We start from the raw sequence: 72089 nt of genomic DNA on the forward strand, positions 1-72089 counted from the left end.
ACTCCAACTCGCAGACACACTTTGAATAGGTACTGAAACAGTTGTCTAAAAAGTTAGCAATGATAATAATAATAATTATTATATTCTACGTATTAAAATATTGCAACAAATATACAGATTTCAGAGTAACATTATAGAAACTATAAAATAAGTAAATAACTGAAACAATTATTTTATATGACTCGTCGACCTTGTAATATGTATAAAATATAATTTTGACAAACGGACATTTTCATTAGGCATGTGACCCTGATTTTTAAATTATGACCAATAAGTAAACAAAGGGGTTGTTATAAATGAAAACATTATTAAGGCAGTGGCTTTTTTATTTAAGATGAACTGAAATCGAGATTTTTTTAAATAAATTGAATCTAAGCAGTCAAATAATAATATTTAGTTACATATAGAAATACAAAAACGATTTTATTTCAATCAACAAAAATAATTTACACTAATATTTTAAATCTATCACTTGTTTTCTTTGAACACATTTCATTAGTAGCAATAATAATTATATTAGTAACTTTATCTATAGGTATGACTTTCCTACAAGTGACGGTGACATAATTTGTTTACGTATTTATTTGGACTTAAATTAAATATCAGAGTCAAGCTACGTTTTGTTCAAGGTTTTTACTGTGAAGGATATCTTTACTATTACACATAATATTGCATCTAAGAGAAGTAATATTCCATTTGTTTTAAAACTATTGAATCGAACCGCGTGGAAAGGAGTAAAATCTTTGGATTGTGCACAACAAGTGGTTAAATCACTTTGTATGTTTATTCAATGTTATTATATACCAATATCAGAATTAAGAGTATTAAAGAAATGAGACGGTATTCTTATGAACTACTAGCCGCAAACAACGCATCGATAGGTATTCTTTCAATCGGAGTTGACTTTATATTATATTATAAAAAAGAACATTACGATTTTTTATACAAAATTTGTACCTACAATCACCGCTTGTCAAAATAACCACGCAATCATCATTCACAAAGTTTAAATTTAGTCACAAGACATGCACAACGTTAATAACCAAACAATTTTTTTCGACAGCAGTAACAAATGTTTGCAAAGAGCTTAAATCCAATTCGAACACAGCGTCTTCATGAAATGAACAACTTTCCTATGCAATCACACAGTTCTAATAATTAACCTCATTCATTATTATGTTATCACAGAAAATCATCTATTTACAATTTTGACGTACTTAAGTTTTGCACGTAACCTATAGCATGCCTCGTAACGATCTTAAGATGGTTTGATGATTTCACCTCGAACATTAACTATTATAATAATCATAGAAAAATTATGTCTAAGTAACTAGGATTCGTATTTAACTAAAAAAAGTCGGTAACCAATAGAACTCGCCTAACTTAAGAATTAGAATTTCACTAAGCTTTTTTTGACCAAATATATCAAAATCTAGTGCAATATAAGAACCTACAACAAGTTTTTAAAAATAGAATCGAAGTAAATCCCAATAATGCCGATGATAATGTTCGAGGTATTTGCTCACGCTTTTAGTGAAAATGACAATGGACCATGTACCAGGTTTAATTATTACACGATGAATCTTAGTGATCGTACCAGAATTGGCTTACTACTTATCACAAATAAAATTATATTGATAGTCAAGGAATTTTAATATAGGAATTGAAACACAATGTTTATTTTTGTATAAGGGTCACTCATAGTTAACTTACATCATAAAAGGAGAAAACAATGGTAGAAGTTAGATGCTTTTAAAGCTAAGAAATTGTTGCGGTCATATTCCAATAGATAGTTTTTATTTAAAAAAATATTTATTAAAATTAATTAATAATAATTAATATAAAATATTTATTATAATAAAAACCAAAGATCAGTTAAACACTGGATGCATTAACGAATCCCTTTATTAGCAGTAAGCAGTAAAAAAGATTATAGAAGGCAGATATTCCGACGATGTATTTATAAGTGACCCCATCCTAGTTCTTTCGGCCGTGAACTTAAAAGTTGTAAACCAATTCAGTCTGTGGCTTCGATTTTGTGCCTGGTCACCGTAATGACATTTAGAACAATTTTAATATCGTACAGGTTTTAACAATTCGAATTACTGATTGCTTACAATTTAGTGTAAAGCTTTTGGAGCTAATTAAAATTAGTATGCAATAATTTTAATAATGAGATCTTGAATTACAAATTTTAATCACAGTGAACACTATGGGAGTAGGATTAATGCATCTCATTTAATCGTAATTATTTATCTATATACGTTTAAGTTTCAGAAGATAATCTTGATGCGTTTATATTTCAATGCTGATATTCTATTAAAATTTTCAAAATTTAAACAGTTTTAAATATACTTGGTCTATGGATGATTAAATGTTACCTAAATAATATAAAATACTCTTCCTAACCAGGCGACAAAATCTATTTAAACAATATTATATCATTATTAATCCAGTCAAGCGATTGCGTAGAAGATCTTGTCACATTTGGTCTGGCTGACTTGTTTTGCGACAGACGTTGCAAAAGAAAGTATTAAAACCGATAAATTATTGTAACACAACACTATGATTGGTACGAGTACGTTACTGAGATTGCGTTTTCTTTTCCAAACCCGTATCTACATCGTCCTCCATTGCCAAATGTAACAAAACACTAGGATACCTATTGACTGGCCTACACACGATTTAACAATTTAAGTAATAATATTCTGAAGTATTCATCAAAGTTTACATACAATAATTCATATTTATTTATTTAATTGTATTTAAATTTAAATAACATAGATATAAAGCACTTGGGGGAAGGACAGCAAATTCAATAAAAAATGTTCAACTTTTATTTAGTATATAATATTAACTAAGTAAAAATTATTCGCTATGTAAATATTTTATACATTTCTAGTACTTATTAATTTGTTCCGACGATGAAATGCTAGGTTGCCCCAACGTCTAATTTGAACATGAAACGAGCTCGGTGCGGCGCTCAAGAACTTGGCGTAGTGGGACCGTACGGCGACGGGCGCGGACTGTACGTCTCCGCACAAGCTCGTTGCGGTGTTCGAGAACTCGGCACGGTTACGGGACCGTGTGCGAGGCGGCCGGACCGTACGTCTCCGCACGAACTCGGTACGGCGCTCGAGAACTCGGCGTAGTTACGGCACCGTGTGGTGACGGGTGCGAGCCGGACCTCTCCGCACGAGCTCGTGCGGTGCTCGAGAACTCGGCACAGTTACGGGACCGTGCAGTGACGGGCGCGGACCGTACGTCTCCGCACCGAGCGGGGCCGTCGTCGTCGGCGAGGACCTCGGCGTCTGTTGTTTCAGCAGGCGATATATTATGTAGACTTTATGAAGTGCAAATTTAATATAGAAAGTTTTACTTTTACAATACAGACTAATAACTTCATTTTATGTAAAAATCCTAGCGCAAACGAGTTGCCTGGCACTGTTTCATAACTCGAATACCTTAACCGTAATATAAATTAAAGAGTAAAATTTTTAGCGAATTAAAAATTAAATTTTCCAAAACTTTGTAAATACTAGAATTCGGACACTCGGGGGCCGCGGAGGGCCGGTCGCGCCGGCGCGTCCGGGGCGGCGAGCGGCGAAAGTCGTCCGTGACTAGACACACGCGAGCGCGAGCGGGCACGCGAACCGTCCCGAGCAGTCAGAAGGTGTGCGCGTGCACGGCGGGCGCCAGGGGCGCGGGGGACGCGCGCACGTCCCGCTGGGAGCGCGCGCGGCGGCGCCGCTAGCACCAGTCGTCCTCGTCGGAGTCGGAGTGCCGCGCGCGCGGCTTGTACCCGTTGGGCAGGCGCGGCGCGGTGGCGGGCGACGGCAGCGCGCGCGCGCCGCCGCCGCGCCCCAGCGCCAGCGCCGCCTCGTAGCTCAGCGGCGCCTCGTACGCGCGCGTGCCGCGGTCCGACTCGTAGCCCCATCCGCGCCTGCCGAACTCACGCCCGGTTTCATTGAGACTTTTCGGAACACAAATATTACATGTGGTTAGTTTATTGCGATAGAATTTAGGTCGTCCGAGGACGGGTTGGTTGGGTCATGGAACTCACCTTTCTCTAGATCTATAGTCTCGGTGTATCAGTCTTTCAACTTCTCTGCCGTACTCGTACTCGTCGTGTAAAGGCTCTAACGGTTCTCTCGTTGTGTGCCTCAATGATAACTGTGAAGTAAAAAGACGTAATGCAGACGAATTCAAATAAATGACTGTTGATTTGATCATCAGACATGTTTTTTTTAAATCGCTCGTGTAAAAATCAGCAATGATTTGTTAGATGGTTAGATATAAGTTATACACAGTATTGTGTTCCTAGATTCCTATAGAAGCGTATATTCTATTACCTGATACCCTATGCATATGTCTATACTCTGATTTGCTTCTCTTGCCTAATTTCCATATTCGCTTTGAAAACAAAGAACGAAGAAGGAAGTTTAGATTTAGCATTACGAAGAGGTAATTGTTTGCCCTACTTACGTGCGAAGGACTGTGGCTTATTCTTGAAAACGGTGCTTGTTGCTTTACATGTAAGGTGGACGGCTTCGTCGGCGTCGGCGGCAGCTGCCGGCCGCGGCCGCGCCTGCCTCCCTCGCGCTCCCACGACCGCTCGCGCCACTCCCGCCACTCGCGCTCCCTCTCGCGCTCGCGGTCTCCACCTATCGATGCCCAAACTGCTCTTTGAATAATTTGAGCGTTCTATTCTCTGGCCGATTGCTGTTACTAACGATTGTATAATGATTTCATAAGGCGTAATAATTAGATGAAAGAAGTAAAGAAAGGAAAATAATTAAGACCGTAAAAAAAATTATGTAGCCGGGATAACGAACAGATGTGCAAACAATTTTCTTATGAATAAATCGTTACGATTTCCTTCGACGACAGCGTCCCCACATGTTCATCACGCGAACGGCGTTCGACGACATCTATCATAATTTAGAAACAAATTCTTTTCCAAGGAGCAAAAGGTCTCTGATCAGTATAAAATAAAACATTTCACTTCAGACCTTTTGCTTTACAATTATGTGGTTATCGAGTTTGTAACACGGGATTCGAATTTTTGAATTGATCTTATAATTTATTATGTAACAATCGAATGAAGTTATATAATTTTTCATTGTAAGATAAGGGGTATAGAACGTGTGCCGCCTTGCAAGTTTCCATGATTGAATTGTGAGAGGCTATGATAAACGTTAGTCTATTAGACTCCAAGGAAAGAGCCACAACTGAAACGGGGTGTGCTCGGACGATTTGAAATAAGTGTGTTAGCCTTACTTTCAGTAGTGTCTCTTAGTGGGTAGGTATTAATCGATTGCATAAAGCAGACTGCGCATTGTGTGGTGTGTCGAGGGCCGGTGTGTGAGGCGAGTGGATCTCACCGTAGGTGTGGTGTGGCGGGCTGGGCGATCGCGAGGGCTGGCTCAGGCTGGTCGTGGGATACGGCGCCCTCCACTCCTTCCCTGCTGTCAGGAATACCTTCATGTACCTTCCACCACGCTTTATCCTATGCCCGTCGGATTACCGACCTAATTTCTTTACTCACAAAGGTGACTCTAAAAGTTTTGGACGTCTGTCAAAGGTTTTAAATCGTCTTCTAGGGATGGAAATCGGAAAGGTTCGGAATGTCTATCAGAATGGAATAATTTGTGTGTCCTAATGTTTATATAGTTTGAAGGACACAGAGGATATCTTCGTATAGTGTGTACAGGAATTTTTATCTATGTTATAATACCTACAAAATATTGGAAACGAAATCAAAAGTTTCATCAAGCTTTGCATGCTGCATGATGTAATTTATGTTATTTCTGTGCATGCGCTCCAGGCATCGTACCAAATCTTAATGAAAGCAATGTGCAATCAAAGTGGCTCCCGAATGTTGTAGCATGCAGCAGGCAATACAATTTTGACAATGCGAATTTATTTTACAAATTTTCGTATCATGGCAATGGTATAACAATCGACAATTTAGAAAATACCTTTAATATAAAACAAAAACTTATTACTAAACTATAAGATCAACATAACAAGATGAAAAAATATTGTTCATGAATTATAAACCAGTAAATGGGAATACCAACGAGCAATAATTTAAATAGCTATATATTAACTACTAAACGTATTTTACAAAACTAGCATTTGTGTAATAATAGGGCTAAGATAAACAATCTTCATCTAGTATCATGAAATAATAATTTGTTCATAGCATCGGCTTTGCCCACTGAAAATCTTATCACTACTTCTACCGAACATGAAATTCTACAACTACTTTAAAGCTAAGGTTCCCATATTCTCACAAAACTTTCAGAGTACCTTCATGAGAAGAAAAATGTTTGCAAAACTGTTTTAGTTTCTTTAACTAAATCTAAATGAAATATAATAAATATGCTTATGGTTACAATATGCGTGAAAACTATATGAATATAATGGTTTTAATAATAGTTGAAGGCGAAAAATATAGCTGGTTGAAGGCTTGATATTTTTGTGATGAATGATCAGTTCTATCTTATATTATCTTTGCGTTAGCATTAAGCCAGTACAATGAATCTGCTGATATAAATGTAAAGGAGACAAATTAATATAAGTACCAGAAAAAAAGAAATAATGACCGAAGAAAGAAATAGATTCCTAGTCCATTTATTAATCCTGGAGACCAAAATGACGTTTCGTGTGTTGCCTGTTTTTTATGGCTCTTTAATAGTGATGTGGTGCAATCGATACTTACCGATAAATATTAACCGATAACGAAATGTGTTGAAAATAATTCCGATTCAACTGAAATAAGTATGGGCTGATTCTCAATTTATATGTGTTTTACATACTATTGAAAAATTCCTTAGGTGAATTATTTTTTGTATTTTTTTTTTTGTTACTAAGTCTTACAAATAATTTATATGTGATTAGTGCTACTTTTTTATCTCGTAATTACACATTTCGTAGGTTTATTTTACTTCCAATGCACGAATTATTATTTTATCAACAATTTTTATCTGAACCGGAACCCTGAGGACGACACTATTTTTTGTTAACTGGTAACATCATTTTTGAGTTTGACATTTCTAACTGTCATTTTAGTCTCTGGGATTAAAAAATTGACTATAATCGAATACCAGCAGATTCACATTGACAATCTGTGGTTGAAATCTATAGGGCGCACTTTGACTTTGCTTAGACTTAAGTTTCAGTTAAAACGAGACAGATTTACGCCAGCGGTATAACGCTGTCTCGTTTTATCAGTGTCTTAAGTCTGAGCAAAATCAAAGTGCGTTCTATAGATCTCAGCCTTATGTCAAAGACTTAAATAGTTACGCTATTATATCTTCAGCATGTTAGCTTTAACTTTAATATGAATGTACCTACCATGTGGGTGGTAGTGGTGCGGTGCTCTGTGTGTTCGACCATGTCTGTGATGTTCGTGTTTGACTATCTCGACGACGTTGTTGACTGTGTCGGAGAAGCCAATATCGTGATGGTAACCTCCGTAGTGCCCTCTTCGTCTCGGACTTGGACTTCGTCTGAAAAACAATATTGCTTGTTCGAATTATCATTTATTTGGACCCCTTTATTGCATATACTCGTATTACAGAATAATAGTACAGAGAATATAATGATTAAGTGAAACAAAGGGCGACCTTATCACAAAAGTGATCTCTTCCAGCTAATCGTTTTTAGGGTTCCGTACCTCAAAAGGAAAAATGAAACCCTTATAGGATCACTTTTTGTCTGTCTGTCGTGTCTGTCTAGAAAACCTATAGGGTACTTCCCGTTGATCTAGAATCATGAAACTTGGCAGGTAGGTAGGTCTTATAGAAAACCATAAATTTGTGGTTATATCACACAAAAAAATTAAAATCATAAACATATAATTAGTATTTTCAATTCTAATTATATGTTTATGATTTTAATTTTTTAATTTTCAAAGTGAGATAATGATATCAAGTGGGGTATCATATGGAAGAGCTTCACCTGTTCATTCTAAAACAGATTTTTATTTATTTTTACGGATTTATAATAGTTTTTTTTTATTTATCGTGCAAAATGTCGTAAAAAAACCCGAGTACGGAATCCTCGGTGCGTGAGTCTGACTCGCACTTGGCCGGTAATCTCGTAGATAATTTCATTAGGTACTCGTACATGCATAATGATATTAAATTAGTCACAAGTAAAATTGTTTTTTGTACCAATGTCACCGTGATGGTAAAAAAATTCGGGAAAAGCGTTAAACATCTTTTTTTTAATAATTCATGCATGTATTAGAAAAGGTCATTAGATAGTCATTAGGTCATTAGGTCAATTAGATAATTGTTGAAGGTAGACTGGTTAGTTTTGTTAATTGTTAGAAATGTTAGTGGAGTCCAATTTTCTGAACATACCGTTCGACACTACGATATCTTCTAGATCAATTTCTTCTTCGATGACGCTATAAAACAAAATAAAATAAAACAAAATATGCATAAATATGTCCTACATAATATCTCATGCGGTACGTGCAATCAGCAGTCTATGTTTTTTTTTTAATGCTGTGAGAAATCATTCAAGTATTTTAAACTCCGAAACTTTTCCATATATTTAACAATTTCCAAAACAAAACGCATTTTTTTTTTTTTTTTTTTTTTTTTTTTTTTTTTTTTTTTTTTAAACCCAATACAACCTAATACATTGAAAATAAAATATAAATTGCTAACATTTATCTTGTGTAAGGTTATTTTTAAAAATTGATTTGAGTTGTCAAAAATAATATAAAATTATTAATTTACCTAATGCAGGTAGTTTGATAAAATCGATATTTGGCTCATTCGATGTCATACCTACAATCTGTTGCTAGGAGGCCAACAAGATTGAACTTGCATAAATACGGGTGTTTCGAAGGTTTTAGTTTAGTCTCCTTCTGAGATTCGGAGCGATATCGCATATTTTCGGTATTTGGATTGTGAACTGAATAATTAGATGTTGTGATAGCAATCACGCTCTAATTAAATAATTTATTTTGGCATTAGTTTTTTTAGATTAAAACTCTCGGATAACCTCTACACATTGAACCTGGTGTTTTTTGTGTTGGTAATGAGAGGACATTCCAATAATTCGATAAAAATATTTAAATAATACCTGCTTTTCTGAGTGACGCCAATACTTGGAACATTCTACTTGTCTAAGTCCGTTTGTCAGCAAATCTGTATTTCTATCAGTTACCTTAATAAATAATTACCTTAAACTGGATGATCTTCCATGGTGTCCATTTTGGTATGTGTGAGGAGCCTGTAATCTTGCTTCGTCTAATGATTCCATGGACGCGTGGTGTGATCCCACATCTTGCAACTCCAATATCTATATAATTTAATACACGGTTAATTAACCAAGTTAACACGTCCTTACGTTAATCAAAGATACTAAAATTTCAATACACTCGGCTGTCCCATATTTACAAAACGTTTTAAGTTACCAAAACATCGATGCACAACTAGTGTGCCTAAGTTGCAGTGCATGCATTTGTGCTCGTGCATTTTCAATCTATTTAAACACATCAGATACTTACCCGGAATTATCAAGTTAGATCTACTAGTGAAAACTAATATTATTAATTATATCATGCGATATTTTATGAATTAACTGTCATGCATTTATGTTGGGTAGGTACGTTGATTTAAGAGTAGTTTGATTAGTTTTAAGTATGGGCATGATAGTATTTGTTAGTGTTCGTGTAACGGATATGACAGTGCTGCGTCTAAAACAATTTAAATATTATCCCTAGTTGAAACATTACACATATCATTCACTATATTTAAGTACCTAATCTTAAGTCATTCGTTATATAAACATCAATATTCTACAATTAATACTGCATTATTACATTGAAAACAATTACCTAAACATCAACAACCTGTAAATTTCAAATAAAAAGATGTTATCAGTACAACATATCTATAGATACAGACATATAACGGGCCTAAGCCCCTAATTGCTGCGATACGATACTTAGGCTAACTGCAGAGAAATTGTTTAGTAAGCTAAGACAAAACGTGTACATTAATTACAATAATATCTTCATTAGGACAACACAGCGACACTAACAATGTTATAACACCAACTATCTAGAGCAAAAATTATAAATATTCAATAAGGTTAGTAGTAGTACACCACTGGTTAACAATATAAGCAGTCCAACATTTCAACCCCGAACATTATATAGGTGATTTTAATTCAATAATATCAAATCTATTGCCAATCGATATTGATGTAAGGTAATTTTACGGGAATCCTGCTCCTGTATGTTGAAACTTAGGGCAGCGTTCGTATTATTGAACTGGGGTTTTTCGACAACAAGAAAGATTGGATCTATAGGGTCACCAACGGTATTCACCTTTTTGTTGTTCCTGCAACAAAGGAAAACAAATTAAAATATACTTACACAGAAGACACAATGCTCCTAGAAATTTTTATAAAGTTAATTTAGAATAATTTAACGATTAAAAGCCAGGTTTTTAAAAATGTGAACGAGATATTTAATAATGTACGCGAATAATTCTGTCCTTTAAAATTAAACGATTCATCTCTTCACCCTTGTCGTTGTATATGTGTAATACAGACCGAATATTATTGTGATTATTCAGTGATTGTGATATCATTATTAGCATAATCAAATTTATTTTGCCAAATTATGCCGAAACAGACTTTAAATTAATTTACATTTTGTAAAATAAATAATTCACCAAGGACAGTTGAGTCAGATTTAGATAAATTCTTATTTTAGATTGACAAAATGTCCATGATGGAGTGCATTTTAACAAGTGTAAATTAAAAATTTATTACATCTCCGACAATTGAAGGTTACAGTAACTAGAAACGAGCTGATAACTTTCAAACGGCTGAACCGATTGTCTTGGATTATAGAACACTCTCGATCAAGCCACCTTTCAAACAAAAAAACTAAATTAAAATCGGTTCATTAGTTTAGAGGAGCTTCGATGCCACAGACAGATACATAGATACACACGTCAAACTTATAGCACCCCTCTTTTTGGGTCGGGAGTTAAAACGTGGTTTAATTTTATTCAACCATAACTTACTTGAGAGATCTTCTTGAAGAGCGTTGTTTGGCGAGGTTTGCTAAAGAATGTGGGTCTTCAGGGTGACCATTGGTAAGTGCTGGGATCTCATGAGTTAGAGAGCCCGTCCGCGAACCAGGGCCCAGTCCGGCAGCAACATCCATCAGGCAGTTAAACAAGGACGCCTTCTGCACCACGCACCCCCTCATCATCTACTCTCCCCGTACATTTGCGCAATCTCATGTACTAATACCTTTGACGTTGACCACATGAGTATGCGCAAATGCCCCGTTCAATACATATCCATGCTGGAGTTCGTTAAGATGTGTTTGTATTTCTGTTCGTGTTTTGTCCAGTGTAAGAGTTTTATGAGCCATGGCTATGAAATCGAACATGGAATGTATTCATAGTGTTTGTGAAGATGAGATCAGCGTTCTAAGACCTGAGAAAACACCTAACTCAATGTTATTTTGTATAATTTCACATAGATCTTGACAGTGATGATTACCTATGCTTTTGGGAAGCGAACATGTCTTGTACGAAGGTATTTTGTGTAATTTCAAGGAGCTGCAAATGACACAAAGCATATTTGTTTATATCCAGTGCATTAAAGTACATGTGCAAATATGTGGCCAGAGGCAGTAGGTATGCCGATTAGCAATGCCAATTTTGTCATTTGTTTTTTGACTTTTGAATGAGAGTATTTCTTTAAATATTCTTCAATTTTTTTATATATTTTATTATTGACATGCGCAGTATTTGGTTACAGGTGTTGTAATTCCTTGAAATATCTTTGCTGGCAAATAATAGCATAGCGTAAGCATAAATTTTAAGTAGAAGAAATTCATACAACAGGCTTCTAAAATTCATAACAACTGAGCCAAAATGTAGCTGCGATAAAACAAAATCGTTATTATGTAAAAACAAATCAGATTTGCAATTTTCGAAGACAACCTTAAGAAAATCATGCTCAAATTCAGAAAATCGCTTAAAATTATCAAACAGTATTTGTTAAATGATAGATATTTAACAAACAGTAAAAAATAGCCGATTGAAAACAGATTCTAATGGGGAAGACAAAAATCTACTATAAGACACTTCTAGATCTACGACAATCCTTAAAACTCATTACCACACACATCATATCCAACATAACTAGGTAGGTATTTACGAATTTTGCAACTATAGGACAGATTACTATTTTTTGTGGTTTACTAAACCCTAACGATTGGTTTGGACAAACATGTGAACTTGTCACAACTTTGTCCATTCTACCAGTGAAGTGCATCATAATCTAACGCTATGTTCGTTAAAATTGCTATGTTACTAATACTTATATGAAATCATCTAAAAAAATATTTGTCCTCGACCATTTTGTCGATTTGATTTTATTTCTAGCTTTTATATTCATAGAAATCTTTATTCAAACACGATGCGAAAGAAATTTATGAAAAATGAATGGATAAATAAATAATCTAGAATAGTGCAAGAAAAAGGTAGTTAAAGTTTCGTTCCGTAAAATATTTAATACTACCGGCTGATTGGCCGTTGGGCTATTCTCGCTGAATGCCTGAAAAGTAAACCACCAATGTAGTCGACTCATTTTATGAGTCGATTTCAACTAAAGTGACGTATTGTTGCTATTCACATGTATGCCAACAGTTATATTTTTGGAACCAATTTATCTTTCGGTGGTTATTTTTTGGATTGGACAAGAAGAATTTTCGCAATATTTACACAACAATACATCGACGGGACGACAACACAACCAACTAGGTATAATAATAATTATCTAACTATTGAGTGAATTTCATAAATCTAAACATAGGGTATTTAAGGGTCCATCAACAAACACTACTATTTAATTGTGTAGTTACATAAAAACCTAACGACGAAGTTATACTTGGTTCAAAGGTACTATAGATATTGTGCAGAAAATACATCTGACTGTAGCCACATTCGATTACTCTGGCTCCAGCTGAACTACACCTAAGGTAATTAAATTCTTTATTCAAATAAGTAACCACGTGGAAGAAAAAGTAAAACAGTTACGGTGCATCGTAGTAAGATTTGCTACGTGACTCACCTGGCCCCTATTTTCATCCGGTTTAAACCTTGTCGTTCGCCAGTTCTCTATGATGATGAGCCCAGCGTAAATCTTTCCGACAGTCAGTTTTCCAGCATTGAGAACGTCTCTTCGAGGCACCAGCAAGTCTAACATCTTCTTCGCTTGAAGTGGCCAAATGTGGGTTATTGTTTCTCTGAGATCTTCATCGGCTTGGTCCATTTCTTGAGCTGTAAATTTATCATTTTTAATAACAACAGGTTCTCCTAACTGTTCTCATACAAGTAAAGCTGAATAAATAAAATATTATTACCGGATCTCATTTTGATGCTGAGGTTTTCTCGAATTAAGGCAAAAAGCGTTGTCGTAAAATTAACTTTCCCCTCTTCGTCCAGCGGCATGTTCATTCTTATTAATTTTTTGAAAGCTAGTCTGTTTGGACACTTATTACCGAATCCTAGTGGTGGATCCATGTTTTTTAACATATCGTACATTTCAGTGTAATGGATTTTTCCTCTGCAACAAAAGATTAGGCATATTCATCCGTGCTGTTGCTAAAAAAAAGGTGACTTCGTGTTTTTTTTGCTTACGTTGCGTTTGGATCATATTCAGCCCATATTCTAACAAATTCGTCTAAATGATGTGCTCCCAAAATAGAAGAGTCTCTTGTCAAATAATCAAAATTATCCATAATGACGGCAACGAACAAATTTAACATCTGTAGACAAAAGATAAATCATGTATTGCTGAAGTCTTTTACGGATAATAACACTTGATGTTAATAAAATAAATACTCACAAGAAAAGAACAGAAGAATATAAAAGAAACGAAATAAGCATAAGCGAGAGTGCTTCCACAGGATTCATTTGGAGGCTTATCAGCTGCCTTATCACATTTGGCTGGCTTTAAACAAGCTAGCATAATATTCGGCCATGATTCACCCGTAGCACACCTGAAATAGTACACAAAAATGTAGATTTCAAATAGGTACTTAAAGCGTAATATTAATTCATTTACATTTTATTAGGTAAGTATGTAATTATTATGTGTTAGATGAAAAGAATCCCGATTATTATCTTCTTACCTAAATAATAACATAAGCGCTTGGATAAAGCTCCGAAAATTGTTATGTCTGTTCATATCTGATTCGGCTGCTAATTCTATATTGCCAAATACCTGGAAAACATAAGGTGTCACAAAAAGTTAACACATTTCATAAGATAAAGGCTCGGTTATTTTCACTGATAACTTATTTTTTACGCTGATATTGTCGCAACTATTTACTATGTTTAACTCAATTTTTTTTGGTCGGTTTCGTACCGACTTCTTACCTGCATCCCAATGATGGCATAGATGAAGAATAGCATCGCAATGAGAAGGCACACATAGGGTAAGGCTTTGAAACTCTGCACGAACGTCCAGAGAAGTATTCGAATAGTATAACCCTGTCGAAGCAGCTTGATCAGTCGCGCGGCTCGAAACAGGCGGAGAAAACCGACGTTGAAAGTGTTTTCCTGAAAATTAGTTTGTGTCTATGTTAAACTAAGCTTCTATGACAGCCTCGTTAAGAACGTTTAATAGGTATATAATAATTAATTAACCGACTTTCAAAAAGGTGGTTCTCAATTCGGTCCGTATTTTTTTAATACATTTTTTCCGCGAAATGTTATCAGTAGAAATAGGTATTGCCAGCATCGATCAAAATCATTCATGGGTATAGTTATAATAATGGGGCGTAAATAGGTCATTTTTTCTCACTCATTTTTCTTCTTTACAAAAAATCTAAACCCTTACGTACATACTAGATTAAATAAATTATTTTGACAGACGCTGGGTCATTTTCTGGATTTTACTTCTGCTAAAAATAAATGACTTTTGCAAGGAGTTGCAAATTTAATACAAAAAAATTAATTACCATTATGATTGAGCCAGAACGAATACAAATTGATCAATAGGTACGTACTTTTAGTAAGTTACATTTTAGGCTTTTCATTTAGTACCTACATCTTATTCAATCAGAGTTTAAAGTTACTTAAAAAAAGTAATAGCAATAAATAGATATAACGAATCTAAAATCAAGAAGTACTTAATTAATAACACACTACAAAATGTATTTAAAATTCTACTGTCAGTAAACATTGTTTTAAAAGTTCAACTATGACTGAAAAAAATCGATCACCAGAATTGATCGCCAGAAATACACAAAGAAATAAAACACATACGCTAACATGACGTAGGATCCGATTTAGTAATGATGGTAATGGAGATACTAGGATATGATCGCTATCGAATTTGGTAATATTATGGACAAAATATGAGAAGAAATCAAAATATTTCTTCACCATAACTATCTAATACATTAAAACAAATAGTTATTAATCAACAAATAGGAGTACAATAGCTATCTATTTAAACACTAGCTTTACTATGACTAGCCAAAATAGTCTAGGACTTTCTTCGACCACAGAACACCAATTTTACAACATTTTAAATCTAAAATTGCAAAACACACCCAGCACACTTTGCCTATTTTATAATAAACTATCTATAGACCAAAATTTCAATAAAGTTCTATTTCTACGAAATTTTAATAATAATTTTGATCTATACATATAAGTTCTAAACCATCAAGAATAGTTACAAAAATTCTAAAATTCCTAGCAATTAGTTTGATAATTTACCTGCTGACAGGATATGTCAGCAGCACAGTTTTCGGCAAGGTCACTCTGTAATCAGGATATATACCTTCATTTCGTGGACAACAAATAATTAGACAGCGGAAAAAACTCAGTATAAAGTATTTAAATTATTTCATGAGATAAATAGGTAGGTACAGCTCTTAAATTTTTTAACCAAAATATAAAAAAAAGATACTTACGCCAAACTCCATAATGAGGGCATCAATAATACTTCCAATGACCGTTATAAAATCAAATGTATTCCAAGGGTCTTTGAAAAAATTCTGCAATTATAAGAAAAAATATTAGTGTCGAGCTCATTTTTTTCGTAACTATACTTTAACGAAACAAAAGAAATTGATTACTCAGTAAATGAAATTTCGAAAGAAAATAATATTATTTTATCTGATTGATTACGTTAACTCCATATAAATTAAAAGAAAGTAAAAGAAAATTAAAGGGTATACAAATGTACACTTTCTATATAGTATGGATTATATAAAAGGACATTAAATTGAAGGACAGGAATAAGGACATCTCTCTTAGTAATTTAGTTGATCTATAAAAATCTATAATAATATCTTGCCTATAATCTATAAAAATTCATAAAGTGAATAAAAAACTATTAAAAAATTATTGTCAGTAAATAAGCGGGCATATCAGAAAATTTTCTATTAAATTATTACTTACTAGCTTTAAATATATTCAGGTCAATATTGAATATTAAATATAGCTAAAATTAAATAAACTTGATTTTATGATGTGTATTATGATAAATTTAGACCATATTGAAGATTCTCAAGAAATACTCAATCCATGCAAACATTTATACAATGTTTTTTCTTAAATGTATCTTGAATTAAGTATTACTATGAGAATCTTCAATTTTACATTTATCTTAGAAGATAATCAAAAACCAATTTTAAGAGGTCGCAGATATTGGCCTATAAGCCATTATCGATGTTATAAATAAACAAAAAGTGGATCATTCTTACCGTACATCCGAAGGCAATTAACTTCAAAACGGTCTCGAGAAGAAAGAAGAACGTAAAGACTATGTTCATGACTGTTAACACGTCCATGAGTAGTGGTGGAGCCTCGTGAAACTAATACAAAACCAAGACCAATTTTTTAGAGGTAAATCAAGTTATCAAAACTAAGCTAAATGCTACCAATTGCTTAACTATTTAGTTCTCTAAAGTAACATCAGCCTAAACTGATCTAGCATTTAACTTCAAATTTTAAACAACGTAATATTTAACTAACCGCTATTCTTAAATAAAACAGATACATAATGTTTATTATGTAACAGTACGTGTATTTTGTGTGTTTGTCATGTAGTTCGATTTCGAGCCAACACTTTGGTGTGTAGTTATTGTTCAAGTCGTTTTGTGAATAGTGCACGTGCTTCATGCATATTGGCAACCTGTACATGCACACAAGGTATCACATGTAACAATATTACTGTACTTAGGTATTTAATTCTAGTTACTTACGAAGCAACACGTGAATGTATTTTATATAGTGGAATATAATACACGAAAATAAATATATTCGTACTGACCTCATAGATCCGGCTGCAGAGCGTGTCACCACAAAGCGCCAAAGATGGTCAATTAATTAATAATCTTACCTTAACCAACGTGCGCTGCTGATTATGTAAACTGAACAAGCAATTATTAAAACCACACATAATTTAGGAGCAATAGAAACAGTATTTTATGCCAATACGCCACATGCAAGAAAAATAGGCCATGCTTAACACTGAACAACTGCAAATAAATAGTTAACTTTGCAGCATATTACTTTAGAGAGAAACCAGTAGGGAATACATGGAAAGGGTTAATATTTACTTGGCTAAAAATTATCCCATACAGTCATGAAAATATACAAAAAGGTATGTTATTAGCAGAAAGAGTACATTTGTAATTTCCATTTCGTCTTTCTTTGATCGATAGACCTCATTAAGTGTCAGTTTCAACTGTGTAACTTGTGTACTTACTTTGACACCATAAGCGATGATTTTCAACACTGTTTCCACGGAAAACATTCCAGTAAACCCCATATTCGAATACTTGAGGATATCCGCGTAGACGTCATTTTGATTATAGTACTGCCATTATGTGATGACGTGTCGGATAAACCCATGGCAATGAAAATATTTATTTGTTATTTGATACAGTATTTTGAACTAAGAAAATATACAGTAGAAAGTAAATGTAAGGAATGCGTTAGTTATGATGTAGTTAAAAGTATAGATTCAGTTACTTACAAAAAAAAAAAAACTAAAAGGTATTTGATATATTAGAAGAATAAAATAAATATATCGTTACCAATATTGTGGAATGAAATGCTCAATCTCTAGCTACTATAGGAGGAGATGATGAATTAAAAACAAAAGATAAACGTATAGTGAAAAAATAGAAGTATGAAGGATTTGGTTCTAATTTTGAATTTCAATATGTTCGTTATATTTTTATTTAATTTAGAACACCGGAAGTGTGCTTACTTTAATTTAGATTAATAATTTAGTATACACAGACGTACATGAAGCAGCCTGAAGCCACTGGCTTGGTAGAAGGCCCTTCTACCAATCATGCAGATTTTTTCACACAAAAACAATTAAGAATCGGGCTTTATATAAGAATCATGCAACACGAACAACATGAATGGCTTCATGCCTGACCTGATTCCAGAGATTTTGTGCATTCACAAGCACGGATAATCAAAGAAACTGTGTTAGTTTTTTTTTTGTGCCGAAATGGTGCAGGAAAGGATAGGCTTAACGTGCATAAACACTTATACATAAATATTAATGAATAGCAAGCAGGGACAAAGGATTTCACAACAAAAACACTGGAATAAACAACGAAAAATGTTGACGATACACTTGATGATAATATAGGCTCTGGATCCATTACGGCGCATTCCATTGCTGTGTACACTGACGCCGAGTTGTATAAATGTGTTGTGTATGTGTGAGTATGCATGGACAATTTTGGCAGTACTAAATAAAGCCAATTAGTATGTATTCAGTACACGTACTTGCATTATCAGGATATTCACAATTCTTTGGATTTAGGCGTTACTTACTAACATGAAAATAAAACAATATCTTAACAATAGACAAGTATGGCGCAACATCTTTTACTGGGTTCTGTGCAGGCTGTCGTGAACATCGGAGGTATGGCGACTACACTATTTTTTCTTAAGTGCCTCGTGAATACTTGAACTGTCTTTTCTACTTTTATAAGCGATCGTCATCTACATTTCACATCTTTGGTGCTTCATTTGTTAAGTTCTTTAGGTTGAATTTGATACTATCGAGTGTTTAAATTTTTACTCTATTGAAGTTTAATAATTGTTATGAATGTCACACTAAACTAAAGTACACCATGTTTAGATACATACCTTCATCATGAGCAATAATGTATTGAGCACAATGAGTGCCATGATGAAATACTCAAAAGGCGTAGAGACTACTATCCTCCACACTTTGTACTTAAGACTCCCTCTTTTACTTGGCATATACCTCTCTAGAGGTCGGGCTTCTATCGTGAAGTCTATACACGATTTCTGAAATTAAAATTGATAGAATTAATAGCCCATTTTTCTATATCTGAGATTACTATGCTCCAAATTCGTCAAACTAACCTGATTCTTATCAATTTCACCGTTTTGTAACTCAGCTTCACCCTGCTCTTGAAATGTAATAATAATCAAAGCTACGAATATATTAACAAAGAAGAACGGAAACACCACAAAGTAAACTATATAAAATATGGACATTTCTATTCGAAAGTTTTGTATAGGTCCCCTGTCTTCGTACGTGGCAGCCATTGAATTTTGTAATACTCTGGAAAAATAAATTCATATTAAACATTATTTAATCTATTTCTTAATAAAAACAGACGGAGAGTAATAAGAATCTGAAGTATCATAAAGGTTCATCAGTAAGTATTTTATTCCATAGCACTTTTGACAAAAATATATGGCTTACTGTGGGAACATAAGTCGATATGATGATAAAATTAATTGGGGAGCTGGCGAAAAGAACGGTGTAGTTGCACGAAGCAAAGTTTTACAAGTGGAGCGAAAACTAAACGAAAGCTTTGAAGCTTTGCTGTAATTACCATTTTGATCGAAATAATGAACTTTTAATTTTTCAGTACAATTTTAAGGTGTTTTTCTTGGAAATGAGTTCAGATTTGTAATAGTTTAAAAACATCCGGATTAAGGAAAAAAGTATTTATTACAGCGTTTTGTTCGCAACCTCGCTAATTCACTGTAGTAATTATACTTACTGTGGCCAACCTTCCCCCGTCTGCACCGCGAAGAGCGTCAGCATCGCGGACGCAACGTTGTCGTAGTGGAATGATTGCGTTCTCCACAGCCGCTTTTCGACTCGCGGCAGCAAACTGCTTGGCTCGTAGACAAAATACGATCCTCTGTGCAAATAATAGTCATAAGTTACAATCTACAGCAACATTTAAATACATATCATTTTTTATATTATTATATTAATCAGATTTTATACGGAAATAAGATCAGAAAAATAACGGGTTAAGCTAAAAACACTTGTGATTAATACTTTTTGTGAATGGGTACCTACATAAACATTTGCAATATAAAAATTTATTTATCTAAAAGCTAATTATAGAAGAGAGAAAACATGTAAGAAAGTAATACTCACTGGCAGTCTTCTAAAGTATTCTTACTGATATCGTTGCAGTGAAAAAATTTACCATTAAAAAGTTGAACCGCAATTACAGCAAATATGAATTGAAACAATATATACACTATGAGAATGTTAATGACATTTTTCAAAGAGTTCACAACACAGTCAAACACTGCTTTTAACTTTGGAACACGTTTAATAGTTTTTAAAGGTCTGAGCACTCTTAACACTCTTAACGATTTTATTGTGGACAAATTTTGCCCCGCCCCTTTTTTCACACCTCTGGAACAAGAAATATCCATGTTAGAGTGTAAAAACTTACATTTTGACCAAAAATTTGTATATACATTATTATATTTTGAGATTGCAATATTGCACACTGTGCTACGATTCTGGAGATTAAGAATGGAGTTTGTTAAGGATTTATACAACAAAAACGCTGATTTTTGTAAACCTTGGCAAAACTTCAATTCTTCAGACGATTCAAAAGATCTTAATGTTGAAATATATGTAAAAAAGAATACAAAATAAAAAAACTAATTTTCACTCACCCGATCTCAAAACCGAAGCTGACAAGGGCGCATATAACGACCGCAGCATCCATAATGTTCCATAGGTCGCGTAAGTACGCGCCCGGATGGAACAAGATGCCGAGATCCACAATCTTCAACAGCATCTCCACAGTGAACACCCCCGTAAATGCGTAGTCGAAATAGTTCAACACTTTATTTCTGTTAACAAAATAGTAGGTATCAGTTAATGTTGATGATTTAGACAAAACAGTAGATTAAAGTTACGCTAAAGATTATTATAAACGTTGAATCGTTTAAAGCATTAATTAATCATTTAATTTAAGATAAATAAAATATAATTTTATAGTTATTTCAACAGATTGTTGAAATAACATTACTCTATACAGTCGAATTTGTGGAAAAGAAAAAGAAATAAACCAAGCTATTTTACCTTGTACTCTCTTCGACTACGGGGTCTTCGGCTGCTAATGCCACAGAACTCATACAAATAACTACCATAATAAAAAAATCAAAATATCTTAAATTTACAATCCAGTGTGCGCCTCTTCTTATGCTAAAACAAAGAAAATATTTATTTTTTACACACATTAAATAATATTTTTAATCATGGAAGTTATTTTTTTTTTCACATTGATACAAATGCTTATTGCATTTGTTTTTTCAACTTACGGATTAGTCGGTGACAAAACAAACATGGACGAATATGGCAGCATTGGTTTTGGTCCATCTGGTATCTCTTCTTCTTCCTTTTTCTCATCCTTTTCTTTTTTATTCTAAAACGTAACGGGGTTTTTTTTGAAAAACTATTTATAAGCTAGCCACATTTCTTTATATTTAAAACATATTTAATAAGGTTCTTTTGAGATAGTTGCTATTTATTTACTTGAAGTCTTCTAATTATTTATTCTAATATATGTATAGAAATCACATTTTTTTTTTCTAAGATTTTCTCTTCTTTATTTCAGTAAGAAAGAAAGTAAGTTTATTGCAGTAAGAAATTTTTTTTCTGCTTATCAAACATGCGCTGCTACACAATTTTGATAACCAATATAATAATAATTAAAAAGTATAAATTATTATCTTAAGAATCTATTTCAAAAGCAAAATGATAAAATTATATCAAAATGTAGCCTGGTCGACAATATGTGTCGGGAAATTAAAACGATGACGAAAAAAAATTGTATTTATAATAATAAATTTTGCCACAGTTTCTACATTAAAAAAATTGAAATTTTGTAAAATACATATCGACACTCGGCCCACATAAGCAACATTGATCCACTGAGGATTTAACTTCTAATATTGTTGACTAGTTAAAATCTTCAATGGATTTTTTAAAATATGCATAATATTTTCATAGCCCAAACACATCAAAAGTTAGAAACAGAGCAAATAGTCACTCAGATTTGTCTAAATTAGAATTTTAGACCGTGTTTTTAACTGTTACTTTTAGTGATAAAAATTGATAATTTTGCTCCAGTAATTTCCAACAAGGTCTACAGGCATAAATAAAGGTTCCCATAAAGTCAAAATTACAGGAAAAATTATGAAATAAAGCTCAGTCGTATGTCAACAATATTGTAAGTCATCACAACCACCGACGTTTAAGCACAGCTCAGCGCCACTTTGCTGCTTTACCTTCCTACTGGCTGGTGACTGACTTATGTTAGTGGGGGTTCCATCCACCGCGTGTAAAGCATCCAACTCTTTCTCTAATTCCTAATCAGCCGGAATACAAATTCAATGTAATCAATTTGTATTGCGGTCGATATAATTTCATTAATGTTTAATTAAACAATTTACATAATAATGATCTTTCGCAGCTAGAGCGCATCATCAAGATTTGATTTGATGCTTTTATATGGTTTATATTCAAACATTAACCCCAATTGTTCAGGATTGCGAGTATTTATTTACAAGAATTGCCAATTAAATTACAGTTTGACATTTTCTATGCGGTATAGGAGATAGAGTGTATTCTATGTATTACCATTTTAGTTAAATTTTAGTCAAGAAAAGTCTTTTTCAATTGTATAAAGGAAAGCCTATTCGCAAAAGGATTCTTTATAGAAGCCATGAAACATTCTAAACAAGACAGTATTAAAATATAAACATTAAAATGCTTTATTGTTACCTGTTTCTCCTTATCTTCCTCTTCTTGTTCTTCTTCAGCTTGGGTTAACTCCTGTAAATAAAAAATGCCAACATTTACACGGAAAGCGGCATCTTTACAATTGAGCTCCAACGTTGACACACAAAATAAATTATAATTCACAGTTAATTGTTTAGACACCGAAAACCTTTCCTTAGTCAAGCATAATAGTTATTTCATTAAAATTAACGGTATTTTATAACCTGATAGATATAACATATTGACTAAAGAGAGGTACATTCAAAATAACCATATGAATATCCATACCTGTGCATTGGCCAAGTTGTCGACGGCGATGGCAAGAAACACATTCAGCAGGGTGTAGTTACCAAATAATACAAGAATGACAAAGTACAGCGAGTAAATCATCCCCCTTTGAATACCACCCTGAGATTGGATCCCACAATACATCACTTCGTTCCAATCTTCGCCTGTTAAAATCTGAAAAGTAAATTAAATTATAGAACCGATTAAATTCTTCTTGATACAGAAAACATGTTTTTCATGATTCAAAAAACATTTTGATTTTAGGACGAAGTATCAGTATCAGGAAATTAAATTTTTTTGTGCAAGATTAAGATCTTATTATAATTACCTGGAAGACAGTAAGCAACGCGATCGGAAAGGTGTTGAAATTAGTGGCCGGTGTGCCGTCTTCAAAGTTGAATTGACCACCGAATAACTGCATACCCAGCAGAGCAAAGATCAGTATGAACAAGAACAGAAGGAACAGCAACGAGATAATAGATCTCATTGAGTTTAGAAGAGATATCACAAGATTACGTAGCGACACCCAATATTTTGTGACCTGAAAATGAAACATGTGTAAATATATTGTTTGACAAAAGACTATGCATTAAAATGTAAAGTGAATAATAAGATGCAGACATTACCAATGATGAAATATATGCTTCCAGTTTTTTAACTAAACTGATGTTTATTTACTTATGTATAAAGATATTATAAACAATTTAAAATCAAGTATTACCTTAAATATCCTCAGCAATCTCAAAGCCCTAAGGACTGAGAGGCCGAAAGAGCCGCCTTTTACTTCTGACCAGACTACTTCGAAAATGGAACCAGATATGACTACACAGTCGAAGCGGTTGAATGAGGACTCAAAGTAAATGCGCGGCCCGAGGGCATACATTTTCACCCACATTTCCATCATGAATAACCCCAAGAACACAAATTCGGCATAGTCTGAAACAAAATAACAAGAGTTAACGTATTGTTGAATATTTTATAATTCTAAAAAAAATTGAATACACAACAATTTTTTTAGATATTCTGAATTGGATATTTTTTTGTATCTTACTAAAATCGCCTTTAAATTAAGCTTTATCTGTTTATTGTTTTAAAATCATAAATAGGTACTGGTAATGTTTTCATATCTAAAGATGATTTCAAAAGAATCTACGTTTCACTTACATAAAAATGAAGTAAGCCACTTAGGTTGTCTATAGTGCTCGACGGCTACGCATATCGTGTTGAAAAGCACCAGTACGATGACGAACCAATAAAACCATTGCGTTTTGACCGTATGTCTTATCCAAAATCGAAACCTCTTTTCCGCTCTCCAGAAGTCCGCACATTTACCGGCCGAACGCGCTTTGCTTTTCAAAAAACCTGAAGTGTTCAAAATGTTTTGAATAAATTATCCTACCAAGCATTGATGCACACTATAAAATATCTGAATGGTCTTTAATCAATATACATAACATTTATTATAACTTGGAAATTCTGTTTTTTGTTATAATTAACATAGGAGTATATTTTAATATGTACATATTCAGAGCTTAATCATGTGTACATAATTGTAAAAGACCAAAATATTTTTGATTATTCTGATATAAACATAGAGTTAGTTCTGTAGATTATAATGAATATTTGCAGCAAATTTCTCGTGCTAGGTAATAAATTCACATCACAGTTTGAATAACATATTAACAAATTGGAGCGGACAGTAATTGGATTTGCACGGATCGAAATTCTATCACGAGTCGTTACCCGATATTTGTTGCAAATAAATCTCAAGAACATCCATTGGGACCGGTGGCATTTCTAGTTTAAAATATTATAAGTTGGCGTTACGTTATATGGTAACTTTCCTATTTTAAAATATAATGAATATCAAGCTTAAGGATTCGGATGAGAGTGAGGTACGTATTCTATTATTGATTAAGACTTTAAATTCTAAACTGAAAAGTCTAAAAACATAACTTAAAATTGGGATCGCATGGTTGTTATTTATAAGGGATCAGGGTACGCTATTCCTAAGGCTATATCTAAACTAGATTGACTACTAAGAAGATGAAAAGGAATATTCTACCAGCGTCACGCTTGATCCCATACCTTGCTTTTTCTTTGTAACTGTAAACAACCAACACACAAATAGAGTACGAATACGTATGGAAATGAATGAGTTTAAGAATTAAGTTTTGAAAGAGAACTACATGCAACATTCATTATCGTAATAGTTTTAATAGAGCTGTTCGAAAACCTAAATGTTATGTACATAAACAGTTATTTAGAGTCGTATAGTAACTAGCTGGCTAACATGAACACGGTTAATATTAAATGTTAACGTATCAAATCAAAAATCGTAACCATAAATAAAATAAAAGGCACTAAAATGAGACTTAACAAAACAATCAGTCTATAATGGTAGACTTAATGAAAAAGAAAGGAAATTGGATAAAGTTGAAAAAAAAACTAATGAAAATGTTCAACTACGTATCACAAAAACATTTCATTTAATAGTGTTTTACTGACCGTCGTCCCCACAGTCTTCGTCCTGTTCTTCCTCTTCAGTATCTGTACTTTTACTTTTTCCCAGATTTTTTAATTTCTTTTTAGCCGCTGCTCTTCTCCGAGCTAGAACATCACAACGATTAATCCTTAATCACGCATACAATTGCAAAAGTGTGTCTGTCTGTAAGTTATCTTTTCACGGTCCATCCGCTTACCCGATTTTGCCGAAATTTGATAAGAGATAGCTTGCATTCCGGAGACTAACATTTGCTACTTTTATCCCATGGAATTTCAGAAAACCAAAACTCACGGAGACGAAGCCGTGGGTATCCTATAGTTCAATATATTTGCATGTACAAAAAGTATAGTACAGCCCTATATATGTATATGTATGTATAACCCCTTATTTAACTAAGCTACTGTCGTATTTCTATTACCTTCTATTATGTGCATTCTCTCTTCTTCAGTCGTCCTTTCTTCTGCTAATATTACTTCCTCTGAAAATATTATTAATGTTAATTGTAGTGTTTTTTTTCACATTATTGATATAATAGTTACGTCTAAACTTACCTGCTTTACATATCCACTCAACATAACCGTTGAGTTCTCTCTCTAGTAATTGTTGTCTTCTTAATTTAAGAAATTCTTGTCTATTTTCTACTTTCTCTCTTTCTTTAGCGAATTCACTGGAAATATGATTTGGTGTGATACAATCTAGCAATGAATTAATGATAACTAGCTTATAGTAATTTCATCGAATCCATAACGTGTAAATTACTCGGAATAATATGTTATTTATCATTTTAATATATTAATATTGTACAGTTCTTTTGATGAAATTTTAAAATGAGCAATATACCTAGCCTGGTCTACCTAAAATTACTGCAAATATTACTTACTGATATAACACTCGATCTACCAAATTTAAATGTTCAGTGGAAAGTAAAAACAAACGTAAAAAAACAACTAATACAGTCTATAAATATATCTACAAAACTTCATCCCTAGCTTTACACAAGATTATCGTCAGACCTGCTTCCGTGATCCAGCCAATATAACCAGTGAAGTCTGAGTTAAACATTTGCCTCGCCCTTTCCTTTTGGAATTGAGCTCTACGCTCTACTCGACCTCTCTCATTAGAAAACTCTCTGCATACATGCATTTTTAAATAACAGAAATAAATAAATAAGTAGAAACGTAAAAGTGAAACAGATGACACTTTGTAACGTATTAAAGAACACTCACCCGCTAAGGACACCGAGAACTAAGTTGAGCATAAAGAATGAACCCAATACTATAAGAGGCACAAAGTAGATCCAATTAAATGTACTACCTAACGCGTCATTCGTCTGAAACAATAAACATTTAAATAGAAAAGTAATAATTTTTTTATACTGGAATAAAGCGATACCTACTTAAACTTATCAATAGGAAAGTGTACTTAAATATTCAATTGAATTTATTTGAAATTTTAGTCTGATGTAATATAGCATGAAATGTAACTCCTCTTTTTTAACCGACTTCCAAAAAAGGAGGAGGTTCTCAATTCGTCGGGATCTTTTTTTTTTTTTTTTTTATGTATGTTCCCCGATTACTCAAAGACCCCTGGACCGATTTGGAAAATTTTTTTTTTGTTTGAAAGGGTATACTGTGCAGGTGGTCCCATATAAATTTGGTGAAGATCTGATGAATATCTTCGGAGATGGAGAACAGAACTCCTCAATGAATAAGAGCAAATTGCTCGCGATCACTGTAATAGCTTAGTAAACAGTAGGGTTTTAACTGGGCATAGCATATTATAGTACAGTGGGGCCACTAAAAATTGTGAAATAAAAAATTTTCAAAAGAAAAATAAAACCGACTTCAAAAACCAAAAACACTAAAAAGTAGAAAACAATTTTTGTTTAGCTACACATGTAATGTACCTAGGTATGAAGTCGGGCGAGCTTCACTCTTGGATTTCTTATTTTGTTTTAATATGCTCGCTCGACTTCATACCTAGGTACATTACATGTGTAGCTAAACAAAAATTGTTTTCTACTTTTTAGTGTTTTTGGTTTTTGAAGTCGGTTTTATTTTTCTTTTGAAAATTTTTTATAATAATATCGATACATTTTTTTTCCGATTCATCATAATAAACCTACTGAAACCAATCATAATAAACCTATGATCAGCTGAAATTTTTTTCATTAAGAACGCAATGGAGAAACCTTAAAAAGTTTCTGTTGTATTGGTTGGTTCTTGAATTTAACGCATTTTAATATTGTAGGATATTTTAAAAAATAGACTTTATAAGAGAAAAAAACATTTTGAGAAAAAGACATTCTGAGAAATGACAAAAAAGACATTTTGAGAAAACTGAAAAGGCCATTATGCGCTGAGATGGAATTACGGATCCATATCATATTTAAAAGAATTCAAGTCAACAGCTAGTGATTATTATTAATTGTAGCAAATATTCTTAGGATTTGTAGGTTTACTAATTTCTAATTGAATGGATTGAGATTTGGCCCTTTAACCAAAACAAAATATTTCTCGCAGATTCTGATAGTGAATTGGACAATCAAAATAACGTAGAAAAGTTTTACCCAATAGAGGATGGCGGTCCAGCCCTCCATTGTGATACACTGGAAGACAGTGAGCATAGCGAAGCCGATATTGTCGAACGAGGTGATGCCTTTATTCGGCCCCTCCCACTTTTCCAGGCAGGTGCTCTTATCATATGCACAAACATACGCCCCGTGTGGTGCTAGCGTTTCATTATCGGCATTACACGGTGTTGGACTTTCGCCATCATTCACTATTTCATCTGTGAAATAAAATGATTATTGTAAAACAGATTTTTCAAATGAATTATCTATTTCATACTTTAAGTTTTGTCCACATGTAAATACCCAAAATTAAAATTGTAAAGCTTTTTTTATTGTTTAATAGCGCCTATTGATTCCCCCAATCTTAAGATACTTACTAATATCTTCTAAGTTATAACAAGTCTTATGTAGCGCCCCAGAATAAAACTCGAGGCCAATGATAGCAAATATGACGATTGCAAAAAGCACCAAAAGGCCAATCTGCAGCAACGGAGCCATCGCCTTGATGATCGACTTCAATACAACTTGCAAACCTGTATGCAGAATTTTACTATATTATGTGCTTCACGGAATCATTCAGAGTATTTCATTTTGTTGATGAAACGCAAATTCGAGACTCATGTAAATAATTACAAGGGTGATAAGAATTTTTGAAATTTAGTTAAAAATCGAACATTAGTGTCAGTGATGTAATTAAATTTAAGCCAATTTGCTATAGAAGTACATTTACGAAAGATGATTAATTTTGAAATAATCATAATACTTATAATAGTTAACAATAAAGTTGATGTTTAAGCAAAGATACGACAACTAATTATAAAATAGAAAATAGTAATGACTGAAAAATAAACGTTACAGTATAACATTAAAAAGCCTGCAAATGGAAAGATTACGGTGATCGTGCACAAAAACATGTGATTGTGCTGTTGCATAATTTGAACGCGTACAATTTACTTTTTGGCTTAAAAATAGGTAATTACATCACAAAAGTAAGAAATTCACTGATGATGACCATGAATGATTAAGAGCGATATGTTTACAATTTATGCAACAGTTATAATAGTGAAACTACGAATGCTAAACTAAGGAAGTTCTAGAACTCACTAGGAACGCCCGATACTAATTTAAGGGGCCTCAGCACCCTAATGGCACGCAAGGTCCTGAAGTCGACGTCTGCGGGCGCGATTGGCAGCTGCGTGATGATACTGCCGAACACATATCACTCGATACTATAGCTTGAACTAGCAACTAACTTAACAATAAAATTACTACTAAGGAATATGCTCGTGAAAGGAATATCACATCTACAAAAACAGATAAAATGTTTATATTTTCAAAACCATATTCCTATCTTTAGCAACAAGAGTCACTAGCTTATAAACTACGATCTAAATCTTCTCTCTAGTTACGTTGGTAATTAAACTAATCACATGTTAAACTTTACAAAATTTAAACTATGACATATTTATTCACACCTAAATAATCGTGTTTAGCTAAATTCTTACGTTAGAATTTTATTTGAAAAATAACACAATACACAATGTAACAAATGTTATCTATTATGCAACACGTAATCGAAATCCAAAGTACATTTAGCATCGACAATAAATCACAAAAAATCGAAAACCACTCAGCTATAACGATTCTCATAATGGCAAGAAATCGATGCTACGTTCTCTCACTAAAGAATGTAAAAATTCTATTTCCAAACTAGCGCTGTGTTATCTACGTCAAAAAAGTTCCATCGACCACATCTAGCCAGAATGTTCTATGTAATAAGGTTTATTGAACTTTTCGCCAATTACTGTGAATTACTTGGTATCCGCGAGACGAGCTTGAGCGGGCGGAGCACTCTGAACGAGCGCAGCATCCGCAGGTCAACGTCCACGTTGTATTCGGCGAATATCGTCATCGACCTAGTTTTTGTCATCGAACAATTCAGTAAGAAACCCTTTCTGACCTATCTTACTATCAAAATGCCTAATAATTCAGGTCAATTTAATATTTTCTTGAAATATTTTTTTAAAATTCCGTTTTTTGATATTCATGCATTCCAATAGCTTTTTAAAACCAATGTGTCGATAGATTCTAATTTAATTGTTGTTGCCAAAACTTTGTAATTAAATATTATATAATTTGATTGAAGTAAGATGAATGGTTTACTTACCCAGTTACTACAACGAAAAAATCCATAATGTTCCAAATGTTTCTAAGATAAGAACCCCTGTGTAAAACAAAACCTAAGGCTAAAATTTTTAACGAGGCTTCTACACAAAATATTCCTAAAAAGTACGCCTCGGTCTTTTCCTGTAACAAATAAAAAAATAACATTAGATAAACGATATCCTTGGTCCTTAATGAAGTTTATTTTGTTTTACAAGTTGATAGTAAAATAATGGCATCTGCAGAATTAGTGTGTGTTACGAATACTTCGCTGCCGCTGGAATTGTGGACGGCAAACTAAGTTCGTTTATGTGCTAACGAAACTTCTAGATCTTTCTAGCAATAAGACTCAAAATGGTTGATTTGCACTGCGCAGAGATCGCGCCCTCTACCGTTAGTTTTTATAACAACCACAAGCATTTTGCAACTCGTTAGGTTGACATTCTCAGCGAGCCCAGCATGCGTGATGTACGCGAGTTAGCTCACGTTTCAATGCACCTTTTTCACCGGAACTTTCGAATGTTACAGGTGTTCGCATCTGCCTTTGGACCCGCTCGCTAACATGATCAAGTGCTTCAATACAAACATTATTAAGTTCTTAGTGAAGCAGCTTATAAAATTATAGGAAAAAAGCTATTCACCAGTTCACATCGGGCGTTTAAATTAGGTTATCGTTAAACTTTCTCCCCAATAAAAAAAAGTTGAAAAAACTATAACCCGACTACGGAAAAATACGATACGATAAATTAGGGCTTACCAGATTCTGTGCTAAGATGGTCTTATCGCCGTTGGGCAGATGCTCTTCCAGCGCCAGCACCACGCAGTTGGCGATGATGGTAAGCAGCACCGCGTACTCGAAGGGTGGCCACTCGATGATGAACTTTGTATACCTGGAAATCAAAGAAACATGTCCTTAATTAATTTATTAGATTCAGGTTTAAAAAGTTTATTTTTCTCAAAAAGAACAAAAGTTCAGTTAGATGACAAACAATCTAATATAATATCTTTCGGCAAGCCAATATACAGTAGACCTCGCTCAAACTGTTTGAACTTAATTTTCTACCTTCAACAGTTACTAAGGCTATAGATATCCGACAGTTTTTTATGAATTCTAGATTCTATAGACGGAGTAGGCATGACCTTAATCCTATAACATTATAAAGGCTGTAATTATTCGTGTTAATGACAAGATAATTACGGAACACATTACGGGACTTGTCTGTCACATACTGGGTGCATGCAACCATTATTGCATTTCCATCACACGATCTATTTTACCACTAAGTGAACTATTAATTATCATCCAGTTATGCTGAAATTAAAATTATTATAGGCTTCATAATCAGAAGATCAAAAGGAGAACCGAGTAACTGACATAGCTCAACAGGTGGTAAACCTGAAGTGGTAATGGGGAGTTTGAAGAACCGATAGATGTTGGTCTCCCTAGGTGCTAGAATTGCGACCGTCGGAGCGAGAGAGGTGTCAAAGCGAAGGTGTACACCTATTGCCTAAGTTTTTGCCTCATAAAACGCTCCTAACACTGTGTAGACTTAAATTCCTCATATGTGCTGATGTCGGTCGTGACATCAGATTTTCTATTTGTACCTATTGCTTCGAGCGTCACACTGTTGTGTTTAATATCACACAATGTGTCTTCGTACTCATGTACGCGATTGATATCAGGATAGATCTGTCTTCTTGTTTATTATTCCTTTTTTCTAACTCATCATCTCAACCAGTTTCAATGCTTGCTAGAGGATAATTTGTATCCTGAACATGGACATTGGATTCTTTAACTAGGACTTATTCTGGAAAATCAAGATACTAGGTGATTTTTATAACATCTGAATCCACGTGGACAAAGCTACTCAATCTAAGTACGTATAATCTTTATGGCACGTGACGTGTATCATGATAGAGCCAGCTAATTTATACAAGAGCAACAGGATGCAAGGGTAATAGCGTTGTTTATAGGTTTAGCGAAGTTGTTAAGGTGATTTCTTCCCCGTTAATGAGAAGTGGGTCGTTATCGTTCGCATTATAGGTTTCGCCTCTCAGGCATTGAGCTTAGGTGCATGTATTATCACATCATTGACGAGCTATTCAGGGAAGTAATACGTAATCTAATGAGTGTATGGAGTTATTGGTATACCTACTAGATTTTGCATGTGACTTCATTCGCATTTCGCATGATACAATCCATAGCACTTAACACTCGGGGATAATGTAGCTAGCTATCAGTTAAAGGATTTTTATAATCGGATCATTAGTTCCGAAAATTACCGTCAATATGTCTGAAAACTCGCAAAAAAACTTTTACCCTTTTACAATATTAAGTAAGTATAGATATAGATAACAATAGCATTAAGAAAAAAAAATTGTAGGTTTGTAGTTTATTTATTGTTGAGGAAAACGTGATTGTAACAGGATTCAAGTATCTTAAAGTTACATAGAACCCTTTTTTTCATTAACTTTTTATTACATAATATGGGTTTTAGGTGGACTGGGGTGCACCTTTCTATACAAAATCATCTTATACCCTCAAAACCTACATTTTTCTTGAAACTGATAAGAAAACTAAGCTATACTGACAGAATGATACCTATATTATTAGATAGGTAGTTTTGTGTTAATGTTGCAAGCAAATAAGCACAAATAAAAACATATTACTAGAACAGATCTAGTCATAATCTTGCTCTAGAAAACGGTGTTCAAATTAGCAATTTACCACCCAAATTGATGCTTCACATACTGAATTGACCTTGCTATGAATATTTAGGTAAACAACGTTTCACGTCGCGTAATATGCCCACAAAGAGCGAACAGTACCTAACTGTTTTCAAAATGCATGGGAAGAACAAGGTGCTTGTTAAATATGTATTAGACATTCGTTGGAGCTTCCTTCTTAATGATGTGTTTTCACAAACCAAGTGCGTTCACAATGGTAATTGGTATTGTTAGCCATGACGGCTAGAAAAACATTAAGAGAAAGTATTCAAATAAAAGGCAGTCTTACTCCCGTGACAATGTCAGCATAACACAAACTAGGTTAGGAATAGTCCATCAGTCGTGGCTTCGAAGAAATAGGTACTTACCTAATTCTTCATAACTAACTATAGTCTTTATTTATAGTTTGACTAGTCGGAATTATGTGCGTTATAAGCAGTTAAATACCACCAAACTTCTAACAAAACGTCGAGGTTTTGACGTCACTGGCAGGCGTCAAATGTTAGTACATTTGACGCAGGTAGCCCTAAAACTGCCCTATTTATCTTTGATTTTACGTCACCATAGCCTAAATATTAGACATATTGTCCATTCAGGATGAAACCGAGAGTTACTTCACTCTAGGTCACTGTGATACCACCTAAAGCACAGTGAAGGAAAGTCTTGTAAGGAAACCTACATATACTGCGTACAATCTGAGAAAGAACTCGCCCTTTGAAAAAACAAGCCCTTTGAAAAAGGTCCTCTTCTTTTATAACAAAACTCCGCAATCAATTTTGGACTTGCCTTTACACAGGTTTAAAAAAAAATCTATTATAACTATATATGCTCTTGAGAAAAGCATATTATACAATCGAAGATCATGTAAATGATAAAAGAGCGTGGATTTGACCTGCAGCTAGCTCCAGCAATGCGCGGGACTTCAATTACTTTTATACATGGCATATTGTATGTCAAATTTTTGAAAAGAGCTACTCCCAAGTTTCTTGCTGGTTCTTTTATGTAGGAAAGGCATTCAAACCCAGTGGGAGATGCTCTTGACGATGCAAAAGTACTTTTAAAAGTCTAATTGGATAAAAATATTTTGAATTTGGATTCTTCAGGATATCACTCACAACAGCTTAAACGCTAAAATAGCAGTAGTTGTTTACCTCCGAATAGGGTTTTCGTCGGTTAATATAAAGAGCGAGGTGGGCCCCGGAGTAGCGGGCTGGTGCGCGCCGCCCATGGTATCAGCTGGCGCCGCGCGAGCCTGCGCGCCCGCCGCCTCCTGCGCTGCCGCCAACCTGGAACGTGACACGTTCACATTGAGAATACAACCAATACATGACATACTAAGTACTATTATAATAAGCAATGCTACGTTAGCTGGCTAACTTGTTTGGCTGTGGATGACGAGGTCCCGGGTCGAACCAAAACAATTATAAGCTTTTTCTGTCAAGAAATTGTTTGTAATAGCAGCGTGGAGTTGGGAGGCGTTCCCAACTCCAGGATCAATGACATTTAAATTGAGAGTACCAACAATACATGAAATACCTACAACTATTAAGTATAATAATATGAGAGCAACGCTTCATTGTTTTCTTGACTAGTTTGTTTGGATGCGGAGGACGTCCCGGGTCAAACCAAAACAATTATAGACTTTTTTGTCCAGGAATTGTTAGTAACAGCCTGGGAGGCGCTGTTACACCCCGAGTTTAAAAAAGCACGAGAAGCCTTCGGTTCTGTGCCGATTTCTCTCCAGTCGCGTCGAATTGTACTTAGTTCCATCGGACTATGAGTGTACACTTTTTATAGCTTTGTGCACACACATCATGTGCACTATAATAAATTACTATATCTTAAGCTCTTAAGAAGTATGCTAGTCTACGTTGAGATTGGCCGCCGTGGCCGAAATTTTATTCTAAGTATCATTAGGTATTATAGGAAGAGACGTTGGTCAGACCAAATAAAAGAAGCGGTCGATACACCTATCTGTGATGCTATCCACGCGGTTAAAAATAGCGAGCAATGGAGGAATATCGTAGCAAAGATTGCATCCGAGGGGAGCCACGATCCTCCAAACTGAGGGAACGACGCAGGAAGAAGAAGGAGACAAGTTATGAAAGACCCAATCTGAAGATACGACTAACGCTATTTAGGTCTACTACGTACCAATCGTTGGTATCAGCTATCGTAGATTGAAAAAGTTATGAGCAAAGTCTCTGGTTGCGATAGTAGGTATACGAATACTATTGGTCTATTTTTTCAAGGGTCAAGTCGATTGTTACACCCGTATTCACAATCATTTGACACTCACTCTAACAGTGCATCCGAACGCATAGATAGCTGTTTCCTTCAATCAGATTATTGAATAATGAAGTGCCACGTCCATTATCAATAATGTGATTGGTTGAAGCTACACTGTGTTGCGTGTATGCTGAAACTTCATATTAATGATTGTGAATACGGCTATTAATTTTTCATTCCGAAGAAAGCAGACAGTGTACCTGTATCTATTGGGTACCTATATAAAACTACTTTTGAATTTTAGGCATGTCGTGACTATGCTTAGATGTGTGAAAAATTTGTATAATTTTATTAACTTCTAAAGTCGATATCTTATTAGGGTATTTATCCTATCACTATAACCCACGGCGTCGCTTCCGTAGTAATTTCGGAAAATTCGGCCTTATTTCTTGTTTACATTATAAACGGAATCTCTGTGCAAAATTGTGTTGTAATGTCTGGTGTTGGTGACTCAATCAGTGAGTGAGTCAGGTGATAGGTACAGACAGACAATAATAATCTCTTAAACTGTTATAAGTACTTTTAGATTTAATCATAGTTAAATTTTAATTTAACATATAACGATGTGGCTGGCATATAGGCCACCTTTAAAAAACCCCGTAAAATATTAAGCCTAAAAAAAGAATACTTGTGTATTCAAGAAAAATTTATAAGTAGGTACGTACCTACGAGTACTTATAACATTAATTTATTAGTTAAGTAAACGTAAACTTAACTGGTATAGTTATTGAAATAGTTGTTCATAGTTTTAAAACAGACTAGTTCGTAGTTTACCGTTTAATTGGTAATAATAATGTTATTAAGCATGCCAGCTTGCCTAGCATCGTTTAAACTCTTTATGTCCTTAGACACGCGACGATTAGAGAAAATTAAATTTTCTACTACTATTGGGAAATCTAATACAAGCTTAAATAGACAATGGCAACATGGTAAATGCGACTTCTAGTAAAAAATTAACTTTGTAAAAACCTTTTCACTGCGTAGCGCGCGTTGAAGTCTTTGAGGAATATACAGTACACCTATTCATCCTATAAAACACAAAAAATGATTGTACCTATACCTGTTATAGACTTTGGAACCGCCCAACCGATGTTTCCAAACCGGTTTCATTAGAAAGGCAATAATGCGAAGATGCGACAATACATTCACGCGGATTACAATGCCTTTCACTTTGGCGATGCGAATTCCGCGAGAAAGCTTTGTCCTGGTGAATGTGTTTGGGCTGCTAACATTCCTACTAATTACGCATTTTCGAACTCAGCTTAAACAACTCGAATTGAGACCAATGATAGAAATAAAGATGAGTGAAGTTTGTTCAGACCTTTTAGATTTTCCACACACAAAATATGTATTTTATTCTATTCGAATTTAAACCCTGAGAAGAGAAACAATAGAGAGGTTTAAAATAATTACTATTCGTTTCGTAAAAACTCAAAGATCGCACATATACCATTTAATAGATAGTGGTTCCGACGAAGTAATTACAATTCAATACACAGTCGATTTTAATTAAAAAGCGTCAACGTTGGCAAAAAAAAAGTGTACACGGATACGAAATTACTGGAAAGCATACGGTATCTGATCTGAAAAGGGAACGCCCATTCTGTGAACCCAAGAGACACATAACTTGAAGCATATATCAACGGTATTAATTAATCTAATGCATTCGTTAGCTTCTTTTTCGCCCGGAAGGTTGTAGTTAGGGTTGCTATTGTTCAATAGGTCAAGTGGCATAAACAGTCTAATAATGTCCCATTGCTATTACTGATGTGTCTTTCAAAGTCAAAGTCAAAATCATTTATTCGAAGTAGGTACTATTGTAAACCTTTTATACTAATACTAAGTATAAAGACTCGTAATAAAATAAGAGAGAAACGAAATTCGTCTTTTTCTACGCTACAGTGGGTAATTTTATTCTGAGTCGATGGAAATGCTCATCCGAGTCATTATATCATTCAAACTCAAAATTTATGAATTTTCAATTAGGGCTGTAAGTGCTAAAGGTGCGACATTTAGTATAAGGAAACCTAAAGGATATTTAAAAAAATTAAAAACTTTAAAGCTTAATAGCTTATCTACTATAACAGTAGTTACAGGTTCGTACTGAACTCAAAACACCAAGCGTTGGTACCTTCGGCGTCATTACAAGCTTCACGCAAAGTTTGAGAGGAAATAATAACAAACCGATACGCCAGAAATGGCGACTCATTGTCTGGGTTTGATACCAGGAAGACGCTACGTCGCGTCGTCGCTTGTATAAGTTTTCTCGGATAAATTTTCCGGTTGATTGTTATTATTGGTTAATTGACCTACATAACTAAACGTTTTACTCGTACTTAGTACCTACCTACCTTGTAATTTTCTGAAGCTCGATTTTTCACTACAATTATATTTGCTTTCAATGTTTTTAAGAGGACGCGCCCTCGAGCGCACTTAAAGGGGTAAAAGATTTGTATTGTACTCGTAAATCTTTAAGCCCGTGTAACTTTGAAACTATACATTCTTTTATTAATGTTATAAATGCAAAAGTTTGTCTGTCTGCCTAGTATCTTTTAACGGACCATCCATTTAACTAATTTTTACTTCCCGGAGATGGATTCAAGTCACTCTTTATCCAGGATAATTAAAGTACGGTATTTTTAGGAAACCTAAGATTTTTTAAATAACAAAAATAGCGAGTAAATGAGCAGGTGGGTCACCTGATGTTAAGTGATTACCGCCGCCCTTTAAAATTCACTCGGATGACGTCGCGGGCTTCATCTAGTAAAGATATATAACTTTTGGGAGCTGCGTTCTGTGTTTCAACCGTTCAGACACAATAATTTGCATGAAACAAAAAACGTAGTCTCTTTGGGATTGTATTGTAAGTATGTAGGTACAAGAAAGCGGCAACCCTAAATGTAGTTTTTACTGACCTACTTCTGCTATTCAATGTAGGTATTCATGTAGCCTTGTTGTATGAAAACAAAGATTCGATGGTACTTGTTACATAATAGATTGATGACGCACGATTAGTTCGTGCTAAAGAAAAGAAAAGGTTTAGAAATGATACTTTCATTGTGTTGGCACAGCGATCTCACACCAAAACAAAGTTTTCGGCAACCGGTTCTCTGGAGATAACTTGCATCCTGAAGGCAGATACTCGTATAGACGACTTTTTATATCCCCAAAGATCAAAGAGTTCCCGCAAGATTTTCAGAACCTAAATCCACGCGGACGAAGTCACAGGGATCATAATAGTAGCTTCCGACGCTGCAAGCAATCGATACAGATCAGATCAACCAAAAACCGGTTTGGATTGGCCACTCTGCGAGGGAAACTCAACAAATAGTGATTCCTCAGCGAAAGAAGTAAGCGTGAACGTCGTGATTAAACTTGGCACTATACGTTCCTTGCAGAAGTTTCGAGGATTAGATTTTATGTGGTGGTCGAAATTAGTTGAGATCCTACAAAAACCCTCTTCACCCTTCACCTTGTAGGCCACAAAGCGAAGAGCATATTATGATTTAAATTTTAAACCCACCGATTTGCGATATGTACCTATAGGTACATCGGGTATATTTTGGAGAGTGTGCTCCGGAATTCCACAATCTTAATTACTCCTTCACCTTTCAAGACAGCAAGAACCGTGAGCATTGGCATCCATACATGGTCGACATCCAATCTACTTGCACGAAACGTTTTTGCCAAAGTGTCTGATAGGAACCGCTAGGACTACGAGCTTTGGAACAGCCTTTCGGCGTCCGAAGGCAAGCGTGAATAAGCATCTTCTAGGCAAGCGCGCTCCAACTTAGACCTCACCGCTACTTGACGTTAAGTGCAAGCCTATCCTGTCATAAAAACATCCTTTGTCAGCAAAAAATTCCAAGTTAAATTCTTGGTTGGTTCAAGTTTAGAAAATAACTAGGCACCATGTTCAAATCGGCCCGGCCTGGGCTTATAAAAATGACTGGTTGCCTACAAGCCTCATCGTGAAAATGATTTACAGTCCAATGCCTCATAGAAACATTCTACATTAACAACATACTACTACCGATAGAATCGATAGGTGCACCTCATTCATCAAAATCGGTTCAGTAGTTTAGGCGCTACGGTGGAACACACATAAATACAAACCTACATACATAGACTGCTAAAATCATAACCCTTCCTTTTGGCTTTGCCGTAGTCGGGTAAAAATAATGTATTATGAGAAGCCAAGTAGGTATGTGGGATTTAGGTCCGTTAGGTGTCTAATTGGCTTAACGAAGTGTTATCAGAGAAAATACCTCCTAGGTAACTGAATAATCACAAATAAAATGATTTCTAACTAGTTGAGCTGCCCCGGCTTTGCTCGGGTTGAATTTAGAAAATCGGCGTGGAGGTAGAATTCCCAAAAATGCTGAAACACTTATTCCTTCATTTGTACCTAACCGAGAACCTGAATACCAATTTTCATGAAAATAACTTGAAAAAAAAAATGACGAACTTTCATAAAAACTTTCATCCCCTATTTATTATAATAATTCATATAACTACCTATACCGGTTTTTAGGGTTCCGTACCTAAAAACGAAAAACGGAACCCTTATAGGATCACTTTGTTGTCTGTCTGTCTGTCAAGAAACCTATAGGGTACTTCCCGTTGACCTAGAATCATGAAATTTGGCAGGTAGGTAGGTCTTATAGCACAAATACAGGAATAAATCCGAAAACCGTGAATTTGTGGTTACATCATTTAAAAAAAATTAAAAACTTGTTTAAATTTTCAAAGTATGGTAACTATACCAAGTGGGTTATTATAAAAGAAAGTGCTTTACCTGTAAATTCTAAAACAGATTTTTATTTATTTTTATGCATAATATTTTTTGATTTATCGAGCAAAATGTAAAAAAATACCCGATTACGGAACCCTCGGTGCGCGAGTCCAACTCGCACTTGGCCGGATTTTTTTAAATGTTAGTGAAATTAGTTCGTATTAGCACTGTAGTGTAGAGGTTATGTCTACAGTAGTCGTAGATAGGTAGGTACAGTTCGCCAGAGGTCATGAACCTGTTTTCTGCTGAGGGTCAAAAAGACAAGTGTTGTGTATTTCCAGAGAGATATATTATAGATATATGTAGCATATTACTAGAGCGTGCAACGTCGCCCGAGACAGCTTCAACTTGACTGGTATAGACTGTGGATACAAAAACACTAGGCGCGCTTTTTATTGGCCAGTTTTATGCTGGACCTGCTTTACTATGTAAGTCATTAATATCTTTATCATAAAAATTTATAACACCCCCGACAAGTGAAGGTTACTGTAACTAGAAAAGAGCTGATAACTTTCAAATGGCTGAACCGATTTTCTTGGATTATAGCTAAGAACACTTTTCAAACAAAAAAACTAAATTAAAATCGGTTCATTAGTTTAGGAGCTACGGATGCTACAGACAGATACACAGATATACACGTCAAACTTATAAGACCCCTCTTTTTGGGTCGGGGGTTAAAAATTATTATTAATGGGCACAAGAGTTAATGAGATACGTATGTATTATGTTTAGATATAAATGTAAATTAACGTTTTAAGTTAACGTCTTTGTTATGGTATATACATATACCATACATTGTTATGGTAGGAGCTTTTTAACGCCGAAAGTCAACCTAATTTCTATAGGTAGTCAAAAATACAACGTTCTCAACTGAAATACTACTAACATTGAGCTTTAAGTTTGCAAACTTTTATGAAGTCGAAAAGTGACCCTATCTAAAATTCCGATTATTAAACATATGAATTTTGAGCAGAAAACGACGCAGTATAAACTGACAATATAATCTTAGGTCATAGAAGTTATCAAGACGAGGACCTTTACAAGGGACCTATTTTTTCCCACAGAATTACAGCTGATGTAGTTGTCTCACAACTGCCAATTTTGTTTTCATTGTGAGATATATGTGTACATGTATATGTATTTACCCGTCTGCTCCAGAATAGAAGAATATTTTTTGGGTTTATATAGCTAAGTATGTATGTGTGTCGTAACTGTTGCGATGCTTTGTCGATAAAAATCCGGGGGGAAACGTTGTCATACTGATTGTGCTTGGACTTTGATATGATAATATCTCTGTATATTTTGCCGCCGACAAGTTAATAGCAAGAGCCAAAGCAGACTCATCGATTTAGGTTAACAGCGAAGCTAACATCAAAACAGCGTGACAACTCAATTTGGAAAAGCACAGCCTAACTAATTACCCGCCAACCGCGCGACGATATTGTCTCAAATTACCTTGTAACTGGATCAACGAACTATCTTAAAGATATCACAGGTTGTTCAATTTGCTGCCGTATATTTTAAGGATGATTTCACACTAGCGGGTTTTCTGCTCTTTAACGCTTATTATATGCGTTACAAACCGCTATATTTCCTACCTCGTGTGTGCTCGCTAGAACCAATAGATGAGTCAGTAGCACTAATCTGACATCGTTCTATTATATGTTTAGAGAAAAGGTAAGCAAGTTTTTGCCTATTCTAAGGTGACAATAATTTATCTGTTAATTACCATTTTACGGCCCAACCTGCAAACCGATCTTAACAAAATTTTGCATGGACATAGCTTAATTTCTAGAGAGATATAGGATACTTGTTATCCCAGGAAAACAAAAAGTTTCCGTGCCATACTTTTTCAGGAGTTCAAGTTACGCCGGTTTACACATAGGTGAATCTTTGAGCCGGTATAACTTTGAAATCACACATTTTTATGGAAATCTGACAAACCACAGATACAGCGTATACAGAATTTGTTATTAGAATGTGTATACAAAATTTCATTGAGTTTGATCGGTCAATATTCAAATGAGAACCAAACGTATAGTGCCTACGCGACAGGTTGAGATAGCCAATCGGGGTGCGGTCGCCCCGCACACCCGCACAGCCCCCGAGCTAATCCGGTGCGAGATAGCGTGGGTGACGTACGGGTGTGTGGGGTGTTCCCCATCGTTATACTTCTAATAATTGCCATCTGGACCTGTCGCGTACTATACGTTTGTATGGACAGCGCCGGGTTGCGTGCCAGGGTTACTTCTCTTAAAGAACCTAAATCAACACGTACAAAGTCGCGGGCGTCAACTAGTACCTAACAAACAACGTCGTAAGCTAGAATTTTCAATACTTTGCAATGGGGTTCATGAAGTAGATGGGAAATCAGGTCGAGTGATCAGTTGTACCTACTGGAGGACACTGCGCATCTTGGCCTTCAAACGCCTCATTAACGAAAACACTTGAGTTATTGTCATCTGCCTATAAGAATAGGCCCTTCGCCAACCAATAGGCTGTTTAGGCCTTTTACACGTTATATTCTTTGTTACGTAGCAATTTTATGGGAAACCGGACTTGATGTTTCGATAGTATTATACAAGAGACTTATCGCACGCTTAATTGTTAAAGTCACAGAATTCAAAATGAATTTAAGCACAGGCCCAGCTGAGATCTGTTTTCATACAATATGTAATCATATTCCTGGTGTTTTGGATGGACTACTTGTTATGCACGCACTATACAACGTTTTGTAACATTTATCTTAAGGCCAGCGTGGTAGATAATGCCCTAATTCTTTCTCATTCTGAGAAGAGACCTGTGCGTTATGTCCGCGCTTATCTGCGTATTTGAACCGCTAGGTACTTTTTAATTACTATAAAAGATTTAAAAGTGAATACAGGAAAAGTTTGTTCTAAACGTGTAATTGGATTTTTTTTATTTTAATTTAACAAAGGTTATTTAAACTTATGTCAGCTGGAGCCGTTTTGTTTTGTTTTGAAAATATAAATACCAGAATGAGTGGATACACTATACTTACCTACTTGCGCTACGAATAACGAAACGGCATGTCAACATCGCGCTTCACGTGTGGGTAAGTAGGTATGCTTCTAATATTTAACCAATTTATTGTTATTTTTTATAGGTCCTGTACTTTCAACTAAAAAATTCAAACCGAGTGTTTGAATTTTTTAAACTGCATATTTGAGTAGGTAAGTACCTACACGCTAAGTATCGAATTCTGACTAAGCAACTTTTTAATGGTAATTGGATGATATGTTAATAAAAAGAGAAAATTCACTGACTTAAATTATTTATCAACACAAGCTGAAATTACTGGGTCTAGGAACTTAAGATTTTATATACCTATAATGTGTTTAAAAGTTCCAACAGGTTCCTTAAAAAACTTAGAACTACGCGGATGAAGTCGTGGGAAAAAGGCTAATCTAGAAAAACTGAGCCCGCCCTAATTTAAAAAAATCCTGATGCTTTATGTAGGATATGGCGTTAAATTAGATACTGCGTTTAAAAAATATATTTTAAATATTAGAATACTCCTATTTGGGAGAGAAGCCGACCCGTGCTTTTATAAACATAATTATACCTATTGGATATAGCCCCACTTCAAAAAAGACTACTTTTTATACCAGAAAATCAAAGAGTTCCCGCGGGATTCCTAAAGACCCATTGACTTAACCGATTTGTATGAAAGGTACCGAAGTAGGTAGCTTGCGTCCCTGTAATCGAAATAGGCAACTTTTTATCCCGGAAAATCAAACAGTTCCCACGGAATCTTTAAAAACCTAAATCCACGCGGACGAAGTCGCTGGCATCCCCAATTTTCGAAATAAATAAAATGTAATTCCTACCTTTTTGGTGGCATTCAGTCCGTATGACTAATTTACAACTTAATATGATGAGCACAGTCATATTATTATAAGTCACATCACATAAAACAATTAACTTTAACAAGATTTATAAATAAAACAATGTTTTATCATACCTACACCCTGCACTACGTCACTTTTATGTCACAAACTGTGGGGCCGTGCTGTGGGATGTAGGTACGTCAACTCTTTTTAATTCTACCTTCAAAAGCATAGATCTGCAAAAAAAATGCAAAGACATTTGAAACATCACTGATCTTTTATAATAATACATCAATACAAGTACGCTGGACCTCCGATTGCCTACTTGTTTCTGAAGCAACTTGATTCTTGTCATTTTGGCGCTGATAGCTGCACTAAATGTTATTAATGAACCATTTAGCACACTTCTTCCAGCATATTTGTATATGTCTATTTCAGTGAAAAACATCAACTCAGTCAAATCAGCGTTAATGTTGAAAAAATTAGGTTCTAATGTGAATTATATCATTATTTGAGCCCTTGGAGGTGAACTAAGTGTTGTAATAGCTGCAGATAGCAACTAGCAACAGAGAGTGACAGCGCTCCGTAGACGGATGCTGGGACAGCCCGCCTGAGTGAAGGTCTGTGGTTTTTACGAATAACTACTCTGGGGTCGTGGTTTGATAAAAGGTGTATTGTACGTATATGTGGTTTTGTGATATTGATCTTCAATAAAGTGTCTCAATAATTAAGATAATGGTTTCATTACTTCTATACTAAGATTAAGAAGTAGATACTCCATTCTCCCTTACATCACCGTATCTTGATAAAAATATATTTGTCTCATTTTAACAGGTCTCATTAGAGCGAATAAGACTGTATTTATCTATTGTTATTAAATAGGGTGTATGAAATAATTCTTTTCCGAGCTAAAACATGCAGTAAACCGTGAAAGAAAACCCCAAAAAATTTTTGTTTATTTTGGTCATAGCTTACAAGCTATTCTATAAATCGTTGTTTTCATTTCCACTCGTTATTTAAATACAGTATAATATGGTCTCTACATAATATACCGAAATTTGATATTCCTAAGTAGTTCAGTTTTTGGGATTTGGGAAAAGTGACAACTTTGACGACGCCGATTTCTTATTTTTTAAGGTTAAATTAAAATTAACCAGCCAAGTGCTAGTCAGACTTGCGTACCGAGGGTTCCGTACTCGGGTATTTTTGATACTCAGGTATTAATGATACCCCACATGCTCAACAGGTTGCGAAGTTAAAGTGGCATTGGGCAGGGTACATAGAAAACCCGATAGACATTGGGGTCCTAAGGAGCTGAAATGGTGACCTCGCACTGGAAAGTGCAGCGCTGGAAGACCCTCACTAGATGGACAGACAACATCAAACGAGCTACAGGGAGCCGCTGGATTCAGGCGGCGCAAGACCGTGGCGTGTGGGAGGCTGACCTATGTCTGGACGTCTATCGGTGGAAATGATGATGATGATGAATATCTATGTACCAGGAAGGACATCAAACTCTTATAAGTACCGTCCCATTCTAGAAAACAAATATCGTGAGGTACAAAATATGGTACAGATAAGTCAAAATGCAGAGCCAAATAGCGTTTCGGGTTTCGGCAAACGGTAGGTATCGGCGGCGCTGTGGCGGTCATTTTTGCCGGGAAATTGCCCATATCCGATCTCTGCCCGATACCTCGTCTCGTTGCTATTTGTTTTTCTATTGACTAGCAATGCTGCTATTTGTGTTGAGGCTCCTATTGGCTCGGGAGACCGTAGTAAATTTTGAGCAGGTGTTTGATAAAACCTTAGCGTTCGTTGGGTAGTGGATGAGCGTGTTTTGTTTTTAACATATCTATGTTTTTAGTGTAGGTAAAATCCGGAAAGATTCGGTAATTCATAATTTCTAAACCATACTTATTATAAATTAAAGTCCCCTGACCTAAATTCAGCGAAATACGTGTTTGTTCGGGCTAATCTCAGAAACTATTGTACGGGTTTTCATAATAATGGTTTTCACTACTTAAAAGAAGGATTATCTAAGAAGGATACAGTTATAAATTATGAATATTTTAATTGCAAGTTGACCACGCATTGAACCGCGGTTCTTGTCTTGGTAAGGCGACTACGATTAGTTTGCGTTGCAATAAGAAGTTTCATACAAAATATACTGGATGATTCGAGTTGATAAGGTGAGGATCCCTTTCCAAGTTGATATGTGTGCTATGACCTTAAATCATTGTTTGAATCCATAGCTAGCTAGTTCCTTTGGCGTGACAAACTCCAATAACTCGTCTGCTCACTACGTCCATTCAGCAATGGTGACGTGGAGCTATTCTAGTTAACGACATAGAAAACATTTCCTTATGCCTTATACATTCCTTCATTCCTTATTTTATTAGGTCGGTAATTGTATTTTATAGGCATATAACGACAAAGCCTATGTCAAAAATAAATTATTTCTTAAAAATTATATAGGGGGTCTTCCAAAATACGTACAATCCACGTATTTTATTAATTTAAAGTGTAATAACCATTTTAAATCATCGTTTACCTAAAAAAGCATGTCAAATCATTGTGACGTCATATGCCAGGATTTCATAAGAGCTCGCATACTAAGCGCGTGTTTTGACATTTGATAAAAAGATACTGATTTGACTAGTTGTCAAACACCGGATTTGACGTGAGCAAAGCCGCAGCAGATCAGCTAGTAGGTTATAGGGGAGTGTTAACAAACCCTCATAATATTAATAAAAAAATTATTGAGCCATAAAATATATTGCCCACCTCCTTTAAGTGGTCAGGTCGTATTCTTTAACATATTTTTGTAATTTTTTATCGTGTCGCTAATTCTGTTAGCGTGACATTGGACAATAAGGCGCCTACACACTATGTCCATTCAATAACGGTGTGCGTAACGATTAAAAGTTTATTTTCTAAAATCTCTGAAAAAAACAAAGCCGCACTCCTTGTTTTCAAGTAGTTTGAAAAGACTACGCAGAAAAACGCGGTTTTTCTGCGTAGTTCACTATCACTACAGTTCACAACAGTTAGAAAACTTGCAACGAAACGTCGAGGCTTCAAATACGCTGACAGGCGTCAAATGTTACCTATATTTGACGCTAGGTAGGTTATAAAACGACTAGGTAGGTATCTTTAGTTTCACATCACCCTTAGCCTTATATTTGGCGTAATTAATTTTTTTTATTATATAAACAATTTTCCTTAAACTCACAAATCCTTTCCTAAAACTCTACTCTCTCTACCTCTAACTCTTAAAATAATTTAGACGCAGTTGAACTACTAGGAAAAAAATCTGACTAGTTCAACGGTTGAACTATCGTATCAGGTAAACTAGTGGAAAACTTCTCAGAATGAGAAGGGTATGACTACAGTCCACCATGGTACTTGGTAGACCTTTAGCCATTCTAGCCACGCTAGACATATTTTACTAGTGAACTACTAGACTATTTTACTGAAGAAAGTAGCCAAATCTATAACTATATCAAGGTTAAAATCGCGCCTATCCATCCTTGCTCCATTGCGGCGTGATTGATAAACCAAACAACCAATAAAAAATACACTTTCACCTTTATAATATGGATAGTGATGTGTGGCTCTCGGAGCACTAAATGCGACGTGTAAACTCTTGTTACATCCCAAAGGAATAATCTAGGTCCACACATTACCCTTTATTTACGTACCAAACACATTATTTATCTAATGTTTGTTCCGAGTCTAATATTTCCTAGTAGGGAGTCAACATGTCGGGCTTACTGTTGACATTCCAGTTAGCGTGTTATTAAAACTGGGCACTTTATCTAGGCGATAAGATATTGTGTTTATTAATATCAACATTATTTACTTTGATTATTATTATTTATTATCATACGTAGTACTTCATAGCTCACTGGTCAATCTTATTCAAATTTTTGTATTTATATGGCCGATCCGTTGTTGTTCGCATTTTAAAAATTATTCCGAGTCAACTACCTTTTGCAGTACCTACCTACTACAAGAAGGGAAACTCCAGACAAAAAAAATTGCGGTCTAGAACTCGTTTTTGCTTACAACTTTGCGTTCAACTTTATGTTCATATCATAAATATCTATTTTAAAATCTTTTTAGAACACGACTTTTGGTTGAAATAACTTCTACAGGTAGGTTCTTATTAATTTTTAATTTTTATTTTTAATTTATAGACTAGCGCTTGGCTGCAATCAGACCTGCTAGCAAGTGATGATGCAGCCTAAGATGAAGCGCGCTTTCCTAGAAGTTGCCTAGTTTAGTTTAATTCTGCGTTTTGCCTACTTTCTAACAATTCTCGTCATAACTTTTATCACTTTATATCTTTATTTTAAAATGTGTAAATATCCCTGTTTTAAACCATTGTACCTTGTATTGCAAAAGATTAATTATTAAGATAATAATCATCTTTACGCTAGTTAATACCGTTATATTAATACTGAACTGTTATGGTGCCATAAGGAATATTAACATTTTCCTACCTACGCAGCTAATAAGAAAACGTATTAACCTTTAACTTAACAAATAAGTAAGATGTTCAAAGTAGATATATAGTCTATTGGGAACTAAAATCCTGTGGGGGGAACTATGTGTGGGTGAAATGTTAATAGTTATCTACTTTTTATAATAAAAGTTTATTTTTACACTATTTCACCTACGCAATATTTGAGTACGTATAACAGAATTTACCCACAAGAATCTTAGAACGATAACTTCATGACTCACTATAGGTATTTACCCTATGTAATATTTGTATCGTTTTGGTTTTAGATATGTTAGTAAATATACCTAGTCTATATTCTGGGTGATAAATACCTAATAACTTGACTGCATGCTGAATATTTTCAGCTTGATCCGTCCTTTAGTTTGAGTTGTGCGTTGATAGATCTGTCAGTCAGTCAGTTTTTTTTATATATTTAAATTAAATTACTTCTGAAATTGCAAAATGGCAAAGCCTGATAGAATCGAGTGGAACAAAGTAATAACAGAGAGACCTAGAGTGAGGGAACTCTCGGTTTGATATGATAATATCACACTTAATATTATAAAGGCGAAAGTTTGTATGTGTGTGTGTGTGTGTGTGTGTATGTTTGTTACTCCTTCACGAAAAAACTACTGGACGGATTTGGCTGAAATTTAGAATGGAGATAGATTATACCCTGGATTAGCACATAGGCTACTTTTTATCCCGGAAAATCAAAGAGTTCCCACGGGATTTTTAAAAACCTTCACCCACGCGAACGAAGTAGCGGGCATCAGCTAGTGATAAGGCTATGGTGGCGTAAAATCAAGGAAAAATAGGGCTACTTTAGGGTTACCTGCGTCAAATGTACTAACATTTGACGCCTGCCAGTGACGTTGCAGCCTCGACGTTTTGTTACAAGTTCCCACTCTGTCGTGAACTGTGCAATAGTCAGTAACGTGCGTATCTGTTGACAGACTATGAACATGCCCGTGTCGACCTCCAAACAATCGTAAATCCTCGGACGCCTGTTTTGTGTAGCCGCATTGGCGCCGACTTGACGTTTCTCAGAAATACTAAACTCAAATATCGTAGACTTGAAGCCTGTTACACGGTAATATTATATACATCTATACTAATAAATAAAATTGGAGTGTCTGTCTGTAATTTCGAAATAACTACCACATATTAAGGTCATATGGTTATTTGAACGATACCATGACTGAATCACACGTTTTTAAAATTTTTGTCTGTCTGTCTGTCTGTCTGTCTGTCTGTCTGTCTGTCTGTTTGAAAAGGCTAATCTTCGGAACGGCTGAACCGATTTTGACGGGATTTTCACTGACAAGTAGAGGATTGACCAGGGTGTAACATAGGCTACTTTTTTAACCGACTTTCAAGAAGGGAGTTGTGTTTTTCTACCTATGTACATCGAAATCTCCGAGATTTCTAAACCGATTTGCGTCATTTCTTTTTTAATCGATAGAGGAACTTTGCGACATTGTTTCATAAAAAATTTGGATTCCAACTCCTCAATCCTGATGCTGCAGGGGATCTGACCAATCCACGCGGGCGAAGCTGCGGGCATCAGCTAGTAATCTAATAAAATATTAAGTATAAAAACAATAGATTAGGTTATATAAACCCCTACACACAACAATACCTAATTAAATATATTACAAGATGACATAGAATTTGTAAAAAGTGGGCGTTATTTTATAAAAGCTGAAAGTTTCTATGCGCATTGTCCTCAACACAGGGAGCAACGATCAGCGACTATGAATCTTAGATCATGGAGGCTTTAGCAGATAACAGATCACAAAAGACGTATAAAACCCTTCATCAAAGTATAAAGTCAAATTTTTTCTATATTTTCTCTGGAATAGTACTAGAAATCACGTCATGCATTGCCAGACACTAGTATCGTGGTAACCCCCTGCCAGGCAGCGGGTTGCTTATCAAACTCAAAATCATTTATTCAAAGTAGAGTTTTTCATTTTTGGTGGTCAGAATTGTTAGATTTGTAAGATATTACCTATAGTATAAGTGGCGATAGTTAATTACGTAGACTTAAAACTAAAGCTGTAAGGGGTCTAAACGCGCCCAAGTCTGTGAAAACTTTTATCATATCTAACGTAATTATGTGCTAAAACTGATATCTTATGATAAGATCTAGGTAGGTAGTCGAAAACGCGTATTGTTGACAAAACGTGTATATTAATATGTCCTCTCGACCTCCAATCGGCCGTAACTCCACAGACGCCTGTCACAGCCACGCCGGCGCCGTCGTTTCTCGGAAGGACCCAAGGACGCCTATCTGGCGGTTCTCCAGCCAACTTAACTGCAACCAGGGACGCCAGATACAACTAATTTTCCAAGAAATTTCTCCCATTTATTCAGAATATAGACATTAATCTAGATGCCCATTTATCACGTCGCAACTAATAGAGTAGCTGACCGAAAATATGGTCTATGAAAATCGGTCAAGTGCGCGTTGGACTTGCACACGAAGGTTCCGCTCGCATCGCAACTAATAGACATGAGATGAAAATCGGTCAAATGCACGTCGAAACAACACTTTTTTTTTTAATTTCGTGGCGGCCATTTTGAAATTTTTATTATTTGTTGCTATAGATAGAATTTTTTGGTATAGTTAAACAAATTATTATTATCATTGGTCGATGCGAATTTACGAAGTGTAAGATGCCACAAAGCGGAAAGAAAATTCCTATATGCAAATATAGGAATTTCCTTTCATTTTCCTAGCAAATTTTTTGGTCGGTGGAAAAACATTTTCAGAACTGAGGGAGACTTCTGAAACGAATTTCACCCTGTTAATTTTACTAGTATTGTTGTCCCTTATGTGTGGCGTTTTCGCTTGCTGTATATCCACTAAATTATTATCGACCAAAAATAGCCTTAAGTACCTACTCGTATAAAGCGATATCAGTTCTATTTGTTAAGTATTTTTGTACGATATTGCTAAGATTTGGTAATAACTGTTTTGGTGTAACTAACGAAGCAACATAGTCACTAAGCTTCCAAATAAAGAACCAATAAGCCACGAAAGAGGAAAAACTATGTCTGTTGGCGCTAGGGGCTTATTTTTTGAAAATCTTGTTGGAATTTTGTTAGGTTAGGTTTAGCTTACTAATAAGATCTTATTTTTTTTATTGTTCACTAAACTTACACAAAGGTACTTTAACAAAAATACGTTAATCATGGGGAACGTTTAATAGTAGGACTATTAGTTAGGAATACATATCCAATGTATTAGATCCCTCCATCGTCATCATCATCACAACCCATCGCCGGCCCACTACTGAGCAAGGGTCTCCTCTCAGTATAAGCTAAAAAAAATAGGGGTAAGGTTACAATAATTCGTATATAGAGCTGAAAAGTACGAATGTTCGGTAATGAATGAAATATGGAAAGTTCCTATCGATCTCATGTTTCCAAAATGCAAAAATGGGTTTTTTGCGTTTTCCAGTCAAAAGGTAAGTTTTATCATAAAAATTGGTTAAACGAAATTGTTATAAAAATCTAGATTTATATTTAAAGACTTTTAATTTTTCTTAAAATTAAATAATTGTGAGCTTTTAAATATTATATTTGGAATCTGTATTTGCCTGTTATTCACTTTTAATTTTAAATTTTGAGGATGCTGTGAGGATTTCTGTACGATTTTACGAGAATTTCCTGTACAAAAGTTTTAAGAAATAAAACACACATTCACATTAATTAGTGGATTAAGTCGCCGGCAACTAGTACTTTTGTTTATAAAAGTAGATACCTACTCCCGGGAATGGCATATTCAACAAACCGCATAGGTAATAGTCTAGTAATATAGTTCAATGGTAATAGTACTGATTTACCTATGTGATGGTAACAACTAGGTATATTGATATGTACCTATATATTTATCCTGTGTATTTTGTAAATGTGATAATAGCGGTTATTCGCCTGATGTAAACTGTAGTAAGCTCTCTACAGAGTAGGTACCGACTCCACACAATCCTTTGTATTGCCATGCTTATTGTTCTATTATTGTTCACTAGCTGATGCCCGCAGCTTCGCCCGCGTGGATTTAGGGTCTGAAATCCCGTGGGAACTTTTGATTTCCCAGGAAAAAAGTAGCCTATCCGTAATAGCCCGTCCCCGGAATGCAACGTGTTTCTGTATCACGTAAAAACATTTAAACGGATGATCCTTTAAAAATCCCGAGGGATCACCAGGATTGAGGAATGCAATTCCTTACAGCATCAGGGTTGAGGAGTTGGATCCCTGAGGTCAACGACAAAATCTTTACTTAGTACAGATACCTTCAATATCAATCAATTTATAATCGACAGTTTCTAAATCCCATCAGTATTGATGGTGACGTCCCCTGCAGCATCAGGATTGAGGAGTTGGAATCCAATTTTTTTATGAAACAATGTCACAAAGTTCCTCTATCGATTTTAAAAAAAAATACGCAAATCGGTTCAGAAATCTCGGAGATTTCGGTGTATATAGGTAGAAAAACACAACTCCCTTTTTGAAAGTCGGTTAAAAAAGTAGCCTATGTTACGCCTTGGTCAATCCTCTACTTGTCTGTGAAAATCCCGTCTAAATCGATTCAGCCATTCCGAAGATTAGCCTTTTCAAACAGACAGACAGACAGACAGACAAAAATTTTAAAAACGTGTGATTCAGTGTTGGTATCGTTCAAATAACCATATGAGCTTAATATGAGGTAGTTATTTCGAAATTACAGACAGACACTCCAATTTTATTTATTAGTATAGAAGTATAGATTACATTTTTAGGTTTTCTTTTTTTTTTAGGATATCTTGAATTTGTTGATACCATTATTTCGTTATTTCATTATGATTATATTTTCATCTCTAAACCTTAAAATTTTATACGCAGTCTAAGGGTTGTGTTCTGATTACTGAACAGGAGCATTTACAAAATTGGAATTCGATTTTAGCATTACATTACAATGTTACAACGGTTACAACAGCGAATGTTCCTCTGGCCAGTACTGTACGTACTGACTACAGCAATGTTCGAAGTTGTATCATTATTCATTACAAAAGGGCGCAACGTTATGCTCGGCTTGCCGTGCGTACTCTACTCACCGATGTTACGCTCGAATCAGAGCTGTTATATTACAAAAAACTGATGCGATCAGAATGCACCTTAAGGTGTAATATGGCCAAATAACACATACCTATTCCTACTTCTAGCCTTCTTCTTCCTCGAAGAACACATCAAAACGAAGGTCTTAGTAATTATTATTAGCAATAAAATCTATTACAAAAATAGAAACCGTAGGTACGTCTCGTATCCTCGTAATTATATGATTAATGGTATGAATAACGACTCTCAGCAATAAGGAAGAAAGAGGTATAGTGTAACATAACTTTATTTACTTTCAATCAAATCAAAAAGTTAACGATTTGAACGTTTTCCAAGACTCGACTCATAGAGTTTATTGTGTTTCGGAGAAATAGTAAACACCCACGTAAACTGTTGTGAGTCACTTAATGATGTCAGGTAAAATGGCGGAGCCATCCCATGTATGCTAAAACAAACAGCTCGTCGCTGTCTCAATAGCTATGTCGGTGGCTCTAAAGGAGATTGGCCAAGTTTCTTAGTTAATGAATCAAAGTAAACATATAAATAAAACAATAACAAAACGATTATTATAATATTTTAGACTCCAAAGTCTAGACTAATTATTATAAATAAATAAAATGACAAATGTGGCTAATTCTTTTGCACAGTACGTCCATAGATAAATGATTGGTTTCCAGTGTTTCCACTACGCTCGACCGTAGCAAAGAGTAATCATTTATCTAAGAGTATCTCTTAACTAGAAAGCTCTCCGCGGGAATAAATCGCATCTGAAAATTGACATTACCATGTATTTCGTGTTGGTACGAGTGTTGAGGTCCCACAACCGCGGCGGGCGAGGGTGAAAATCGCTCCGTAAGTTCCTACTACAAATCTATTGCAAATTATGAGAGAGAAAGTTTAACTCTAACACTATATTTATTATTGGAGTTCTATACAAAGGATGAATTAGGTTACTTTTTGTACTTATCATTTAAGTTGAGTTCAGAGATTGTGTACAACAGAATCAGCATCAATATAATGCGTCAAAGTAAGTATCTCTTACAAAGTCAATCTCTATCGGTCATTATTTATTGTCACTTTACAAAATTACGGTTTGCTTTTGCATACTTACATAATGTTTTTTTTTTACATTAGGAACTTTGAAATCACAACGAGTCAATAGTGGATTGACGTGATTTTATGCACGGATATAGGATCTTGGATTTAAAAATCTGTTCGTTTTGGCCGAGCTTTTGACCAGAATTTGGTAATTTCTTTGACCATCCACGTAACTCAAATTCTTAGTTCCTTTACATAGAACGATAATCAAAATATGTTATATTCATACAGACTTGCAGGCAAACTTGACCGGCTCTTTTGAATGGAAAATTTCATAAGAGCTTCCTAAAAATAAAAATAGAGTATATGTATGTAGGTAAAGTGTTACGTTTGAAATTTCAATTGGAACTTTTTGTTTTATTGAAAATGGGCTAGATACGTGGGCACGATTTGTACAGTAATTTCATTAGGCTTAATCTAATTACTGTATCTGCTGCATTTCCGTGCTGAACAGCTAGGTTCCTTTGCGCAAAAAATGAGCCAAACTTCTGTTAATAGATGAGGCCATTAACCGAGATGAAATGGTTTATAAAACTTTTTAGGACTAAGACTGCAACATTTCGAAATTTTTATGATTTTTGTCATAGCTGTGATAGAAATACTCACACTCAAATATAATATAATGAAATCAACTTTATGGTTCATGAGATACAGTCCGCTGACAGGCTGACGGATGGACAGATGGACGGACAGCAGAGCCTTAGTAATAGGGTACCGTTGGCACCCTCCGGGTACGGAACCCTAAAAGTTAAAAATTGAAAATAAAATAATCAAGAATATACAATAAACAGAGGAAACCTTGCACACCACCACACACACTGTGGTAGTTTCACTTGACAATAGAAAGCACTTTGTAAAAGCTTGTTTGTATTAAAAACAAGACGATTTACAAAAGTTAGAACTGGTAAGTTTTGCTACCTAATTAATCCGTATCGATTATTTTACCAACAACCAACAATGATGTTAGTTTAAAAAAGTTCAAACTTAAACCAAACCAACAATGCTGTTGAACTGAAATCATTAACTGTATTGACTCTAACTTGGCACACGATTGCAAACATACATTTTGTTCTATTTTTATGACTCATTTGGTTTTTTATATAAAGACAACTTAACCCTAAACTGCAACCTTACGTGGTCGGATGATATCTCACGTGAAAGTTGGTTGCGATCTAGCCTGGACGGGGTATGCGGTCATATTGAACCCATTTTGAAATAACCTGAAATAATTTAGATAAGACTATAATCTCGTCCAGGCTCACCATTCGACCAGTGAGACCGAGGTTTTACTTAATTTTGTTTACTAAAATAAAGAATAGAGTCACTACAAGTATCTCCACTTATACTATACTTATATGAAAGTGGTTTTATGCTCCTAAGTTTAGAGTTCGTTCCATCGAAATATAAATGGTTCTTTCGTATTCTTCTTTGAAAAAAAAACTCGAAGTAGGTACTAGCGGTTTGAGTGATAGCTCGTTTCCATTTATGTACTTGTTGTTTACAAAAGTGAAAGATAGAGTTGTTAAATTGTTTTCGTCGTAGGTAAGATACACATAATAATAGTAGGTAATGCTGATCGCATATTACGACTCGCAAAAACAACAGTTTTACCAGACTACGGCAAAGCCAAAAGAAAGGCTTATGATTTTAGATTTAGCAGTATATGTACTTAGTATATATGTAGGTTTGTATTTATAGTGCTTAAACTGTGTGTCAATCGATTCGTTATTATATGTAATTCGGGTGACATAGGCTACATTTTAGACGAAAAAAATCGACCTGACCGAATTGACATCAGAAGTGGGGGTCTCAAAGTCAAAAAGGGGGTACGTGCTAAGTTTAGTGCGAAGATCACCTGCGGACGGGAGCAACCACTGCTTCCCTCATAACGGCCTTCAACAGAGAGAATTGGCGCAACATCGTGAAGGAAGTTATATCTCGAGAGAGACAGGAGAGCCACGATCCTCAACGATCCACCAGCCACCAATGTGAATAGAAGAAGATAAGAGATACGGTAGAAATACGGAAGGCGCGGCTCTAGTGCTAGTGTGCGATCATCTTTAGTTCTAAATTGTTGTAATCATCATGAGTGACACAGGAGTGGCCCTTTCATTTCTCTTTTAATTGAATTAAAGAATCGTCCAAGTGGTAGGAACTTAGCTCATTCTTTTCGAAATTTCCACTGTTTTTAAACATTTTGCTCCTATTTCTAGGACTCCTTTAGGTGTCGATAGTAACGGAAGTAAAGTACGCGACAGTTTGAGATGGCAATCGGGGTGGGGACGCCCCGCACACCCGCTCCGCCCCCGTGCTAACCCGGCGCGGATAGCGCGGGTGACGTGCGGATGTGCGGGGCGTCCCCCCACGTCTTGCCCCGATTGCCATCTCGATCTGTCGTGTACTACCTATAGTCTTGTGCCGTCAGACCAGGTGGGTGAATATAATAGTTAGAGAGTGTCAAACTAGTAAAAAAATAATTTCATTCCATCACACAGAGAGAAAATGACCATCAAATATAATAGACTTAGGTATATCAACTATTCAGTCGGGAGTTATACGTTAGTCACCATTAGAAGTAAAGTCTACCTATAGAATGAGTCAAATCCACATTGTTGAGTCAACAGTGAGTCACAGAATTTGCATAATAGGACTGAATCGTATTGTCATTACAAATATTAAAATCTAGAACACTATCCAATACAAAAGTGAATGAACAATACCTAATGAAATCCGCATCGCAGTGGCTGCGGCGGGAGGCGCCTACTCGTCGCGAGAGCCAGGCGCCGACCCGTCTCGTCTCAGCTCAAGACGCGTTGGAAGTTACCCAGAAAATATTTTTTCCCTACAAATATAGGCTTCGAGGTCACTTTGGCTGTTATGTTAATAGGACATCGGTTAGGAAATCCCTATAGCATATATTGTAATTCATCAATGTCACGCCTTATTTTTGCTTTGATGCTGCATCGTTTTTTATGATCCTGAATTTACATCCTTAAGTTTAGATTGCTTTTTAATTGTGATTTAAATTTTTAACCCCCGACCCAAAAAGAGGGGTGTTATAAGTTTGACCTGTGTATCTATGTATATGTCTGTGGCATCGTAGCTCCTAAACTAATGAACCGATTTTAATTTAGTTTTTTTGTTTGAAAGGTGGCTTGATCGAGAGTGTTCTTAGCTAGAATCCAAGAAAATCGGTTAAGCCGTTTGAAAGTTACTCTTTTCTAGTTATTACTGTAACCTTCACTTGTCGGCGGTGTTATAAATTTTAAATTTACACTTGTAAGATCTTTATTTGAAAACGATACAAAAGTGTTTAGTAAAAGTAAAATAAATAGAAATAGAAAAGTTTTTCATTCTAATTAACTTTCACAAGTAGGTACTATTGTACAATGAAATCGTCAAATGAATCCACCAATGCCACTGGTTCGGAAATCGTTTTTTCTTACCGTAAAATATAAATACATAATACACCCCTCGCTTACACACATAAAGCAATAACTGGCAACGTTTTATAAACCGTTAAGCTATTTTCGCGACATAGCGTAAGTATACGATACAGTCGTAAAATGTTTCGTCTTCAATGTGACAGTTACGAATGTGGTACTGTGAAAACGAAAGTGGCAATACAGACCGATTTTTGTTGGTAGTATTTGAAACCTCTTTATTTATGAAATGATATGTCCGTCTATTTATTTATAGCTCAAAATTGTCTTTGCACCATCATCAACCGATGGAAATCCACTGCTGCTAAAAAAATTAAGACAAAAATAAGGATGTACATATTTACTTCTAAAAAGCGCATACCGCCGATAAAACTAAAGTTTGGTATAGTAACGTATTTTGACCTCCAAATCACGAATATAATATATATAATTGGCGCAGCCACACCACCCCTAAAATAGTAGTCTAAATCAGTTAGGAATGCACGCATACCGAATATGCACACCGAACGAAAAGAGGTTCTCCTTCATTTTTCATATACTTATTCAAAACGACGTTGCGCCCATTTTCGCTATGATATTCGAGATAAGGAGGTCAAAATACGTTATTATACCTTTCAGGCTCATCGCAGGTATGCGTTTTTCGGAAGTTTATCCAAAAATAATTTTAAATTGAATCAGCGAAATCAAACACACACTGCACGTGGATATTATTATAACCTAGGCCCTAATCTATTCCGTATTCTTGACATAGATATTTTAATCTTTAAGCTTTTTCATAGAAAATTACTATGCGCCGGTGAATGGCGGGAGAGATGCATAATAAAAAGCATTGCTGGCACATTATGAGACCCTCACACTGAAGTGCCACCCTTCTTATCTGCAGGGTGATTCGCTAACTCAGTGATCATCACTAAATGAAAGCCATAAAATTCATTTGATATTAGTTGGAGAGATAAACGTTCGTAGCAAACGTTTCGTAGCAAACATTCAATGGATCTCTAATTGGGTATATTATAAATACAAAAGTGTGTTTGTTTGTTGGTTTATTGATTTGTTGATTTGCTGGTTTGTTCTTCAATAACGTCGCAACAGAGCAAAGGTTCAACATTATTCTTTGTATAGGTATAGTTAAAGACGTTAAAGACCTGATGAATGATATAGGTTACTATTTACCCTGAAAATCAAAGAGTTCCCACAGCATTTATCCAGAACTAAATCCACGCGGATGAAATCGCAGACATCAGCTTGTTAAAGGTAAATTTCAAATCAGCTTTTTTTATTCCATTACAAGTTAGCCCTTGACTGCAATCTCACCTGATCGTAAGTGATGATGCAGTCTAAGATGAAAGCAGGCAAACTTGTAAGTGATATGGCAGTTTTATGCCCCTTATCGGCACGCAACGCTACAAATGTGTTTCAATTTTCAAAGTAACATAACTATACCAATTGGTATCATATTATGAAAAGGCTTTACTTGTACATTCTAAAACAGATTTTTATTTATTTTTATGCATAATAGTTTTTGATTTATCATGCAAAATGTCAAAAAAAATACCCGAGCACGGAACCCTCGGTGCCCGAGTCTGACTCGCACTTGGCCGGTTTTTTATTATTTAGAGATTTGATCTGTGATTTTGCTGGGTTCTATTTTGTAAATTACATAAGCCCCTACGGGCTACGAAAGGAGTTTGAGCTGAAGTCACAGAAAAAGTTAGTCGATGTTTAATAAATCATGTTAGTGTTGTAAATAATATGAGTATGACCTTTGATCGTAAGTTATGGAATAAGCTATAATTCTAGCTAAAGAAAACATCATATTCAAGAAGACACCTACGTATCATAATATTATGCAGATTGAGAGAGCAAATAGTAATAAATAGTTTAGAAAGGTCATTCTAATAAATTCTATTTCGAAGTAAAATAATGTTATATGTATCTAAATCAGGGAAAATATGCGAAGATGGTGTTTTATAAGGTGAAATTTGATACCTTAAATATAGCCCATGTTACTTTTGAAGAAAGTATTTTTGTAATGGTGAAAGAATTCTTCAAATGGGCTCCGTAGTTTGGGACTTTATTATTAAAAACAAACAAATAGCTCAACGGTTATAGGAGTGGACTGAATTCCGAAAGGTCGGCGGTTCAAACCCCAGCCGTTGCACTATTGTCGTATCCACTCCTAGCACAAGCTGAAGGGGAATGTTAGTCATGATAAAAATGGCTAATATCTATACTAATAAATAAAATTGGAGTGTCTGTCTGTAATTTCGAAATAACTACCTCATATAAAGCTCATATGGTTATTTGAACGATACCATAACCGAATTACACGTTTTTAAAATTTTGTCTGTCTGTCTGTCTGTCTGTCTGTTTGAAAAGGCTAATCTTCGGAACGGCTGAACCGATTTTGACGGGACTTTCACAGACAAGTAGAGGATTCATCAGGGTGTAACATAGGCTACTTTTTTAACCGACTTTCAAAAAAGGAGTTGTGTTTTTCTACCTATGTATACCGAAATCTCCGAGATTTCTGAACCGATTTGAGTAATTTTTTTTTTAATCGATAGAGGAACTTTGCGACATTGCCCTATAAAAAATTTAGATTCCAACTCCTCAATCCTGATGCTGCGGAGATCTGATCACCAAAGTGGATGGGATTTAGAAACTGTCGTCGGTTATAACTTGATATTGAAGGTATATTTACCAAGTAAAGACTTTTTTAAAAATGTACGGATAGACTACTTTTGTCCTGGGAACTCAAAAGTTCCCACGGGATTTCTAAAAACCTAAATCCACGCGGGCGAAGCTGCGGGCATCAGCTAGTTCCTTGATAAAGAAAAACCTTTCCTCTTTATAATATGTATTTATTAGTAGAAATAGAGCAACGCAACAGCTTACTTTTGTGTAGGTATCGCAATTAACTAATACACAAAAAAAAACAAGTTTCTTGTTTGTTCTAAAATAATAATCGAAAAAGAAAGTTATATTTAGTCGTATTGAATCGACTGGCGCTGCCACTTGCGTCGGTTGTGGTTATTGCAATAGATGTTTATGTTGCTCGTACATTTCTATTTGTTTGTTTATGTTATATGCTTGCTACGATATTTGGTTAACAAAACTGTATAAATTAGCTTATACTGTAAAAAACAGTAAAGAATATTCCTAACATCAATGCCTATTCCAACCCCTCGAAATTTAGATCTAGATTACTGAAATTTGCCTTTCGAAATTCCTTTTTAGACAATGAATTATTTCGATTTTTTAATTCTCACAAGAGTGAAGCCGCAGATCGCCGTTAGTTGTATTTAAATATTTTAAAAACATTTAAACTATTAAGTAACATTCATACTTATACAAAAAGTTTGCTTTGTTTGATTGACTTTGGAAAGTTGTTATGATCCGATAAGTTGTAATGGAGCTATTACATTGGTTTACTATATTAAGCATTTTTTGATAAACACGTCCGTAAGTTAATTTATTCAAGTTCCATAAATCTATTAATCGAATCGGATTATGTTAAGGATCACATCTACTGTACCTAACAAAGAAAGGTGCATCCCTTTACCACTGAGAGAACTTTCCGCCACGTGTTCGACCAATCGCTCGGGTGGCTGCGTTAAAATAAACATTAGTAGCGTATTTCGGAACGCAGGCCTTCAAGTCAGCAAAAAGTGTGAAGGAGACAACAACAGGTTACCCGACCGGAGCGAGCAGGACACGACGTCTTTATCCGATCGATAGCCGCAGCCGCAGAGTACCGCTCGTGTGACGTCACACGACCGTCTCGTCATCTTGGCACTACAAGAAATTGTCACTAAGTATATTTTTTCGAATCTAACACCACTATATTGGTCTTCGACATGTGAGAATGCTATGTTTGGATTTTTAAATGTCTACATCTAAATTAATTACGACTTTGGTAATTAAAACGAAAACGAAATTAGGTCGAATCCTAATTTAATAAGTTCGAGGTCACTGAATCTTTAATCATAAAGGGTAGTCGTGTTTAGACTTATGGCCAATGTTGTTATTTTTCGTAGCGGCCTACGGAAACTCGTAGCCCAGCTATAAAATAGCGTAGCGCTTTTCATTTCTAAAAATAAGGCGCTACGCCGACTCTAAGTGGACTTTGTACGGGCTATTTTAAATTAACACCACTCTTTTATTATAAGTGACTAGGTGATAAAAAGTCAAGAAAGTGAAATGGTATTTCTAAATAACTTTATCTAGTAATAATTAAATAATTGATACTTGAGTGTAATATTAGTTTATGTGATAAAAATATTTTTGTTTACCAATTTCGTTTGAAAAAAGTGCATTTTACAACTCACTTTTACTAGAGAGTACAACGGTTTAAGGAGCGGGCTGAAATCCAAAAGGTTGACGAATCAAAGCCCACCCCGTTGCACTATTCCACTATTGTCGTACAGTTCCTAGCACAAGCTTAACGCTTATTTGGATGAAAAGGAGAGAAAATTAATAATATTTAAAAAAAATTGTATAATACCACTGCATAAGGGTAGTTGGGGTAAAGGTAGCCAATGAAAGTAGGTGAAGTATAAAATGAACAAGTACAAGTGTAAATTAAAAATTTATAACACCCCCGACAATTGAAGGTTACAGTAACTAGAAAAGACCTGATAACTTTCAAACGGCTGAACCGATTTTCTTGGCCTATTCCGCGCCTACGATCCAAAGTATCTGAGTTTTCCAAAACATCATTTTCAAATAAATAATTATGTATCAAGGCAACGTCCATCTTGACAGCTTGACATTTGTCAATTGACATAATATTATGAACCTAACGGTTATCTAACCTTCTTTTCTACAAGAAAACTAGAAAAGAGCTGATAACTCTTAAACGGCTGAACCAATTTTTTTAGATTATAGCTAAGAACACTCTCGATCAAGCCACCTTTCAAACAAAAAAAAAAACTAAATTGAAATCGGTTCATTCGTTTAGGCGCTACGATGCCACAGACAGATACACAGATACACAGATACACAGACACACAGATACACAGATACACACGTCAAACTTATAACACCCCTCTTTTTGGGTCGGGGGTTAAAAACAGGGTCAGGTGACATAAATAGGACTTTAGTGTCGTCCAATCCTGTTCCACTTATCCTTTTTGAAATGATCTGTCCCTGTCGTGATGTCGAGGCGAGCGTGTATGCACTCAGGTTACGAGGAGGACAAAAAGGTATCATACAAACAGCCCGTGTTCTGATCTTACGCTTAGGTGCATTTTAGCAGTTTCGTAGTGGTCTACATTACATAGAATTAAGGCTTCAATTCAATTTTATTTATTTAGTAACACAGATATACATATAGGTGTGAATGCATAATAGGACATTGGTCCAGCTATACCACGCTAAGATGGCATGCAAATATACATGTAGGTACAGTACATACTAAATACAAAATTAACAAGTGTAAATTAAAAATTTATAACACCCCCGACAAGTGAAGGTTACAGTAACTAGAAAAGAGCTGATAACTTTCAAACGGTTGAACCGATTTTCTCAAATTTTAGCTAAGAACATCGATCTCAAGTCACCTTTCAAACAAAAAAAACTAAATTAAAATCGGTTCATTAGTTTAGGAGGTACGATGCCACAGACAGATACACAGATACACACGTCAAACTTATCGCCCTCTTTTTGGGTTGGGACTTGGGGGTTAAAAATAAAAGTAGAGGATTAAATTTAGCCTGTTAGGCGCAACGCACCCTGACAGAGCCGTGCAAATGTTGCCCCTTATCGTAGCTTTCACGTTACGCAGAGCCCGCTTCATCGAAGCGATAGCTCATTGGTGGATGGAACCTAAAATATTAATTAATAATAATTAAGAGGGGTCTCTCCGTCACTCGCTCCATACAAACGTAGTTCCAATTTCATTTGAATATTAAGCAACCAAAGTCCATGAAATTTTGCAGACATATTCTAGAAACTAATATCTATGTCTGTGGTGTTTTAGATTTTTCTAAAAATATGTAGTTTTAAAATTACAGGGGCTCAAAGATTTATTTGTATGTAAATTTTTAAGACCGCGTAACTTTGAAACCGAATATTTTAACAGAAATCTGGAAAACCACAGACATAGATATTAGTTTCTAGAATATGTCTGCAAAATTTCATGGACTTTGGTTGCTTAATATTCAAATGAAATTGGAACTACGTTTATATAAAGCGAGTGACGGAGAGACCCCTCTTAATACCTATCTTGACAAATTCCAGTGTTAGACTTAAGTATCAGATGCTGATCAGGTGGAGGTTATTATGTATCTAATTCACCACAAAATTTAAAAAAAAAATTGCATCTTCTCGCATTTAAATTTTACCTCATACTAAACAAGCGCTATGTTAATGGTCTGTTTATAAAGTTTGGCTATAGAGTTTGTTTATACAAACCACTTATTTCAATAAACGAAACGCACACGCAATCGCATGATGTCAAGCGGATTCGTTTTTGGCCATTAAAATACTTCAGATAACGTAAAAGCGCGCCGCTCTCTTGTATACGCGTTTTATGATCAAATTAAATAATTGGCAGTTTGGCAGAATTCCACAAGAGCCTGTACATATTGGACCATCGCACTTGATCAAGATGCGAAAATATGCTAGAAGAGGTCATGACCCTCTGGAGGAGGAATGTAACTAGAACCAGAAACCCAGAAATCTAATTAAACCATTATGCATAAATCTATAAATGCAATGACCTGACGACACGCGTGACCTCGACTCTACAAAGCAAAGATAACTTTGAAGTCATTTTTCTTCCAACGTTTAACAATTTTTAGGGTTCCATACCCCAAAAGGAACAACGGAACCCTTATAGGATCACTTTGTTGTCTGTCTGTCTGTGTCTGTCTGTTTGTCCGTCCATCCGTCCGTCCGTCTGTCTGTCAAAAAACCTATAGGGTACTTCCCATTGACCTAGAACCATGAAATTTGGTAGGTAGGTAGGTAGATCTTATAGCACAAGTACAGGAATAAATCTGAAAACCTCGAATTTGTGGTTACATCATTAAAAAAAAAAAATTAAATGTGTTTTAATTTTCAAAGTAAGATAACTATATCAAGTGGAGTATCATTTGAAAGGGATTTAAATGTGCATTCTAAACCAGATTTTTATATATTTTATACATTACAGTTTTTGATTTATCATGCAAAATGTCGAAAAAATACCCGAGTACGGAACCCTCGGGGCGCGAGTCCGACTCGCACTTGGCCGGTTTTTTATTTTAGTACTTTTAAATATTATTGGCATATTAAAAACTTCTTGCTGAACTGCGTAAAAGGCACACTATATGCGGCCCAACAACCTTGTTACAACGAACTGACAATGAATTCAGGCACGAGTGAAGAACCTAACTCCTGAAGGTTTAAAACATCGGGCAAATCGCTTCGCTAACACTTTTTTCCGATAATGTTTCTGCGATTTATTTATCTTTTATGTCAACTGAAAAACAAAAGTATAGCTGACTCACTGGAATTTATGAAAATCCTTTCTTAGTGCAAAGATTAACTTCATAAAGAGAATCTACTACTATATCTAACAAATGTATGTATAGAGAAGAAAGTAGTTTTACAGGAGGCGTAAAAATGTGGATGAAATCGAAACTACAAAAAAAATACCTAGGTAATTGTTTTTTTTTTTGTTTAGTTTTTAGATTTTTGATCTCGTGGAGGGCGGACTTGCTTAATTGTCACGTCTACTATATTGAATTTCTCCTATTCTTCTCACATTTTTGCTTGGTTATGAATGCTTATTATAAGATTTTATATCTCACGAACGTTGATAGTATTTGAAAGTCGAAACATTTTAGCGTTAAAATAAAATAGTCCTTATCTGCCTTGTTCTAATGCTCAAGTTTATTCATATCTACAGCCAGTGCTCCAAGCACACACCTTGCGAAATTGAAATCGATGGTACTAAATTTTCGACTTTAAATCAAGGACCATTGCGCTCATTTTACTTTAACGTTAATTTGTTTCAACGGCGTCTAAGGCGTCATTTCCACGGACGAGAGAATCGCGGCGATCTCGTTGCGATTCCGTCGTCCGTGGAGATAGCCCCTAAGCCTACTGGCCCCGTAGTTTCTATGTATGTATGCCGCAGCAAAAAAGTGAAGTTTCGCGCGAAGTTAAACCCTTACAAAGTTGCCAATCAAAAAGTTACGAAGGTGGCATTAATTCAAATAGTTTCATAAATTCTTTACTAATATAGAGCACGTGCCTTGCAACATATGAAGCGTGAGATCGATATACTTTTTTCCAATAATTGCATTGTTTGACCTGACTCCCTCGCGTGACCTCGACTTGGTGTTAGGGAAGCAATTCTCTATTACGGAACCCTTGCTTTGTTTTACTATTTAGAAATACCTTTTTAGGGTTTCGTACCAGAAGGGTGCCAAACAAGTCCCTCCGTCTGTCTGTCCGTCTGTGTGTCAGCGGTATGTCATAAACCGTAATAGGTTGAGAGTTGAAATTTTCAAAAAGTGTGTAATGTGTATTCCTATTGCTGCTATATTTATGTATCTTTGTAAATTTTTTACGAGCTTTTAAAAATTTGGTATTGGAGCCGTAGTTCTGCATTTTGCAGCCCCAAAGTTTGACAGTTACAATGTGATAATGGCTATCACCTCGAATCAGCTATTATTATTATTATTGGCTAAAGCACACCTTTTGGCTTATAAACCGATCCGCTAATTTAATACAGACGAGATGTGACTGACGATTATTTTCATTGATTAATACTGATACGTAAGCAAGTGTAAGAACTAGGGGTTGATTAGTATGAAATCAATTTTAAATATACAACGCAAAAATTAAATATAACATATTAATATTATACCATTAGCAAGCTGAAATAGCAGACCGGGAATAGTGGTTCTCACTAGGGAAGGTCTATGTTCAGCTGTGGACTTCCACAGGTCAATATGATAATGTATATGTAAATAGATCATTTCCACCGCCATCGTTTCGAAATAAATTCTCTGTTTAAGTACTCAGGAAAACGGAAAGCTTAATATGTCTCATTAGTAACATTTCTCTAACGAAATACGAATAGTAACGCCCAATGCCCTTACAGAAACGCCTAGACTTACTCTATTTCTTAGTATGCACTATGCATATTATACTTAAGTTAATTACTTAGATGCAATTAAGACGCTATCAATTCAACCCTGTACAGCTACTTTGTGAAGCGACGTGATGTGAACACGTGGCCATTTTGATGTACCTAATACTTTAATGTAATTTTCAGAATATATTAGAATACTTAACATGATTATTAAGGTCGTTAAGTTGCATTTTGCCCATCCTCTACTAAATAAGAACATTTATATCATGTGAAGGATTTAGAACTAAGATCAATTTCAATAATTAAGAGAATTGTGGCCTCTTTTTAGACCTGGGCGCGTTTGGAACCCACGTAGCTTTAGTTTTAAGTTTACGTAATTAATTTCCACCACTATAATATCATCTTACAAATCTAACAATTCTGACCATCAAAAGGAGTACAATAGTATCTACTTTGATTAAATGATTTGAGTTTTTTATCATGGTACTATGCTAAAAGTAAAGATAAGGGGTAGGCATCTCAAACTTTTCGGGGTTATGTCCGGTGGAACCAGCATGGCTGAGAGTCCTCCATAATGTTCTCAAAGACCACTTTCTGAGAGGAGACCCGTGCTCAGTAGTGGGCCGGCCATGGTGATAAAATGGTGAAATGGTGATAAAACAGATAATTATAATATATTTAACGAATCAATTAGCATACAGAGTTAAAATATACTTCGATAACTACTTTACAATATTCAAAGCCTATTGGACTCCGAAAGGTCAGCAGTTCAAACCAAGAGTAAGCTAAGCTTGCGTTTTATACTTCATTGGAGGGGAAAAGGGAATATTAGTCATGATAAACATGGCTAATATTCTTTAAAAAAATAATTTGACACAAATGTTGAAATGATTGATAATGTTGCTGTTGCCATCGCTGTCGGTATCCTTTCAACCAATCAGCTATTACGAAATAAGAGTTACTACTAACTTCTGATTGAGATTTATTGGCTACATCCTGGGTCACACTTCTCGATGCGTGTGATACGATTGATCGAAATTATACCAAAGTAGAGGATGCCCGCGGCTTCGCCCGCTTGGATATGGGTTTTTTTTAAATCCCGTAGGAACTCTTCAATTTTCCGGGATAAAAAGTTACCTATGTCCTTCCCCGGGATGTATCCCAAGTCTGTACCAAATTTCATTAAAATCGGTTTAGTGGTTGGGGCGTGAAAACGTAGCAGACAGAAAGACAGACAGACACACTTTCGCATTTATAATATAAGTATGGATATGGATGAATGTACATGACATGAACAAGGCGATGCACGAGCAGCTACTCTCTGTTTCATAAATTAAAGCATTATACAGAAAATATGACGAATGCGATATTACTGTGGATGCGATATGCTTTGCACTCAAAATTGCTAATGAGTATGTATGCCTGAGATCCAGCTAGGTAAGTCTGATTTTAAGAAAGAGGCTAGCTACCGAATCCAACTAGGTTGGGCAGCGTTTTGGTGGCTTTGAAATGTCTAATTGTCGTCCAAAATTTCTCAGTGCTTGAAGATTATAAATCGAACAGTGTCTTATAGATCCGAGACAAGGTCGCTAACTCACTAACTTAACCTAAGCTAAAGTTAAAGTTTAAGGTGATTATGAATATAGTTATTAATAATTTAGACGGGATTTAATTATGCAACAATATAAATACATTATACATACAAATTACAAAAACATACATTTTTGGATCAGTAAACAAATTGATAGTATTGTGAACATAAACTCTAATCACGATACAAAGTTCAACAGATTATATTGTTTAGTTTATTATAAGTGTAAATTAAAAATTTATAACACCCCCGACAAGTGAAGGTTACAGTAACTAGAAAAGAGCTGATAACTTTCAAACGGCTGAACCGATTTTCTTGGATTATAGCTAAGAACACTCTCGATCAAGCCACCTTTCAAACAAAAAAATCTAAATTAAAGTCGGGTCATTAGTTTAGGAACTACGATGTCACAGACAGGTACACAGCTACACACGTCAAACTTATAACACCCCTCTTTTTGGTCGGGGGTTAAAAATAGTTTTAGTTAGATTTAAACATAATAATAGAATCGGAATGGTGTTGTTTATACCTGGTTTACTGCCTGTTACTACCAATTTATTAGGTTGTAACAACACAGGTACAATCTATTAGGCAGCGTTAGGAACATAAACTCTTATGAAATAGGGGCATAAGGTCAGATTAAATTAATTAGTTTGACATAACACTGTTAAATAAATATTGACAGTTTGATAAGTTAGTAAAATCAAATACATATAGTATAGGTAAAGTAACTAAGTACTACACAACCGACTCCTCAAAAATGGACCTAATGTTTTCAAGGTTTATGTAAATGTGAGTTTCTTTATTCCACCATAATTTCTAAATGCCTGAACAGATTTGGATGTATGGATTATTGTTAGAATTCTTACATCATCCCTAGTGGCAACCGCTATAACTTTTTGGAAAAAAATCTATATGACAGGGTATGGCGTAATTTACAAATGTGAATTTTTTTACTTTTCAGTTTTTTGGCAGGGCAGAATTGTTTTTAACTTTTTAATTACGACTTCTTTCGTACGTGACAAATAATACTGAGGAGATTTAAAAGAATAAAACTTATGAGTTAGTAGTACTAAGAGAATAGTGATAGTGTACTGTAAGTGCTGAAGAACTTTGGACAAAGTGGTTCTAGAAAGTTATTATCTGTAATGTTATCTGTCTGGGATCTATAAAAGAAAAAGCTGACTGACTGATCTATCAACGCAGAGCTCAAACTAAAGGATCGAGCTGAAATTTGGAATGCAGATAGCTATTATGACGTAGAGATCCGCTAAGAAAGGACTTTTGAAAATTCAACCCCTTAAGGGGTAAAATAGGGGTTTGAAAGTGTGGTCCACGCGGACAAAGTCGCAGGCATGAGCTAGTATATTGTAGTAAAATTATCAACGAAATCAGCTCCCTTCAGTTCAGAAATTCGGTGCTCAGATTCGAGCCTTTTCATACTGGCTTCCCAAGCTGCGTGCTTCTGCGGATTATCACGCATGGTCGACAACCACGGACAGGCACGCGCCGTGCTCAATGCTGGGACGATGGAGACGACATGTCTGCGCTACTACGGATGATACTCTTCCCATGTGCGTCGATGCGGGCTAGTCCGCTTCAGTCCGGAATATCACGCACCGTGGGAAGCCAGTATAATTGATATACTATTTAGAAATTGACACACAGTCATTATATTTTTCATCATAGTTACCTATTCGACAAGTGTAAATTAATAATAACACCCCCGACAAGTGTAGGTTACAGTAACTAGAAAAGACCTGATAACTTCCAAACAGCTGAACCGATTTTCTTGGATTATGGCTAAGAACACTCTCGATCAAGCCTCCTTTCAAACCAAAAAAACTAAATTAAAATTGGTTCATTACTTTAGGAGCTACGATGCCACAGACAGATACACAGATACGCTGAAGGTTGTATTAATATATATTTTATTGTATTTTTATTGTATTAATATATAATATTGAATTGTTGGCTACGCTCAGGATTCAAAATAACGCCCTCCAGGAACAAATTGTCCCATCTTCGGCTCCGAGATTTAATATTTTTCACTTGTAAGTAGTCTTCGCTACGCTTCAACCCACTCGCACGTAGTTTAGCTATATAAGAAAGAAAGAGATAGCATGCTCCCTACTTTCATAGCAGCCATGCCGGCTACAGGCGTCATTCGTTTTCGTGCGCGCGCGACTACCGCACGTAGTAAAAGATAATAAAAATAATAAAAAAATAAAATATTTCTCAAGTTAATTACCATGCCGAAAAGAAGGCACATAGCACTGTGCATAAGCATAGCATAAGGAAAAAAAATGGCGTAAAAAGATTAGAAAATATGAAGAAAAATTACGACGCCAGCATTACGGATCGGATAGTGAAGGTATGTACGAAAAAGTTATTCTTTTTGTTTCCATGCTGGCTATTTCTTGGCTACTTATAGCAATTATATCTCTGATCTACTACGTGATATTAGACCGTAGATTAAAAAAAAAAAAAAACAAAACGGCTTCGAGTCAATACGAGATATTGACCAATAGCAATATATTATGAGTTAATACGAGATATTGACCAATAGCAATATTATGAGTTAATACGAGATATTAACCCTTCTTTTATTTATTTATCTTTTCAACTTTCTCCGGTCCCCGCAACCAACAGCACGACCGCTACCTTCTGTCGTGGAAATTCCACACAGGGCTGACTCGATTGAGCCAGAAGTATGGGGCGTGGAGCCCCCGCCATCACCACCTGCGGCGGTGGCAGCATCTACATACAGTACCCGATCTGACAGAGGTTACAAATGCACCCCCTAGTGCCGACTAGAACTCTTACTCGCTTTAGGGGATTTCGAGAGCCTCCTTAAAGAGGGACTAAAAAAGGAGGTAAGGGGCAAATTATTAAAAAAAAAAAAAAATGCTTATTTCCAAAAATCTGTCCCCTG

At 35.3% G+C, this 72089-nt stretch overlaps 1 protein-coding gene across 1 annotated transcript; it reads right to left on the bottom strand.

Annotated features, from left to right (window-relative positions):
• Positions 1–1477: 1477 nt before the first annotated feature.
• Positions 1478–44407, bottom strand: LOC123864896 (voltage-dependent calcium channel type A subunit alpha-1). The gene is made up of 42 exons (XM_045905625.1): positions 44322–44407; positions 34538–34672; positions 31417–31549; positions 30664–30803; positions 29601–29701; positions 28874–29029; positions 28494–28714; positions 27151–27254; positions 26476–26591; positions 26343–26402; positions 25927–26028; positions 25507–25524; positions 24583–24780; positions 24140–24354; positions 23747–23959; positions 23419–23592; positions 23134–23184; positions 21669–21772; positions 21430–21552; positions 21018–21197; positions 20482–20748; positions 20093–20236; positions 19443–19644; positions 19200–19364; positions 17791–17901; positions 15989–16072; positions 15792–15836; positions 14442–14624; positions 14195–14286; positions 13909–14062; positions 13701–13828; positions 13424–13626; positions 13132–13340; positions 12580–12615; positions 11067–11233; positions 10361–10373; positions 9209–9327; positions 7363–7517; positions 5385–5468; positions 4486–4664; positions 4064–4173; positions 1478–3973 (listed from the first exon to the last, which is right to left on the bottom strand). The coding sequence occupies exons 1-42, from the start codon at positions 44333–44335 to the stop codon at positions 3751–3753; spliced, it is 5631 nt and encodes a 1876-aa protein (XP_045761581.1). The 5' UTR covers positions 44336–44407; the 3' UTR covers positions 1478–3750.
• Between the last annotated feature and the right edge of the window lie 27682 nt (positions 44408–72089).

This window comes from Maniola jurtina, chromosome 4, assembly GCF_905333055.1.
Source record: "Maniola jurtina chromosome 4, ilManJurt1.1, whole genome shotgun sequence".
NCBI classification, from domain to species: Eukaryota; Metazoa; Arthropoda; class Insecta; order Lepidoptera; family Nymphalidae; genus Maniola; species Maniola jurtina.

Excerpts from the sequence above, each read along its gene's own strand:
- LOC123864896 (XM_045905625.1), bottom strand. Across the intron at positions 13,627-13,700 it reads GAATATGATCCAAACGCAAC|AGGAAAAATCCATTACACTG; the intron begins GTAAGCAAAAAA and ends CTTTTGTTGCAG. Across the intron at positions 11,234-12,579 it reads GCCCAACGGCCAATCAGCCG|AAGGCGTCCTTGTTTAACTG; the intron begins GTAGTATTAAAT and ends TGCGTGGTGCAG.